Source organism: Helianthus annuus, chromosome 17 (assembly GCF_002127325.2).
Source record: "Helianthus annuus cultivar XRQ/B chromosome 17, HanXRQr2.0-SUNRISE, whole genome shotgun sequence".
Taxonomy (NCBI): domain Eukaryota; kingdom Viridiplantae; phylum Streptophyta; class Magnoliopsida; order Asterales; family Asteraceae; genus Helianthus; species Helianthus annuus.
The window spans coordinates 39,971,794-40,043,882 of record NC_035449.2 but is presented as its reverse complement, the minus strand read 5'-3'; the positions used below and the strand labels follow the sequence as shown (position 1 = coordinate 40,043,882).

At 36.7% G+C, this 72,089-nt stretch overlaps 1 protein-coding gene across 3 annotated transcripts; it reads right to left on the bottom strand.

Annotated features, from left to right (window-relative positions):
* Nucleotides 1-28,812: 28,812 nt before the first annotated feature.
* On the bottom strand, nt 28,813-45,434 carry LOC110921309 (sister chromatid cohesion protein SCC2). Of its 3 annotated transcripts, none has more exons than XM_022165603.2 (28): nt 44,998-45,434; nt 43,588-43,697; nt 40,288-40,424; nt 40,107-40,212; nt 39,757-40,019; nt 39,417-39,524; nt 39,171-39,282; nt 38,932-39,040; nt 36,995-37,181; nt 36,476-36,910; nt 35,857-36,383; nt 35,551-35,761; nt 35,420-35,470; nt 35,173-35,331; nt 34,930-35,097; nt 34,542-34,841; nt 34,297-34,446; nt 34,021-34,190; nt 33,727-33,835; nt 33,365-33,532; nt 33,183-33,287; nt 32,857-33,087; nt 32,635-32,768; nt 32,248-32,535; nt 31,767-32,154; nt 31,594-31,686; nt 29,521-29,646; nt 28,813-29,440 (listed from the first exon to the last, which is right to left on the bottom strand). In XM_022165603.2, the coding sequence occupies exons 1-28, from the start codon at nt 45,246-45,248 to the stop codon at nt 29,189-29,191; spliced, it is 5,448 nt and encodes a 1,815-aa protein (XP_022021295.1). In that variant the 5' UTR covers nt 45,249-45,434; the 3' UTR covers nt 28,813-29,188. The 3 variants fall into 3 exon arrangements, with proteins under 3 accessions (XP_022021295.1, XP_035842871.1, XP_022021296.1); XM_035986978.1 differs by having other exon boundaries at nt 38,932-39,037; XM_022165604.2 differs by having other exon boundaries at nt 40,107-40,200.
* Between the last annotated feature and the right edge of the window lie 26,655 nt (nt 45,435-72,089).

The window sequence follows — 72,089 nt, the reverse complement described above, 5'->3', positions numbered from 1 at the left end:
ATACGGTAGGAAGTGTAGATCGCCCATTTGTTGGGCAGAAGTTGGAGATGTCCAGTTGTCTGGACCAGATATCGTCTTTGAGACGACAGACAAGATCGTTCAGATCCGTGATCGTTTGAAAGCTGCCAGGGATAGGCAGAAAAGTTATGCGGATCCTAAGCGCAAAGATTTTCACTTTGATGTGGGTGAAAAAGTGTTGCTTAAGGTATCACCTTGGAAGGGTGTAATGCGATTTGGAAAGAAAGGCAAGCTAAGCCCGAGATATATAGGACCTTTCGAGATAATCGAACGTGTCGGGTCAGTCGCTTACAAGTTAAACTTGCCTGAAGAGCTTAGTGCTATTCATAATGTGTTCCACATCTGTAATTTGAAGAAGTGTTTCGCTGACGATTCACTGGTTATACCGCATACAGATATACACATAGACGAAAGTCTAAAATTTGTGGAAAAGCCTTTGTCGATAGAGGATCGACAGGTAAAGAAGCTTCGAAGGAAGCACGTGCCTATTGTTAAGGTCAAATGGGATGCCCGTAGAGGACCCGAATACACGTGGGAAGTGGAATCCACGATGAAAGAAAAATATCCCCATTTGTTTGATTAAATCTCGGGGTCGAGATTCCTTTTAAGGGGGTGAGGATGTAACACCTCGAAAAATTTCGTCCAATAATGTATTGACACGTGTCATAAGGTTCCGTTATGTGAAAACATACTTTAGAGGGACTAAAAGTGACAAACAGTGAAAACTATGGAACGTAAGGGTCCAAAGTGTCAACAATGGATAAATAGACTCTATGATAACCCCACATAATGTTTATAACCTTTAACGGTTGGTTCATGGATCATACGACGCGGAAATTGCCCAAAAGTGAAGTATTGTAAACTATAGGGGCCAAAAGTGTCAACATGTTTAATTTATACCTCTGAGTGAACTTTTGACAGACCCGAAGCTTTGTATAGCTAAAATATACTCACTAGAATATGTGGTAAAAATTTCATGAAGTTTCGTCAACGTATGAGAAAGTTATGGCCAAAACCGTACTTAAGGGACTAAAAGCGTCAACGTCGAATTCAGGGCTTTTCGGTTGAGCGCAAAGTTATCCGAGGGCATTACCATGTTGGTAAAAGTCCTAAGGTCCTTAAAAACCAAGTTTGGGGGTTTACGGGTCGAGAAAAATAGCCGAAACATCGCGTACAAGTTCAGGGGTCAAAGCTGTCAATACACGAAAGTTGTTTGGCTGAAACAGGGGTCAGGCGACCCGCCTGGGAAAGCCCAAGCGGGCCGCGTGGGTTGCCCAGCGACAGAAAACGTATTTGGGGCTGATTTGAGTCCGAATTCGAGTTGGATACAGTTGTTTGCACCTCCTCTTGCACCAATAACATTTCATGCAAGCCTACTACAACAGTAAACCTCAATTACCTGCTTTAAATCCGAATTTGCATCCATTTCTTGAGCATTTTCATAGTAAACAAGGAGCTCTCTATCAAGAACCTTCAAGGCAAGACTTCTGGAGCTAATCTGAGCAACAAGGCCGATCCTAGTGTTCACTAAACATCTTTAGGACTATTGTAAGCCTTCAATTCGTTCTTTAATCCGTTTTTATAGTGATTATTGCTAAAAGTCAAACTGGGTGTTCATAACCTTTGACTTTCTGATTAAACGGATTTCTTTCAGTAATTTCTCGAATTGAAACTTGTTATAGATTGGTATTTATGTGGGAAACAAACCCTCTAAAGGTTACTAACTGATTCCCACTACATGCATGCTTAATGTCGAGTCAAACCTATTTCTAAAAAGTCAACAGAAGCGATTTTTGTGAAAAATGATATGATTAATGATATAGATGACATGCATCCTGATTGATCATTAAAAATAACTTGTAATACATATAAGAATGTGTTTTAATCATCATCAACTCGACGATCTATAGTGTAGACACGAATCGGAACCGAAAGTCTTGTAAAACGATTATTTCATAGACTATCGATTCGGATTCGTACATGCATGTACAAGATCTGTATTGGAAAGTATTTTTGACTATTTTTATTTTAGTTAAACTTTCTGGAATTTTCTTTGATTGAGTCTATGCTTAGCCTATTCGAATGCATGTTTCCGGTTTATGCATAAAGTTGACTATTTTGCCCTTTTTGATTTAAAACGGGATTTTTGGAAAAGTGAAAGGATAGAAATCTTTATTTTTATTATATAAACTTGCACCGAAAGTTTCGGATCAGTTGGTGGTCCAGATTGTGAGTTATGGCCATTAGCGTAAACTATGTTAAAAATTTACATAAACGGCCCTTTTTGCGTAGAACCCGTTTCTGGCCACGTTTTGGTACAAAACTTTTTACCAACTGATTATATATAATATTCTGGGAATTTTGATGATTTTTAAGTAATTTTTGGCTGAACGGATCCTAGATCACCTAGTCATTTCGGCTTATGTCGGTTTTGACCGTTTTAGTCATAAAATGAGTTTTACACATCCTTTTGACCCGAAACCTTTTTCTACTGATTTTATATGATGAATAAATTATTTTAAGTATTCTGGAAATATAAAAATCTCAGATTTACTGTGAAAACCCGAAAACGCCCTTAAATCGTATTTTTAGCATTTTAAATGCATAGTAAGCGTTATACTTGTTTTAAACATATAAGACCTATACCTACTGATGTGTTTAGCATATTTTCATATAATAACAGTAAGTATAATATTTTGAACTCAGGTTTCCAGTTTTGGCATTTTTAGCCCTTGTGAAATTACTAAATTGCCCCTACGGTGCATAGTATGGTTTTAAATGATATATTTGGTATATGGGTCATACCCTACTGATATAATATGTTATATTAAGTATATTTACTGTATAAACCAGACCCGAAACTCAGATTTCTAAATTTACCCTTTTATTATATTTTAAATGACCAAAATGCCCTTCTAAGGCATAAATTGAGTCTAAAATTATCCCGGGCAATATAGAACATAACTTACTGATATAATATCATATTCTAAGCATATTACTTCAGGAAACTTGCATTTGAATCTTTTGGCTACCCGTATCGCCCTCTTCGCGTTCGGTTCGGTTTACGTAACTAGTTTGCGTAAATTGACCGAGCCGGGTCAAACGATATCATTTTTACTTCAAAATCCAGAATGTATTTAGTATACCCATATTATACAAGTATTCAAACTTGTCGGGTCTAAATCACATTCTATCCGGTCTTTCGCTTAATCGTGCGTAAACCGTATCATTCCTAAAACTAACCGGTCAAAGCTTAAGCTTAAATAAAAGGCCGTTAGGAATCTAATAGGTTAATTATAAACCTTTGTTCCAGATTAGGAAGCCCGGTAAAAGCTACCACCACTTATCGTTTGTGACTTATACTTGCTCAGGTAAATACATTTTGACTTATTTTCCCTATACGGGCTTGGGGTACGGTATTTAAAATACCGCTTGATCGGACGCACAAGTCCTGCTCCTTATAGGTGTTCAGTCTTGAATAGCTTGTGCGACTTCGTTTAAACAGTTTTGTCTTACTTAAAAGGCTTTGGGGGGTTGTTGACCGTGTCCCGGATATCCTTGGCATTATCTTACGAGATGGCCACGACCAGAGCACGGGGTGTAGGCGTACACCCGTCGTGTATAACTCTTTGATGTGGTGTGTCAATTAAATCTCTAGCCCGGACAGTAGATCCCGGGCCACCAGAGATATAAGTGCATGTAATTCGTTCACAAGTTTATATTATATAATTATCCCAAGTTAATAATAAAATATTTATGCCTTGTGCATTTAAGTAAATTTTAAATCATTTTCAAAATGAGTCGGTTGATTTGTATTTACCAGTGTAAACTGACGTATTTTTCCCAAAAGATTAAGTGCAGGTACTATACGGAAATAGGCTGGCTGTTTCCTAGAGAGCGTCCACAATAGTCTCGCAAACTCGGACGACATTTATCTGTTGAACTATTTATTTCTATTTTTATTTGATCCGCCTGTGGATCCATTTCAACCACTGTGATATTTATTATTACACTTTATTTAAAAAGTTGAAATGTTTCTATTCTGCTTCCGCTGTGCATTATTATATTGTGTTGATTGTCTATGACGATGCCAACTACGTCACTGTACCCCACACCGGGCCCACCGGTGACACGTGGAAATCGGGGTGTGACAATTGACTACTGGGAGTTGAACAAGATGACGATCAAGAATAGATACCCTCTGCCAAGGATTGATGATCTGTTTGACCAACTGCAAGGTTTAAGCTTTTATTCAAAGATCGATCTTCGATCTGGATACCATCAGTTAAGGATACAAGAGGAGAGTATCCCGAAGACAGCCTTCAGAACTCGATATGGACACTACGAGTTCCTGGTTATGCCGTTTGGATTGACAAACGCACCTGCAGTGTTCATGGATTTGATGAATAGAGTTTGCAAGCCGTATTTAGATAAGTTCGTGATAGTGTTCATCGATGATATCTTGATTTATTCAAAGACGAAGGCCGAGCACGAACAGCATTTAAGAGCCATTCTGGAGTTGCTGAAGAAAGAACAGCTGTATGCCAAGTTCTCTAAGTGCGAGTTTTGGCTACGAGAAGTGCAATTCCTTGGGCACGTGGTAAATGGAGATGGAATCCACGTGGATCCAACCAAGATCGAAGCGATCAAGAATTGGGAAACGCCAAAGACGCCAACCGAGATTCGACAATTCTTGGGTTTGGCTGGTTATTACCGAAGATTCATTGAGAACTTTTCAAAGATCGCTCAACCATTGACGCTCCTCACACAGAAAGATAAGAAGTTTGATTGGGGAATCAAACAGGAAGAAGCGTTCCAGATATTGAAGGATAAGCTCTGCAACGCGCCAATCTTAGCACTACCGGAAGGTACGGAAGACTTTGTGGTATACTGTGACGCCTCACGTCAAGGATTGGGTTGCGTGTTGATGCAACGCCAAAAGGTTATTGCTTACGCGTCACGCCAGCTGAAGGTACATGAAAAGAACTATACCACTCACGATTTGGAACTCGGCGTAGTGGTTTTTGCTTTAAAGACCTGGAGACACTACCTTTATGGTACCAAGTGTACAATCTTCACAGATCACAAGAGCCTCCAGCACATATTCAACCAGAAGGAGTTGAATATGAGGCAAAGACGATGGGTAGAGTTGTTGAATGACTACGACTGCGAGATTAAGTATCACCCAGGGAAGGCGAATGTGGTCGTCGATGCCCTAAGTCGAAAGGAGAGGATCAAGCCCATAAGGGTTAGGGCTTTGGAGATGATTATTCAGACCGATCTTTCCTTGCGCATTCGTGCCGCGCAGAAAGAAGCTCTCAAGGAAGAAAACCTTGAAGAAGGATATCTCCGTGGGATGGAGAAGCTATTGGTACCAAACAGGGAAGGAACGTTATGTTTTGAGAAAAGAATTTGGGTTCCTTTGTTTGGAGGATTAAGGAAGGTTATTTTCGATGAAGCTCACAAGTCGCGGTACTCTATCCACCCTGGAGCGGATAAGATGTACCAAGATCTTAAGGATTATTACTGGTGGCCTAGGATGAAAGGCGATGTGGCTGTTTATGTGAGCAAATGTTTAACTTGCGCTAAGGTTAAAGCGGAATACCAGAAGCCATCAGGACTTCTGCAACAACCAGAGATTCCCAAGTGGAAATGGGAACAAATCTCCATGGATTTTATTACAAAGTTGCCAAGGACGCCAAGAGGCCACGACACTATTTGGGTAATAGTGGACCGCTTAACGAAGTCAGCGCACTTCTTACCTATCAGAGAGAAGGATAACACGAGCAAGTTGGCCGAAATTTACATGAAAGAAATTGTTACGCGCCATGGAGTACCTCTCTCAATCATCTCTGATAGAGACGGAAGGTTCGTATCGAGGATTTGGCAATCCTTCCAAGAAGCGTTTGGCTCGCAATTAAATATGAGCACCGCGTTTCACCCGCAGACCGACGGTCAAAGCGAACGGACGATACAGACCTTGGAAGACATGCTGAGAGCATGTGTGATGGATTTGGGCGGTAGCTGGGATAAGCATTTGCCTTTGGTCGAATTTTCATACAACAACAGCTACCACGCCAGTATTGGTGCTGCACCATTCGAAGCTCTATATGGACGCAAGTGCAGATCACCGCTCTGTTGGTCTGACGCAGGTGACAGGAAATTGGTTGGTCCTGATGTGGTCCAAGAAACCACAGATAAGATTGCACAGATCCGAGATCGCATCAGTGCGGCTCGTGACCGTCAGAAAACCTACGCGGATCGAAAAAGGAAGCCTCTGGAGTTTGAGGTTGGCGATATGGTTTTGTTGAAGGTATCACCCTGGAAAGGTGTGGCACGCTTTGGGAAGCGTGGAAAGTTGAATCCGCGGTATATTGGTCCGTTCAGGATTTTGGAAAGAATTGGGACCGTAGCATACAAGTTGGATCTACCTGCCGAATTGAATGGTGTTCTCGATACGTTTCACGTATCAAATTTGAGGAAAAGTCCAACTCAAGATAACGTTGTCATTCCTACCGACGAAATTCATGTTGACGACACGCTCCACTTCGTTGAAGAACCCGTTGAGGTTACGGATTGGAAAGTGAACAAGACCCGCCGGAGCAGTGTCAAGCTCGTCAAGGTTCGTTGGAATGCCAGACATGGTCCTGAATACACCTGGGAACGTGAGGACCGGATGAAAGAGAAATACCCCCACTTATTTCCCAAGAACCCTGCAACTAGAAGCAGAACTTAAAATTTCGGGACGAAATTTTTCTAACGGGGGGAGAATGTGACAACCCTCACTAAACCAAGTATCCGTACGGTTTAATTAATAATTAATTGCTGCTTAATTACTGTGCTTACTTGAAATTACTGATGAACTGCTACTTGAATTCTGATACTTGTACATACCTGCATCATACTTTACATACCGTCACTACATTATTTACATACTGAACTCTAGTGACAAACATGATGCACGAAAGCACAGTAGCACCATGAACGGATAACCTATTGAACATGCTGATAAAGCCAGCATTAGGCAGATAATGCCTCTAAGGCCTGTATGAGCCAGAAAGATTTTACTACACCCATAGTGAGTGTAGGGATACAAGGGTTATAGAACTGCGTCTCTAGAAATAAGTTACAATGACTGGATGTGCCTAAAACGTACACTAAGCACAAAACACAGCACTTTAACGAACAATTCAGCCTCTGGCTAGCTAATAAAGTGCCAAAACATGAGAAAAATATTACTAGACACCTTCCAAAGTGTCGGGAATAAGTTGTGTACTAAAAATGGTATTGACGACACTTAAAAGCTTTGTTAAGCGCTTTAACGGATTACTATCCAACCGAACAACCGGATTATACCCGGAACATGAAAATATTGCCATAAACATTATTTATCTTTTTCTGAGCCAGTTAGGGTCCCTGAACACCCTAACACCCGCTTTAAAACACAACACACAACTAACCGAGTTAACTACTTAACCAACCTATTTAACCTAACTAAATAACCTAACTATTGGTTACATATGGACCAAGACCCCCCCCCAATTGAAATCGGCCCCAACTAGAAGGGGACACACCTTGAATTCTTTTTATTATTTTAATCAAGTTGTCTAATATCTAAATAGCACATAATCCTTTGGACACTAATCTCATGAATGTCTATAAGTAACTCTTGATACACATTAGAACTTTCACACATCAACACCCACCAAACTACTCTCTCTTTCCCTCTCTATATCTCGGCCGAACACCCCCTCCCCCTACATCCATTGTTCGAGTTTGATCATCCAATTCCAAGCATACACAAGTGTTAAGGATCTCGTATTAGGAAGCTTGGTGCAAACGGAAGGCGAAGGACCTCTTTCTCTAGCTTTTATCCACCTCATTTGCGCTTAGATTCTTCCCTAGCCTCGAGCTAGTGGTATGTCACTTAATAAACCATCTTGAACTAATCTAGAGTGGTTAATATGATGTGTAACGATTAAAACTCGAAATCTTGCAATTTGAAGCTTTAAAGTCTACTAAAAAGCATGTAAAAGATGGATAAAAGATCATGTAATGTGTAAAAGTTGTAGTAATTGAAATTTGTGATTATTTAGACCCGATCTATGTTGTGGTAGCTCGGATCATCATTTAACCCGGGTTGGTCATGATCACGAATCATGACATAAGGTTCTTTTGAATGGAACAAGGGTTAAAAGGTGAAACTCTACCACACACGAATCATGAACTTGTGTAAAAGTGTTTTACTTGTGAAATAGTATTTAAAACTAGCAGATCTACGTATCTGCAGGTGGCATTTTCAAAGAACCACGCATCACAGAAATCATGTTTTCTAAAAACGGATCTTACACTTACAAGTATGATTTTTAGAACACACAAGTGTGTAAGCACTTGTGTAACACAAAAGTTTCGACAAAATAACAATTTTTGTAAAAATGACGAGAAGTTGTAAAGACGGATTTTCTCTAAAAACGAGGTTTTTTTTACGAGATCGAATTACTTTATATGAAGATCCACTAAATATAAGGGGATCTACACTATAATTTTAGAAAACTACAAGTTCATGAAATTTCTACAAATTACATACTTGTTAACTAGTTTGTTGCGTTGAAAGTTGTTTTGATCAAATAAAGAAGTTGCTGAATTGTTTTGTAAAAGAAAATGATACGCTTGAGAGCGTGGCCACCTCCAGTTACAGAGGAAACTCTGGCGAAATTTTTCCAAAAACCTAACACTTAGAAATATTTTCACTATAAGTGTTAGAAATACTTTTTGACATGTTTTCGAAATATAAGTTTTGCCACGACTTTATTTACAAATATCGGAGGTGGGATTTTCACAAAATTAAACGTGATAAATATATATTTATTTAGTAAATATATTTTCTCACAACATTATTTGTCACTATTTTGTGAAGTGTATAAATATTATTTTTAGAGTAAAAATAATATTTACGAACGTTAACGAATCCAAAATAATACGAACGCTTTCACAATAAATATATAAGTTACATCGGTAATTATTATTACCACTCGATCGTTAAAACGTAACTTACGCATTTTACGGAAATATTTATGAGCGCGTATTTTGTCAACGTATTATTTTTGGGGAAAAATTATGTGAGATGAAAATATAATATTTTTGAGAAAAATATTTATATTTTGGAATTAGAAAATAAATATATATTAAGTAAGACTTAATAATATATTTCGAGCACACATGTATTAAATCCCCCATCCTTGGGAAGGAGATTAACTACCAAGTATATACGAAAAGTAAACACGAAACAGTTGTCTAACTATTTCGCAAGAACTTAAACCATAAAGCTAAGGCACGGTCGTCCGTCTAATAGAGTTAGTACATGTAGGTCGTTGCACAGCTGCTTGACTTGGAGTATACTTGGTAGAGACGCACCGACTGTGAGTTCATGTCCCCCTTTTCTCTTAACTGTTTTCAGTTTTCTAAACTGCGAGGGTGAAATACATGTTACAATGATTATGAATACTTTATACATGGTATGGTTAGCGTAAGGAGGTTTGTTACTTAGATCATGTGAATGGGTAGGCGGAAACTTGAGGTCATTAATCCTCAGGGTAGGACCGAGGGGCAGGAGCGACAGATCTATTTGGGTGTAGCGAGCCCAGTCCCAGGCCCAACATAACGGACCTCGGGATGACTTTGTACCCGACGCATAAATCTGCTAGGTTTGAGCCTTCCTACTTGCATTTCACACATATCAATGGCCTTGCAAACCATTGGTGATCTCTTTTTCCTTATTTGCTACATACCAGGATTTTGATAAATACAAAGGTTTATTTACTCACTTACACATAAACCCGCTCAACATTATTGTTGATTTTTCAACTTACATGTATTTCAGGGAATTAAAGGATCTGGCACGGTATGGCACGTTTTCCCGCTGCACTAGTACGAGGTCATCCGGGGTTTAGGGAATGTGACTCTTTCCTGGACAAGTCACAGTCCTTAAACTGTGTTTATGTTATGATATGGTTGTGTTTGTGAACAATGTTTATGTCGTTAGGTTGTGTTACCGTTAAAACAATGTTGTTGCTTTTGGATTTTAAACTTAATTGAATGGATGATCTTGCATGATTTTATTCATATAGCTTTGTTATGGTTAAGCTATGGTATTAAGAAGTCACACCAAATTAACCACGCTTCCGCAAAGCCATGGTGTGACACGAAAGCACAACCAAATGAGTATTGTGACTTCCACAAAAGGTTTGGCCACAAAACTGATGATTGCATGTACCTAAATTGTAACAACTCTCATTAAAATTAATAATTAGAATGTTAATTATCTATTAAGAAAACCCTAATTGAGACACCCAAGTGATTCTACACAAACCCTAAAATTTTCAGAATTTTCAGAATCAGGATCAGGGCCCCTAAAACTCAGGGGGGGCAAAACCCTAGTTACGATTATCCTCATAACTCTGTGTAAAATTCGAAATTTAAGAAATTGTCGACACAGCAAGCCTAGTTACACACGTAGCTACCCTATGAACATAGGTTACCACTCGCGTAGCGCGACACCTATAGGGGGTACCCCTCGCGCTACGCGACGGTGTCAAATTTCGGGTATAAATAGACGGGGTTGGGACTTGAATTCTGTCTTTGGAACGACGTAAAATTGAGTTACGTAGAGCGAATTATCACAGAAACAGTCCAACACACACACACTAATCACGAGGTGCTGCCGCGGAACAGGGTAATTACTCGATCGCTATTACGATTCAGTTTCCGGAATCAATACATTCAAAGAATGTCTAAGTGCCGCCCACATTGGGCTATGCTTTGTCGTTTGTCGGTAATCCGATAAATGAGTTGAAGCATTGTACTTTGTCGTTTGTCGATAATTCGATAAATGAGTTGAAGTACTATACTTTGTCGTTTGTCATTTTGATAAATGAGTTGAAGTATTGCACTTGGTCATTCATTGTGAGAAATTGATCTCGGAAGTTATCGTAACTGCTGTATTGATCACTAATCCTGTTTTGTGTGCATTATTGTTAAATTAGAAATAATCAAGGCTAATCAGTAGGCTTATACACTGCTCGTTAAATCTGCAATGTGAGTCATTCTCTTTTTATCAAACTGTTTTACAATACTCCAAATTATTTTCAAAGTGTTATAATTACAGGGACTAAGTCGTGGATATCTTGATTTATTGGTTAGTGGGGTATTGTGCACATTACTATTTCTCTCAGTTAGGTTCATTGACCTACTAGGGAGAAACGTCACTATTAGAGTTCATTAACCTAATAGTGGTATGACCATCGTCACCATTGTGACTTGTCACCATTGTGACAGAAAGCCAGATAAAAATAAGATAAGAACCATTGTAATCGCTCTTATGCTATAATTTATAACTATGGGTCATTTCCTAAAAAAAAACTGAATGAACCCACTCAGTATTTCCCCGCTGACAAAACCTTTTTCAAACATGTTTCAGGTAATCTGTTGTGAGCAAAGAAAAGTGCCAGAAAGCACTACCAGCTTAGAAAAGTGGCTCAGTGTAAATAAATAAAGGAATATGTTTTAAAAATAAAGATTTCCATGGAAATCACATTATTGTAAATTACTGGGTTTTATCCCTAAATTATGTAATGAGCAGTTTTAATACTAAAGATCCTGTTTTAAAAGACTTCCGTTGTCGCCTAAATTAAATACCGCAGGATTTCTGTCCCGCGGCTCCTGAAACGGGTCAAACCGGGTCGGGGGCCGTGACAGAAATAAGGTGGTATCAAAGCCACTTCTCAAGCCACTGATTTAAGCCAATTAAGTAATTAGAAAATACTTAATTTCCATTAATTGCTATTTTGTGATTATTTGTTTAATTATTTGACTAATTGTGTACAGTATGAGCAGATCTTTATATGCTAGTCAATGTAGCAAGTAATGCAAATTCATAAATAATTTGACTCAAGTATTAGTACCTTTATTATCTACAGTCTAGAAGTCTTATCAAGAAAATCATAAAATTTACAAATAAAATCTCGAATGATGTAAATTTCAATAGTACCCAGTAGGAACTAATATTTAAAAAGTTTTCTATAAATTTTATGAATTCTGACTATGTCTATTTTTGCTAAACAGCATGAGTAACTTGTCTGAGGCCCTTCAGAATTTAAATCTCTATCCAGTAAGAGTAGAAGTTTCCAGAGATTTCAATAGATATATACCAGGTATAGAAGAACCTATAGAGTTCGATGCTTTACCTCCCAAGAAACCCAAGCCCAAGGAAATAGAAATTGGGGAAAGTTCCAGGCAAATTGAAAAGTTACCATCTCAGGAAGAGTTAGATTCTATAATGGCAAGCCATAATACTATTAAGCCTGTTAATGAAAATATTTTTAATCGCTCTCTCGAAACACAACTACCAATGAACTTAGAACCATCTATTCCAAACCCTTCAATCCACTCTCAAATAGACGAATGGTTAATTAATGAAATACAGTTACAAAACCATCCCTATAAGCTTTTTCCTCAAGTTCCATCTAGAACCTTTACCAAAATTTCCCAATAAGTAATAAGAATATAACTGAACTCCGCCACTTTGACCAAAAACTAATGAATGTTGGGAATAGGATCCAAGAGATTGGGAAACAGATCTCCTGGAAATATGATAAGAGGGAACACAGTTACTAGAAAATCATTGACAAAAGGATAGGGGATTTATGAAACTGTTATTGTGTAATAGTAATAGTAAAATCAGTATGTGTAAGATAAATAATAAAACGATTGTATATAGAAGCATGAAATTTTAGAAAATTTATAAATTTTGTTCGTATACGTAATTATGTGTAATTAAGTATGATATTGGATTATTTCTGGTATACTAATTATTTATCTATAAATTAGTTATCAAATGGAAAACGCTAATAATGAACCAGTTAATGATTCTGAGCAACAACCGGGGGATCAATATATGACTAGGCAGGATATAGAAAATATCGTTGCTCAAGGGATAGCCAACACTATTCCAACAATGATAGCTCAAGGGATAGCCAACGCTATTCCAGCCATCGTTGCTGCAGTTAAAAATCCAATAGAACCACAACAACTCGTTCCTAGCAAACGTATTTCTGAAGATAACTTCAGTAATAGCGTAAACGGAGGCAATGATCATGTTAATCATGACAATGAACCACAACCAGCGCCGCTCCCTAAGAAAATGAAAGTTGCAACGCCTGGTTGCACTTACAAGGAATTTCTTGCTTGTAAACCATCTGAGTTTGCAGGCAATGAAGGAGCAACTGCGGCACTACGTTGGTTAGAGAAAACTGAGGCAGTAATTGCCATAAGTAAATGTGCTCAGGATGATCAGGTCATGTACGCGTCAAATCTTTTCAAAGAAGGAGCGCTAGAATGGTGGAATACGGTGTTACAATCAAAAGGAAGAAGAATGGCGTATGCTATGAACTGGGAAGAATTTAAAAGCTTGGTAGAAAGAAAATTCTGTCCCGAATATGAAAAGGAACAAATGACAAACAAATTTTTAACCCACCGAATGGTTGATGTAGATTGTCGAAAGTATACTACGACATTCTTCGAATATGCTCGAGTAGTACCAACCCTGGCTTCGCCAGAGCCAGTACTTATTTCTCGATATATTTGGGGATTGATTTCTGAAATCCGTAACATCGTCAAGGCCGCGAAACCTCGCACGATTGATGATGCGGTGGATTTAGCCAATACTCTGACTGACGAACTAGTACGGACAAGAGAAGAAAATAGAAGGAAGGAAGTAGCCCAAAAGATTACCCAGGTAATCCGTTCGGATAACCATAACGATTTTAAGAAAGGAGGGAATGGGCAATCTTCCACTAGTCCATTTTGCAATTTTTGCAAAAGAAAGCATTTTGGAAGATGCAAAGGATACTGCAATTTTTGCAAAATTCCGGGGCATCAGGAAGAAGACTGCAGAAGGAAGAAATTTTCAGTTTGTTACAACTGTGGAGAAATTGGACATCTTAGGCCAAATTGTCCAAAACTAAACAAACCATCTGACACTAAAGCCAAACCTGCAGAAGAAGCAAAAAGGAATGCAAGAGCCTTTCAATTGACTGCTCAAGAAGCAGAGCTCATTCCAGATGTAATAGCCGGTATGTCCTAGGTTACAACGTTTACACAAAAAGTATTATTTGACTCTGATGCACACTAAAGTTTTATAAATACTTCATTCTGTCAAACTCTTAACTTAGACAAATCTTTACACTCAAAACAAGCAAAAAGGAAAATATAGAACTCTCAGGTCATATAATTCTTCGCTAACCTAATTCCTATGAAATTAGCCGAGTTTGATGTTGTGTGAGAAATAGATTGGTTAGTAGCCAACCCTACTCAAATTCTCTGTAACAAGAACTTTATAGAAAATCCAGGTACCCGCCGGAGAAGTATTTATTATTATAGGAAATAAACCACGTAAGGTCACATGATGAATCATGAAGGTATTCACCTAGATCCTGCTAAGATAGCAATGGAAGAGTTCGCAATCTTTAAATGGAAGGTAGGAATTTTGTAAATTTAGCCGGATACTATAGACAGTTTATTTAGGATTCTTTTAAATAGGTATATCCTTAACTAAGTTAACACAGTTAATTATAAATAAGAACCTAAACAAAAAGAACCCTCTAGCATAAATTAATAAATATTCCAATCCTAGCCTTACCAGAAGGAACAGAAGATTTTAAAGTATACGGTAATGCTTCAAAGTTAAAATTTGAATGTATGGTAATGCGACACAAAAAGGTAATTGTGTATGCATCAAGACAGTTGCAAAGGCACGAAGAGAGCCTTACCACTTGTAAGCTTAAAAATTTTAAACCACAAGTTACCCTTAAGATTAGAAAACATTATCTAAGCAAGCTTACTATCCATACGGGTCATAAGAATTTAAGATACATATTTGAGCAACAAGAATTAAACATGAGGAAAAGGAAATCCTCGGTGATTACGACTATGATATTTAGTATCACGAAGGAAAGGCTGAAGACGGTTAGAAGAACTATACAAATAATAAACAAAAGCCGTCGAAGTTCGAGTTGGAGACAAAATGCTATTGAAAGTATTTCCGTGGAAAGAAATTTATAAATTCGGTAAGAGAAGAAGCTAAGTCTCTGATACGTAGGACCATTTCCAGTAATCCAACGCATAGGACCAGTAGCTTATCATTTACAACTACCAGAAGAGTTAGCAGGAGTACATGATGTGTTTCATATATCCAATCACAAGAAATGTCTCACAGACGAATCTCTGGTAGTACCTCTTCAAGATATAGAGATAAATGAAAAACTGAAATTCGTAGAGAAACCCTTACAAATAGAAGACCGGAAGATTAAGTTTTTCAAAACACAAACGACTAGTGCTAGTGAAAGTCAAATAGGAATCCAGGAGAGGACCAAGTACACTTGGGAACTGGAATCAGAGATGAAGTGAAAATACCCTCATCTATTTCAGTGAATCTCGAGGACGAGATTTTTCTTAAGGTGGGGAGGATGTAACAACTCTCATTAAAATTAATAATTAGAATGTTAATTATCTATTAAGAAAACCCTAATTGAGACACCCAAGTGATTCTACACAAACCCTAAAATTTTCAGAATTTTCAGAATCAGGATCAGGGCCCCTAAAACTCAGGGGGGCAAAACCCTAGTTACGATTATCCTCATAACTCTGTGTAAAATTCGAAATTTAAGAAATTGTCGACACAGCAAAAGCCTAGTTACACACGTAGCTACCCTATGAACATAGGTTACCACTCGCATAGCGCGACACCTATAGGGGGTACCCCTCGCGCTACGCGACGGTGTCAAATTTCGGGTATAAATAGAGGGGGTTGGGACTTGAATTCTGTCTTTGGAACGACGTAAAATTGAGTTACGTAGAGCGAATTATCACAGAAACAGTCCAACACACACACACTAATCACGAGGTGCTGCCGCGGAACAGGGTAATTACTCGATCGCTATTAGGATTCAGTTTCCGGAATCAATACATTCAAAGAATGTCTAAGTGCCGCCCACATTGGGCTATGCTTTGTCGTTTGTCGGTAATCCGATAAATGAGTTGAAGCATTGTACTTTGTCGTTTGTCGATAATTCGATAAATGAGTTGAAGTACTATACTTTGTCGTTTGTCATTTTGATAAATGAGTTGAAGTATTGCACTTGGTCATTCATTGTGAGAAATTGATCTCGGAAGTTATCGTAACTGCTGTATTGATCACTAATCCTGTTTTGTGTGCATTATTGTTAAATTAGAAATAATCAAGGCTAATCAGTAGGCTTATACACTGCTCGTTAAAGCTGCAATGTGAGTCATTCTCTTTTTATCAAACTGTTTTACAATACTCCAAATTATTTTCAAAGTGTTATAATTACAGGGACTAAGTCGTGGATATCTTGATTTATTGGTTAGTGGGGTATTGTGCACATTACTATTTCTCTCAGTTAGGTTCATTGACCTACTAGGGAGAAACGTCACTATTAGAGTTCATTAACCTAATAGTGGTATGACCATCGTCACCATTGTGACTTGTCACCATTGTGACAGAAAGCCAGATAAAAATAAGATATGAACCATTGTAATCGCTCTTATGATGTAATTTATAACTATGGGTCATTTCCTAAAAAAATAAACTGAATGAACTCACTCAGTATTTCCCCGCTGACAAAACCTTTTTCAAACATGTTTCAGGTAATCTGTTGTGAGCAAAGAAAAGTGCCAGAAAGCACTACCAGCTTAGAAAAGTGGCTCAGTGTAAATAAATAAAGGAATATGTTTTAAAAATAAAGATTTCCATGGAAATCACATTATTGTAAATTACTGGGTTTTATCCCTAAATTATGTAATGAGCAGTTTTAATACTAAAGATCCTGTTTTAAAAGACTTCCGCTGTCGCCTAAATTAAATACCGCAGGATTTCTGTCCCGCGGCTCCTGAAACGGGTCAAACCGGGTCGGGGGCCGTGACATAAATAGAGAAATAGAGGCCGCGGTGAAAACGGGGAAACTGGCCCATTTGGTTAAGGAAATAAAGAAAGGAGGGGGGATCACAAATGGAAAGATGTGAGGGAGCCTGGAAGGGCAGATGTTGACATGATTAGAAGGAGGGATGAATTAGATACCACCAGAAGTGTAAAGGCCAGAATTCTGGGCTCCCCGAACCACATGAAAGCTCCCATCTTGATGCCATACCTGGAGGAAAACGAAGTACAACGACTCCCCCTCAACATCTCAGCCATAATAGCTGGTCACAAGGCGTCTAGAATACACGTGGATGGGGGATCTGGAGTTGTGGTAATATATGAACACTGTTTCCTCAGATTTGACAGGGATGTAAGAGATCGGCTCGAGGAGGACTCTATCCCCTTAGTAGGTTTCAACAACAGTGTGTCACACCCCCTGGGAAAAATCAGGCTCACATTCACAGTCGGGGTAGGGGACCGCGTCCGAACTATAAACCTAACTTTTACAGTGGTCCGGGCACCCTTAAAGTACAATGCAATCTTAGGAAGACCTGGGATTGGGGACCTACAAACAGAAACATCGACCCCACACGTAGCTTTTGTGTTCCAGACGCCAAAAGGCTTGGCTTGGGTGAAATCTGTATACGAGTTAATTTCCTCCGTGTCTGAGGGGGAGACACTCGAGAAGCCCCGGAAGGAGGGGATCGAGGAGTGGGTACTTTGTGATAGATTCCCGGAACAGACGGTCAAAGTAGGAAGTCACCTGAGTGACAAGTGCAAAAGTGCTCTCAAAGAGTGACTACTCCTCAAACATAGATGTATTTGCATTTCAACATGGAGATATGACAGGAATCCCAAGAAGCCTAACCGAACACCGACTCAATACATACCCCTGGGCAAAGCCAGTCAAGCAGAAGAAGCGGAGCATGGGCCCTAGCAAAAGGAGGGCCGCCTGTGAGGAAACCAGGAAACTGCTCAGAGCCGGAATAGTCAGAGAAGTGAAGTACCCATCCTGGGTTGCAAACTCGGTTATGGTTCAAAAGAAGGACGGGGGATGGAGGATGTGCATCGACTTTCAGAATCTAAACAAAGCATGCCCCAAGTACTGCTACCCCCTTCCAGAGATAGACGTCCAGGTGGACTCCTTGTCTCAATATCCTCTAAAGTGCTTCTTGGATGCCTACAAAGGCTATCATCAGATACAGATGTCAGTAGAAGATGAGGAGAAGACCGCCTTCATCACAGATGAGGGGACATTTTGTTATTCCAAAATGCCTTTCGGCCTTAAAAATGCTGGGGCCACCTATTAAAGGTTCATGAATACCCTCTTCAGAGAACAACAGGTACGAAACCTGGAGGTATACGTCGATGACATCGTTATCAAGAGTCTGACGGAGATGGCCATGATAGATGACATAGCTGAAACTATCCGTACCATGCAAGATGTTAATAAGAAGCTAAACTCTGGGAAGTGCTGTTTTGGGGTAGAAGAAGGAAAATTCCTAGGGGTGGTGGTCACTAAGGGTGGAATCAAAGCTAACCCGGAAAAAACTCAAGCTGTGGCTGAAATGCGGTCCCCCAGGTCCTTGAAAGACATCCAACAGCTGAACGGAAGGCTAATCGCCTTAAACCGCTTTTTGTTAAAAGTGGCAGACAGGACCCTTCCCTTCATGAAGGTGCTGAAGGACTGCCTTCAAACGGACAAGTTTAAGTGGACCTCTGAGGCAGAAACCGCTTTTCAAGAAATGAAGGCCTACATCTGTAAACTCCCAACCCTAGCCACCCCAGTACCCGGGGAAATCTACTCTTGTATCTATCGGCCTCAAAAACAACCATAAGTGCGGTTATGATGGTGGAATGGGAGGGAAAGCAGATACCAATATATTTCATCAGGAGAACGCTCAAGGGCCCCGAGGAATGCTATATGCCCTTAGAGAAACTGGCTCTAGCTCTCGTCTTTGCATCCCGAAGGATCAGAAGGTACTTTCAAAGGCATAAATTCACCTTAATGACAGACCAAACCCTCCAAAAAGTGCTAAGGTGGCCGGAGTTGTCGGGGCGGCTAGCTAAGTGGGCCGTAGAGCTGGGGGAACACTCCTTGGAGTTCAAACCTAGGACAGCCATGAAAGGACAAATACTGGCCGATTTCTTAGCAGAAGTCCCTGAGGATGAGGAAAAAGAACTTTTAAAATGAGAGGCCTTAGAAAGGGAAGAGAAAGAGAAGGAAGACGAGGCTGTGTGGAAACTACTCACAGACGGAGCCTCTAGCGAAGAAGGGAGTGGAGCGGGCATTACGTTAACAAGCCCTGAAGGAGTTGACCTAACCTACGCCATCAGGTTAGATTTTGAAAACACCAAAAACACTGCGGAGTACGAAGCCCTCTTGGCAGGAATGAGGCTGGCCAAGAAAATGAAAGCGAAGCATGTAGAAGCCAGTACCAACTCATAGTTAGTGGTCAAACAATACCAGGGGGAATACGAAGCAAAAGACAACACAATGGCTCAGTATGTAGCAAAGGTAAAAGAGACAGCCGAAGCCTTAAAGACCTTCAAGTTAGAATACATCCCCCGCGGGAGAAACAGAAAATCTGATGCCCTCAGCAAACTGGCCTCTGTGGCATTTGACCATCTAGCCAGAGAAGTCAAGGTGGAGGTACTGACTTCCCCTTCTCTCAGCACAGTTGAGGTAACTACAATTGAGAACACGCAAGAGACATGGATGACACCAATTATAAGGTTCCTCAGAGACTGAACGTTACCCGAGGGAGACTGGGCAGCCAGAAAGATAAGAGTCAAGGCCTTACAATATGAGCTAATTGATGGAGAACTTTACCGAAGGTCATACCTAGGCCCATCCCTGAAGTGTGTTGATAGTGAAGAGGCCAAGTATGTGATCAAAGAAATTCATGAAGGGATTTGTGGAATGCACTCGAGGCCAAGGACGGTAGTGGCGAAGGCAATGAATGTGGGGTTCTATTGGCCCCGAATGTATGAAACAGCATCAGAGGAGATCAAGAGATGTGACAATTGCCAGATCCACGCACCAATGACTCATCGCCATAAACACCCCATGATATCGGTCTCAACGTCTTGGCCATTCCAAAAGTGGGCTATCGACATAATCGGGCCATTCCCAGAAGGTCCAGGAGGGGTCAAATATGTGGTAGTTGCCATCGATTATTTTACCAAGTGGATAGAAGCGAGACTCTTGGCAAAAATAACCGGGGAACAAATGGGACGGTTTGTGTTAGACTACATTATCTGCAGATATGGTGTCCCAAAGGAGCTTGTGAGTGACAATGGCGTACAATTTGCTAGAAAACCCTTCAGACCATGGTGCGAACAAATGCACATACAACAACTGTTCACTTCTGTCACCCATGCCCAGAGTAACGGGCTAGTAGAAAGAGCAAATCAAAGCGTTATTAAAAGGATGAAAGGGAGACTTGGAAGAAAGCAAAAAGGATGGCTGGAGGAACTGCCATTTGTGATATGGGCATATAGGACCACCCCTAAAGACTGCAACGGGGAGACTCTTTTCAGCTTAACTTACGGGACGGAGGTTGTCATCCCGGCTGAAATAGGATCCCCAACTGCCGGAATGAAGCTCAGGGAGCCCGAAAACGAGCAAGACCTCCGAATTGGGCTGCCATCACACAAGCCAATGGATTGCTCCATTCACCCGACTTGGGCTGCCATCACACAAGCCCAACAGACAAGGCCCAAAGATAATTTAACTTCCCCATTAAGGTTTTCTTCTTACGAAAATAAGCGGGAAAAGAGGATTTAGAAAGAGCAGGCAGCATTTAATGTCCGATATGAAAAGTATCTCGGCTGGCTTTGTACTTCTCCAGCCGGAAACATTAAATGAGATAGCCATCCTACCGTTGGGAGTCAGACACGTGTCTGAGCTCCCCAAAGACCCTTAAAACCCGTTGGATCATCTCATTAAATATCCCACATGTGAGATAAGGCATGCAGGTTATATAAGGAAAGCAAGGAGTGGTCATGAGACGGACTCTCGAAAGGTATCACATTTAACACTCTCTCATTTACTCCCCTCTCATTCATTCCAACCAACATTCTTACATATTAAATACACACACATTTATTGGATTCACACCTTAGAGGAAGCATCCCGGTGGTCATACTTATCGGGATAAACTCCTCAGCTCTTCCGGCAAGTTTACTTATTCTCACGCCGGAGCTTGGTCACGGATCCCCCTTCCGGGGCCCTCCGTGACGAGGCTAACGGTTTACTTTTTTGTAGCAACGAAGGCCGGGATATCTTGACGTCAGCGAAGACCCCATTGAACGTCAGCAGGGATTCGGGTATTCGACATAAGGGTAAAATGATTATTTATTAGATTGTTTTTAATAAATTGAATATATTTGATTTTTTTAACTATTTTGTAAGGGTATATATGATATTTTTAGTTTTGATTGGGTATATATAAAAGTTTTCAACTTATATATAAAATTAATCCAAATTATATCACTCAGTTCAACTACTAACTTAAACTGTTGTACATGGCATAAATGTAAGAAATACGTTTGGTTCATTAGTTGAAATAATGGATGCAACCGTACAAATTGGTCATTGAAGGAAGTTGGAGGACTAATTTGCAATAGAAGGTTTATTCCACCGATAATCCCCACCTCCATTAACATCTTGATGCACCATCAGGGTTAATTGTTAGCTTCTTGTTAGATATTAATATCTTGATATAAGCATTGTTGAAGAGTTCTTAGTCTTGTTAATTTGTGAGCTATTTAGTCTGGTTTCAATTGGTGGACCCGTGAATTATTTTCTTGGGATACAAATGAGAGGTTCAATCAAATTTTTAAGAGATGTAATTAGGATTTTTGTCTATAAAATACACTAATTTTTTTAAGGGTGACTTTCGCCCACCCAACCTCACGTTTAAATTATTTTTTAAACATATTGGTTTAAGTTTAATAATAATGTTATTGAGTATGCATCTCTAGATGATGTGTTACACGTTTACTAATGAAAACATATATTCGACGTTGGCGACTCTTCCTTTTGAAAGTTTGTGTTGAGAGATATGGTATTGGACCTGACTTGAATGATTGGGCATTTCCGTTACTTATCGCATTTTACATTAATATTTATTATATTATTGCTTACTAACCCACATGCGAGGCCCAACGCAATATAGTTTACACGACACTAGACAAGGGGCTTGTAAAGATAACCCTTAACTGGCCTTACACATTAAGGTTAGGGTGGCCCATGTCTCCTATATAAGGATGTCTTTACCTCATTATTAGGACAAAAGATATGAGGTTAACACACTCTTTGTAGCTGGAATAAGCGGATTCTTCCCCTACCGCCCGTCTCTACATCCCCACTTTTCTATCTTCTATATTGCATGTCTGGATTTGGTAAGAAGAGCAAGGTGTGATTCTCGGTATCTTAGAGAAAGTGGTTCGAATCCCTCCGGCGGTGAGTCCGTGTTTCTTCATTGGCGCCCACCGATTTTTTCTACTACTCTTCATCTTTTTTTTCTTTCCTTTTCTTGAGTGGGATCACATGGCTGATCAGGGTGTTCCGTTTTCAAATTTCTGTTCAAACTCTCAGCATGCGGCGGGGACAGACAACGCGCACGTCAAACCCCCCATGTTGATGGGTACACTAAAGGAAACTTCACCAAGGGTGGGATCACACATGCTCACTCTAGTCCAGAGTTCCACCCAATTGCCATACGCGCATGGGAAAAACACTGGACTGAAGGGAATTGAAGGGGTATTGTCCCATAATTTGCAAAAAGCCATACGCGCGCAAGGCCATATCCATACTCAACGGCCAAACACTCAGCCTGTTCCAAGGTTCATGCGCAGGACATATACGCGCATATGCGCAATCTTGACATCTCATGAGAGTGCGCCAGTACAAAAGGCAGCAGCCAGACTCCTCCCAGCCAATTCCCACGATGAACAATCGTGCATCTTTCACTGCTCCATAATCTCCACTCACAGTTGAAGACAAAAGAAACAAGTGTGGCCAGCAAAGCTCATGCACCCTGACGACAGGTAAGCCTAGAACTAATAATCTTCACTTCCGAGCACTCCCATTAAGTCTAGTGCTCCACCCAGCGCTTTCACGCGGGAGTAACCCTAAACTGGTGGACTTGTAGAGGTATGGTACTGGACCCAAGTCGAACGATCTGGCATTTCCGTTATTATCGTGTTTTATATTAATATTTATTATTATTGTTTACTAACCTAATTGTGAGGCCCAACGCGATGTAGTTTACACTACACTAGGCAAGGTGCTTGTAGAGATAACCTCTAACTGGGCCTGACCCATTGAGGTTAGGGTGACCCATGTCTCCTATATAAGGAGGTCTTCACCTCGGGCAAGAGATATGGGGTTAACACTTTTTTGTAGCTGGAAAAGAGGATTCTTCCCCTAATGGCCGTCTCTGCATTCCCATTTTTCTCTCTTCTCTATTACAGGTATGAATTCGAGAGAAGAGTGTGATTCTCGGTATCTTAGATAAAGCGGTTCGAATCACTCCGACAATAAATTCGTATTTCTTCAATGTGGTTTGTAAAGTGATATGAGAGTATCTTATAAAATGTGTACCTACACAAATTGAATAGAAATGTTGCATGATCAAGATACAATCTTCTTTATAAACGTTTTTCTTAAGAATCCACCTAAAACTGTTTACATTATATGTGTTCCAACAAGTCGATGTTGCTAGTATAATAGTGTGTTTAGGTATTTGGATCAATCAAGCAAGTATTATGTGTCTTAGTGGTCTAGTGATATTGGTGTTTGCCTCCCATAAAAGCAAAGGCGTAGCATTGTGGAGGCCCGGTGGAAAGGGGGGGGGGGGGGGGCTCGACCCCCGGACTTTTCGCTCAGTAGTGCCCAGTATGTAGTTTTTGTATAGAATTTTTTAGGTATATATGTTTTCGACCCCCGGTTTTATAATTTTTTAGGTATGTATGTTTTCGACCCCCGGTAGTAAATCTCAAGTTTCGCCACTGCACAAAGTGACGTGAACTAAAATCCCTGCATGTATATGTTGATAGGCGGTTTAAGCGTAAAAAAAATAATGTTAAAAAAATCAAGCCTATTTTTTGGCCAACTGAATTCTCTACAAAACAAGTCTATTGTTTTTTTTTTTTTTTTTTGAACGGTAAATTTGGATCACTGACGGACCACTAAAGTATCATTGTGCCATCAGCGGAATCACCCGATCATATACACCAATTCAGGAGAAAACCCAATAAATATGGGAAACCCCCCTTTGTGGAAATCGAACCCAAAACCTATTGGTTCCAAAGCCTTATCCCACTCCCGAGATGCCACTAGGCTATAAAGCCATGGATAATTAAACAAGTCTATTGTAGTTGTGATTTTACGTTTACATGTTTTTTTTTATAGAGTCATATGTTGGAAGTTTATCAAACATAGATACATTGAATGATTAACATAAAAAAGGGCCTTTCACATGAATGAGATGTGGATTCCCTCACCTATCAGGCAACTAATGCGATGCAAATTCCCACCCACCGACCAATAGGTGGATGAGATGTGGGTTAAAACTTACATGCCTACATGGTAAAAGTTTGTACATATTTATAGGTTATAAAAATATAATTTGTTTATTTGAAAAAAAAATGTAGATTATTGTTTACATGACATTGCAATTGAATGTACCAATGGTAATTATATACTAGAAAATCTAAGAATTAGTGTTAAAATAATAATAATAATAATAATAATAATAATAATAATAATAATAATAATAATAATAATAATAATAATAATAATAATAATAATAAAATGAAATTCACTAGGGCAAGAAACATATGAAGGGAAAAAAAATAAAAAAATTGAAACAAAAGCATTTTAAAATTACACATAGTTGCCCCTTTTATTTTTACGTATATTAAAATGCATGTTACGTCGTGTAAGTTTAACAATTACACTATTCATACTTTTTGGTCAAAATGTGTACAAAGTTTGTCCTTTTCGCTATTGGACTTTAAAGAACATTAATGTAAATTAGAAGTAGATTAGGTTATCGTTTAAAAAACTATTTTGCCCTTACTGTTAAGGTACAAAATGTGCAATGTTCATCGTTATTTTAGTTTGTTTACTTTACTTTATTTATGAACTTATTTAAAATTTTATAAATTAATCTATTTTATAAAATATAATTTATAAAAAAAAATATTAATCTCAATGTTCCAGATAAACTATGGATGCCAGGCAACTGGTTCAACCTTTGACCACCATAATCGTTGTTCATAGATGGTTAACCGGAGTGACCGTCGGTGTTAGTGGGTCCTAGTTAGACCAGTCTGAGTTTAAAAACACTACGAAATACATGGCAAAAAATAAAAATATATAATGATTCGTGTATTGTTGAAGTTAATTTACTCATACAATATATAATGAGGTTTGGTCTAAATTGTCATTTTAGTCCAAATAGTTTTTTTTTCTTCTTTGGGACCCTGACTTTTTCATTTTCTTGTCATTTTGATCACATTGCCTAACTCAGTCTAAAAATATGGTTATAACCATGGGTATTTTTGGCATAACTGTTGTGTAGTGATAACCAAGGGTAGTTTACAACATAATTTATAAACCTCATAATAATTTAATGCCAGAAATACCCTTGATTATAACCTGGTTTTTAGACTAAGTTAGACAATGTGATCAAAATTGCAAGAAAAAGGAAAAGTCAGGGACCCAGAGGAAAAAAAACTATTTGGACTAAAATGACAATTTAGACAAAAATTGAGGGACTAAAATGACAATTTACTCTTTTATCTAATATTTAAAAAGTCCATAAAAGCAATAGGTTATCTCGGTGGAGATTTTCAGCCTTGTTTGTGGCCCTGAACCTGAGGAACCACATAGTGTCAGTTGGTGATTCCTAATTGTGGCTTGGGATATTTGTTCAATAATGTTACTGTGGGACTTGAAGAATTGTCTTAAGATATGAATATTCCATGAACTGGCAGGAAAATATATATTTTATTAACTGATTTTGATAATATAGATGGCCTAAAGTGATTCACATATAAGGTTTTTCTTATTAATAATGGTTTTAGGAAATCAATGGGTTTAGATTTTTCAGTTTTCTGTTTTATGTATGGATTTAGTTAGAGATGGGCATAATAACCGGTTCCAAACCCGACCCGTTAGAATCTACCCGTAACCGGTTCCAGTCCCAACCCGGTATAAAGCATACCCGGTTCCGGGTTTAAAAAACTCGACGGTTCCTACCCGGTTCCATATTTAAAAAAAAATAAGTTCCATACCCGGTTCCACCCTGTACCCGGTTCCTACCCGTACCCGGTTTCCATGCGTACCCGGTTCCTCCGTAATAAATCAATACCCGGTGCCACTTTATTACCGTTGGAATCGATTTCTTACCGTTAGAATCGATTCTAACGGTCAAATTCAACATTTAATGCAAATCTTACCGTTGGAACCGATTTCTTACCGTTGAAACCGGTTCCGCCTACAAAAAGTTTGCCATTTTTTCAAGATTATCACACAATTCTCCCTAATCTTCTTCTTCTAGCTTATTCTTCTATCTTATTCTTCTATAATGGCTACCAAAAATTCCAAAGTTACAAACTCCACATCCGTCAACAATGGTGATCAATCCGCTCCATTTGTCATTGGAACATTATTACACAATTGCAATATTGAGGTGTGGTGTAATTGGGACTTGGTAGAGTTGAGTGATGGTTCGCAAAAGGCCCAATGCAAACATTGTGGCTCCTTGTTAAGCAAGGACTCTAACTCAACGTTAACCAAGCATGTTAAGAAGTATTGTAAGGCATTAAAGGAGGCGACACCCAGTCAAGTGCAACTCTCAAAAGACGGTACGATATTCCGTTATGAACATAACGTAACTCGCGATAGGATGGCCAAGTTGGCTATCGGACATTAAGCATAAATCAAAGTTTTTCCAAATCGCCGGGTTCCTTTTTGTTTCCAAAACCGTAACCACTTCATCGTTGCATGCCATATCTCTTAGCAAGTATGAAACTATGAATTAGAGAGGTTTAAGAGTGGGTTTTTGGTAGAGGTTTGAAAGTATGGAACTATGAATTAGAAAGATTGATTTAAATAACACAACCGGTTATAATACGACAAAACCGGTTCCACTAGTTCCAAGTTCCAACATTTGATTTGAAGATTGATTTGACTGGACACGAGGACCCGGTTCCATACAGTAGTGTCAGCCTTTTTCCTTCACATATACGACAGAACCGGTTCCTACCCGAACCCGGTTCTGTTGAGAACCGGTTCCACAATACCCGTAACCGGGTACAACAGGTTCTGGTTTTTTGGGCAAATACCCGGATATGACCCGGAACCGGTTCTGAGAGGAACCGGGTACGGCCAACTTTGAGGAGAACCGGGTACAGGTAGGAACCGGGTCCAGGTATTAAAAATACCCGATTATGCCTATCTCTAGATTCAGTTTCGTTATGGGTTGGTTTTCAGTTTTACATTTGGGTATGAAATGTTTTGGGCCTAAAATAATTACTTGGGACTAAAAGTTTTGGATAATTCAGGTTGATACAAACAAAACATTGTGCTATTAGATATTAAAAATTTAGAAGTATATATACTTCAAATTCAGATATCTGGGTCGGTTTAGTTCAAAACTCATAAATTCGTAAGTCGGTATAAGAAAAGAATTCTAAATTCGCTCTGTTGTCTTAACCCACTGAGAAAACCGAGATCAAATTTGATCAGTTAGTATTTGTTTGTTCGAGTCTCATTCGAATATTGAACGCCCAAATTTAAGACCAACCAAATGATGTTAGTTTAAACCACAATAGGTCCAGGTTTTTTAGTTTGACACGTTCTTTCATGTTTAATCAAAACATAATTTATATGCAAATAAAGAAAATCAAAAGACACCAAACTCCACACGTTGGTCGTCTGATCTACAGCTATGCAAAATCTGATGTGTTATTTTCTTAATATTTTAAAATAATTAATTAGATAAGTATAATGAATTCGATGTTAAAATACCTTTATAAAAAAGCTATCAAATTTGAAAAAAAAAATCGAAATTACATTTTATGAATTTTACATTATGTAACCCTTTGAGAGCATATAAACAAAAAACACTCCATTTTAATGGGGGAAAAGGAAAAATAACTTTTTTGATATATTGATTATACTTGTAAGATGTACAAAACAAATAAGTTTAAAACATAATTCTTAATAAAAAAAATTATTCTTAGTTACATGTTCAGAATTTCTTTTGATCAAAATTTGACAAAAATTTTAGACCAAACTGCTAATCAAAATCATAGTTCCAATAAAACGACAAGCTGGGTGGATAAGTCAGTGGACAATCTGATTTTAGGCTTTAAGCTATATAGCGTTCAGTATTTAAAGTTCGATATTTTTTCTTTCAAAACTTTTAATTGTATGAAAAAACATTATAATGATAAGAAATGATTCGTGATTAGAATACATTTACATAAGTACATATTCTGAAAATATATAAAAAAATCTACATATAAATACTAAAGGTTACATGGTTGGCTCTATTTTTAAACTAGACCGTTAAACCATCAAACCGTGAACCAAAGCCTATAAGGCATAAACTAAACCATTTATATCTCAAACCAGCTAAACCAGCCGGCTTGCTTTGGTTTGGTTTGGGGTTTCAGTCGGTTTCAACGGTTTTGAACACCCCTACCAAAGATCAACCAACGCATATATCAAACATGGGAACACCTAAAGATATAGAAAATAAACTAGAAAAGGAAAATATGACCTAAGCAAGACAAGAAATATAATCCAAGAAAACAATAGATGTACAATCATGGGCTGTATACGATCCTAACTAAATCTGAAATCTGAATCTATGACAATATACATAACACCGCCCTTCGGGCTATAACCCGAGGGTGCACTCCACAACCCGACCGACCAACTTTCAAAGCGACAATGGTTACTAATGATGAAAAACTAATCTTTAAAAACTAATGCAATCTGAATATTTTAGTTTTAGGGGGGACCGGGGAGTTGGAAAATGGAAAATATAACCTGCATGCTGCACCAAGGCCTGTTTCTTTTCTTCTTCTTGTTCCTCTACTACCAGCTGTACAATGTTAGCTTGTTGTACCTGTAATGTGTATTTACAACTATAACCTCTGCTGCTGACTTCTGGTATTTATTGTGCCTCTCCTGCCACCGCTTGCTGCTGTCACACGGGTCCCACTTCCCCAAGTCTCGTCATCGTCATCATCGTCGTCTCGATTGTTCCCACCACCATTGATATGACCAGCCGCAGCCTTGGTCAAAATTTTCGGCCTCCCAGGAGGACGCTTTCTTTTGATATTTGCTGTATAGACCGAGTAGTCAACTGTGTCTTCCTTCAAAGCGTTCTTTAATTCCTGTTGTCTCATGTGTGCGTGTCAGGGTTCGTAATCAGATGAGTGAAAATAATACTGATAATTATTATTCAGACGGTTACCTGATATCTTTGCAAGATGTCCTGATAGGTTGTCGGTTGAGTACCATGTGTTTCACCTACACTGAACGGAATATTTTGCTTTGAAAGAAACTCCCCCTGTTTGGACGGTTCGATTGGAGAAAAAGCCTACAACATCATGGTGAACATAAATTGTTGCATAAAAATATAAAACTAACAACACTGTTTTAGGTGTTTTAACCACTTGAGTCCAAAATCAAAATGTTTAACGCCCCGAGTCCCTATAACCACTTTTCTTAACCATTTGAGTCCAAATTTCTAACACTGTTAGAATTTTTTTGTTAAGTATTGTTAAATGACCATAATACCCTTATAGGTAAAAAAAATAATGCCTCTATATATCTCTCACAATATCCAGTAGAAGCTTCTGTTTTTCTTCTTTGAGATCGATGGCGTCTCTTGCAACTTCGCACCCACAACCACCACCACCATTAAGGGACTCACCAGCAGTTCCATCGCCGGAACCAAGCTTAACCTCGAGCCTTCTCGCCAGAGTCTTAAAGTTAAACCCACATCTTACAGGTACTAATTCCACCTTTATTTTACCATCCATAATCGCTAAATTGATTTCTTTTTGGGTGATTGTGAATGCATAGAGCTGGAGCTGTGGTGGCTAAATACGGTGACAAAAGTGTGTACTTTGATTTGGAAGATCTGGGTAACACTACTGGTCAATGGGATGTGCATGGTTCTGATGCTCCTTCACCTTACAACACCCTCCAGGTGTTCGACCTATAGCCTCACTGAATTTACTAGTTATTGACCCCATATCCGAAGCGAAAATTGGTGCACAAATCGAATTCTGGGCCCAAACTGGAGGTTTAATGGAAGGATCGGAGTTTGTCGACCAGATCTAAATGTCGAACCTACTTTCCGGCGACGCATGACTCTCCGGTGAGTAGAGAAAAAATTGTACGCTTCTGTTTTGCCTAGTTTCGTTACATCTAAGGTTGTTTCTGACATGTTAGGTAAATTTGGTGGTGGTCTCGATTGTTTATAGTGGTTGGATTCGTAGTTGCAGACGGTGCAGTGGTGGTTGACGGTGGAGAAGGTGGTGATAGTGGTGGAGGTGCGGTTTGCAGGCGGTGACAGTTGTGTTTGACGGTGGGGAAGGTGGTGATAATGGTGAAGGTGCGGTGGGGATGGTGGTGGTGCGGCGGTGTTAATGGTGGTGGTAGCGGTCTAGATGAGAGAGAGAAAGGAGAGAAAATTTGGAATGAAGTGTGCAGTATAATATATATATATATATATATATATATATATATATATATAATTTATTTTTATTAATTTTGTTAAAATGTTTATGCATTAGACACTTGTTCCTTATACTCTTGTGCATATAAGAGTTGTACTTTGTGTGTAAATGACCAAATTACCCTCAAAGTTAACAGACTTGGTGGATGGTGTTAAAAATTTAGACTCAAATGGTTAAGAAAAGTGGCTATAGGGACTCAGGGCGTTAAACATTTTGATTTTGGACTCAAGTGGTTAAAACCCCTAAAACACAGGGACTCAAAAAGTAATTTACCCTAAAACTAAAGCATAACTAATTAGAGTTAAAAGGTCATACATAAATTTTTGAGTAAAATGCCATTTTCGTCCCTGAGGCTTTGCCAGTTTTGCGACTTTCATCCAAATGTTTGTTTTTCCGCAACTGGATCCAAAAGGTTTGAATTCTTGCCTATTTCATCCGGATCATTAAATCCATCTATTTTTCTCCGTTAAGTCAGAGGTATTTTTGTCTTTTTGTTAACTTAAAGGGCAATTCCATCGTTTTCCCTTTATGTAAAAAAACTGAATACCCCTTAAAAGGACTTAATTGCCTTTTAAGTTCACAAAAAAGACGGAAATACCCCTAACTTAACAGAGAAAATGGATGGATTTAATGAGCCGGGTGAAAATGGCAAGATTTCAAACCTTTTGGATCCAGATGCGGAAAAACAAACCTTTGGACGAAAGTTGCAAAACTGACAAAACCTCTAGGAGGAAAATGGCATCTTTCTCTAGATTCTTTTAATGGGATGAAATTATTATTTTCAGTGAATGAAGCAATACCTGGCATCGGGCATCATCCAAACCATATACGATCTTTAGGTGCCTTTTAAGCTTGAGAAGAAGTTGCAGTGCGCAAGCCGCAAGGCAGTCAGCCTGCATAATACTAACATATTGAGCATACAAAGAAGTATGACACCGTGATCATCTAAATGCTTGATTTATCTAACCGTTACCTGGATGCTTGGCAGATTATCTGCAGGTATGATGATATCATCGTTCTCCGCGTTCACAGAAGTCTGATCAAGCTCCATGGGCTCAGCATGAGTAACTGAAATCTCACTGGGGATTTCGGGTTCACCTTGCCGATTATCATCGGCAGGCCGATTATCATCGGCAGGTGAATTTTCACGGGACGCGTTTTGAGCAATCGGCTCATGCTGGATTGTCCCATTTTCGGGTTTTTTCTGTTTATGCTCCTCTTGCAGTTTATGCAAGAATGTTTTCAAATTGGACTCTATTGCCCCAGCCCTGACTTGTATAACTCTATTTATAGCATAGATCAGATACAGAGGCTCTTCAGGTAAATGAAAAGGGAGTAACGAAAGGATCTCTGTGCAATATCTGAGAGAAAAAAGATTAATTAATTCAAACTGAAAACTATAACTAGCAAATAAATTTTTAATTAATTTATGAATGAAATTGAAGATAACCCACATCAAAAAAGGGACTACAGAATTATGCCAGCCTGGAGTATCGAATTTGCGAACAATCGAGGTCATAAATTTATTTCTTGACGCACGATTTCCACGAATAACCTTGTAAATTCGAGAAACACCCAGTCTTGCATAAGAGAATGAGCTACCATCTGATTTTCCCTTCGTAGGTGTCTTGATTTGGACTTTTGGGTCTGAATTTTCAGAAAAACTTTGACTCATTGATTGCATGAAGATAAACGACATTTGGAGTCCATCTCCAAGACGGCTTTCAAAGAAGGCAGGATACCTGAAAATACGCTTAATCATATTAGGCAACTAACTTCATTTCAGTTAAAAAGGGGGATTAAAGGAGTAATAACATATTAAAAGGGATGCAAGGGAGTACTTCTCATTCATATTCATCAGCAAATGATGAGCCAGCTTAGAGTTTGCATCTAGTGGATCTGTTTCAAGCGCTATAAGGTACGGTACGCAAGTAATGGGATGAACTAGACCTTGCCGCAGAACGATTTCAACAATCTGTTTCACAAGTAAACAATAAGAGCAGTTCAACTCTAATCCACCAGACATACAAAATTTCAGGAAAAGCATGAAAATAGCTAGTTACCTTAAGAGCGGATTGACGCACATCCTCATCTGCATCCAAACATCTCCCTAAAATGCTATTCCAATATAACTGAATGATTCCACCACAAATGTTAGTATCACCAGCACCTGCAGCGCATGGCACACTGCCTGCTGCTGTATTATAAGCAGCTGTATCATCTCCGCCTTTATCATTCTCCATCTGGCGTTCTGCGTCTAGAAGGTACTCATACAAGTTCTGTAGTGACTGCATCTGAAGAAATATAATGAAAGAAAAATAAAGTTTACATGCTATAAGGGAAATCAATAACAACTTTCTCTAACATAATCGCTCGAAGTTGTATTTACCTTCAAGCGATCATCACTGCTAGAAGAAAGAGTTGCCTCTAAGATGCTTCGCATGTCCTTCTCCAACATAAAATCTGGCCGCGCAATTAAAACATAACCTAATGCCTACAAACGTAATAGCAGATTTCAGTAAGATATAATTGAAAAGGGCCAGAAGAAAAAAAGCAGGAGGAATTAATTACCTGCAATGATCTGATTTTTAAGGCGAAATCTTCTGCATGGAAGTACTTTTTAAACAAACTGAGGCTGTCAGAAACAGCCAGATTCTGTTTGCTGGATAATGACATAGCCAGCAAAGAGCTCCCGTAGCGAATAAGCAATCCTAGACAGAAAAGGGACCGACACACTTGCTGAAAAAAATAAAAAGAGTAGACATAGATATTAGAAAAAAAGAGAGAGAGAGAGATTGAAAGAGTAGACATAGAAGTTAAAAAGACACGTTTAAAAACTCTATGAAGATCCTCATTATTAGTCACATAATATAGAACAAAATTTTGTCAGTTGAAACAATTAGACAGCATGATATTTTAACTCCATCACCAACCTGAATGTTATTAAAACCCAGAGAATCCAAGCGTTTAAAGAACAACTGCATAAGATATCCAACAACTGATGCACCATTTCCTGAAACTTTGCTCATGGAGCAAAGGCACCTGTAGGTAAATAAATTGTTATCACTAATACATATTATAAAAACTAGATGAGAATGTTAATGGTAACCGAAAGCATAAATTGATATTTTAGTACGGACGCATTTTATGGGAGGATAATTTGCAACTTAATAGACTATTAAAGTCCAAGTAAAGGCATAAAAGTGGTATAAGAAAATGCACTATACTTGATGCAAGCATGAACGACTGTCAAAAAGGAATGTCTGACAATCATCTGCTTCAAATCTTGTTCAAGATCTTCAACTACACTTTGAGGAATCTTTCGTACCAAGGGCAGGACTGAGTCAATCACAAACACTATACTCTCCACTAGCTGTGCAACTGCTCGATTGTCAGCCTGATACAAACATAACCAAGCTATCACTTATTGTCATATAATTAGTGCTAATTACACATATAACTACAGAGAACTCTACAAATACTTAAAAGCAATTGTTAAAAACCTGTCTCTTTAAATAGGGCTGCAAAGTGACCACAAACTGCGAAGGATTAGAGGCCGGTGCGCAAAGTGCAGGATCCACTAGACAGAAAGCATGCAAGAGCAACACATAATGCAGTGCACCCACATCCCCTTCAGTAGTATTTTCCTCCACCTACAGTTCACAGTAAAATTTAAAAAAAGTAAAATATTAAGCATTGTGACTGGACAATGTTAAAATGTGAATTAAAGCAACACACTAAAGGATACCCGTAATATCTTCTCCAACAAGCACTTGCACATAAGCTCGCACCGCTTGCGTACTGATGCAAGCATCGCAGGGCTAATTCCAGCAGCCTTAGCTGATTGTGGCAGAAAATCAAGTGCTAAATTCCTCTTAATGACAATGACAAGCATTTGATTGCTGGGCATCTTCCTCAGCATTTCAACCATTTGCTCAGTCTTCTTTGCTATTTCTACTGTTACGGAGCTACCCTCCGCAAAAATTTGGTCTTGTCTACCCGAAGATTCTTCAAACCAGAACTCATAGAATGTCTTGCACACAATGTCCTGTAAACAAGAAAGAACAGTTATATCAGTGAACATATAACTAACGACTTAAAAGTAAGTAATGTGTGTCCTTCCTTGTCAATACTACCTGAATGCTGGATTCTTCATCACTGATACGAGAAATAATTTCAATGCAAGCACTATTAAACTCTAGAAAATTAGCATTAGAAGTACACATATCCCTTATGATCTTGATGGCTCGTTTCCGAACACTCACTCCAGTATCTTTCACTCTCTCAGCTACCTTCCCATAGTACTGATAGGAAATCAAGCAAATAAAAGATAAGATAAAACACTACGCATAAGGAGAATAAATTTGAAAGACCATTACCCTCAAAGCAACATTAGGATGTGAAGCAATATATCGACCAACAAGCTCCAGTGCTGCTTCTCGTACAGATATAGCAGAGTCACAAAACCTTCCCTCAACTGCTGTCTGAACGTATTTATCACCCAATACCTCTGGATCAGCCTCTACGATTATACTAACCTGCTCACAGCATAACAATGATAGACAACAGCAAGTTAACTTCTTCCATCAAATAAAAGCCCTAGAACTTGTTAGAAAATACACTTACTGCCCGTAATGCTTTGGCACGAATCACAGGAGAGCCCTCTCTTAAACTTGTCTGTAATTGATAAAGTCAGTAAAAACAGAAGCGTAAATAGTCAAACATGAAGTAAAAGAAACAGAAGATAGCTAGCAGACCAAAAGCAAGTGAAGGATTCTATCAAATCCTCTTGAGAAAGAGCTATGTTGTCCCAGTGCCATTGTTATCTTCTTGACAGAACTCCTTGTCAATAAAGATGAATACATCCCAGAACCCCGCAAAATTTCTTTCGACTTTAACCTAGAAAGGTAGTAGAGAAACTTCTCTTGACTACTGGGATCCTCCTTGTACCACAGACAAATATAGAACCTGCAAACATCATATTGTCATAATTAAAAGAGAGCTGTTTTACCGAGGATTGTTAAGATGATTAGTAAACGGTGAATAGTGCACAGAATACAGACCATCTAGTGAATATATGCAAATCCTCAGAAGATCCAGAATCCAGGAGGTAATTCAATAGCATCTGTTGAACGATCTCCAATTTTGTAATATCAGGAGTGTCGGTCGATTTTGACTTCTTACGAGTGTGATTACCTTCATCCCGACCCTGGGCCTTGCAGTAAGAGTGTAACGAAAGAAGTTGTTTCCTGCAGAGACAAAGCTGACACGACCAGTTGCTACCAGAAACATCATGTTCTCGTATTCCCAAACAGTCTATATGGAATAATCTCTCACAAGCTTCACACTGGACTAATGGCTTTTCTATCTTTGAATCCAAACAAGCAGAACATGCATCATCTGGATGGTTATTATCAATTGCATCCCCATTTAGTAACTCCTGTACAATCCAAAACTTTTCCTTCTTACAGAGAACAGCTTCCCGTTTTAGCCTTGCAGCTACTGTACCAAGAATATCAATAGCAATGGACCGAGCAGCAATATCCTTTGATTTCAGTCCAGCGTTTTGTAGCAGTAAGACACAAAGAACCTGAAAGCAATTTGACATCAACATGTTAACAACAAAACACACATGAAAAAGGGCGTGCAAGTTGTAGAGATTAACAGATGAATATATGATACCTCCAGAATTTGAGTCGAAGCAGGATATTCAGGCAAATTCAATGTTGCTAATAGATCCATAACAAGATTTTCTAACATAATCTTGAACTCAGAAGCTTCTTGATTTTGAGTCTTTGTATTTGCAAATCGCTGTAGCACTCGGCTCCAGAAAAGGCAACATGCCTCGGTTACCGACTCTTGGGATTTATGAGGGTAACTGGAATCGATTCCAATATTGATCAATGGATTGCTGTCAGAAGCTTCCCTCAAAGAAGCAGGAAGGTTCACACTACAATGAATCAACTGAATCAACAAAGCGGATATCATTTGAATCTGTTTTTCATCATCGGCAAGGTGGTAGGTTCTTGGAATTCGTTTTGAGAATGGTAACTTTAAAAGAAGATGAAGTAATTCATCCATCACATAAACTCGATGCTGAGGGTAAGAATAAAATATCTGAACAACAAAAAAATGATTGGAATCATCAAGAAAACGGAAAACCAAAGCCTGTAAGCAAAAACCAAGATAAAAATTCCATACCCCGCCAATTAGACTGATCGCCTTCAATTGTAAAAGTTGAATGTTATCCACCAATAAAGTTGAAAAGCATGTCTTCACTAGCTGCAAAATGCAGCTATCTGACAGGCGCTCTATCATTAGCAAATCCTTCAGAAAACTAATTATGGTGCACAGTTTCTGAAGTATGTTATGTGCTGCAGCAGCAGCCCTGACAACAAGGAAACCTTAAATATAAGCGTAAAGATAGTTTACATTTCAACTATTACTAGTTTGAATTATTTATGTTATATAATCTGTATTTATTGTATTTATTCTGATTGACTTATATTTCCTTAGTTATAGGATAGTTAGCTCTGATTAGCTGTGATTCTGATGTAATATCCATGTATATATGTATGGCTGGGCTAAATGCACCCCCTTTTTTACTTTTCATACCCCTTTTCCAAAAAAAATCAATTTAAAACTTTTCAGATTCCACCCCTTTAAAAATCCCTTTATTTTAGAATTGATCCTGAATCGAAAGCAGAGAATTCTCTTTGATGCGAACACCATTATACTCCAAAAGAGACAACGGAAATGGACGGTGCAGAATTCTCTTTCATGCCTTAGGTCCTGTTTGTTTTTGCAGACATAAATTGTCTGCAAGCTGATTTCATCTGTTTTCATGTCTGCAAGGTCTAAAGCTCTGCAAGCTGAAAATATAAGACTGTTTGTTTTTTACTGTCTGCAAGGAGAAGAGGGAGGTCGCCGGAAAACTGGTAGGAGGAGGAGGGAGGTCGTCGGACGGCGAGGAGAAGAGGGCAGTTCGCCGGAAAACTGGTCGGAGGAGAGGTACCTGGTCGGAGGAGAAGAGGGAGGTCGTCGGACGGCGGGGAGAAGAGGGAGGTCGCCGGAAAACTGGTCGGAGGAGGGGGAGGAGCGGCGGCGAGGAGAAGAGGACTGGTGTTTTAAGCGTATATGAGGGAGGAGTATATTAGGGTTTTTGTGAAGATGTTTTAAGAAGGGAGTCCATATCTTATTTTTTAAGATGAAAAAAGCTGAGTTCAGATCTGTGTAAAAAAACAAACAGTCTTCAAGGGTAACGTCTGCGCGCCTGCAGACATCAGCTCCCTTGAAGATGTTTGAAGAAAAAACAAACACCCCTCTTAGAGAATTCACAATCAAATCTCTTACTCCATCTCTATAATTACACTAATAAAAAACACTACCTTTTCTCTCTCCTCCACTCACAACCACTTTCAAAAAATATTTAAAAATTATATAAGTGAACAGTATCTCCTCCAAATTTAGTGATGAATAGTAACTTTTTCTCCTTTTTCTCTCTCCTCCACTCACAACAATTTACAACCACTCTCACAAATATAGAGTTTACCCCTTTTAATCACCCATTTCATCTATCTCATATTCCTTTTTGACAAAATGGTATAACAAGACTCCGAAAGAGAATTATGTTTTCATTGATTATTCATATTATCTGACTTGTATGTTTTATATATTATAAAATACAAGTAAAATAAGGACTTACTACATAATAATGCATAAACTGTAATACAACTGAATCAAAGGAAACTGCTAAGATGTGATACTGCACTATTACCATCCTTTACGTGATCCTATACCTAGCTAAGTGGGCAGGTCAAGTAGGACGGGGTAACGGGGGTTCAGATCAGAATGAGCCGTTTTAAAATATGCTTATTATGTACAAAATTTTGGATAAGTTTTGGTTATCTAATTTAATTTATTTTTTTAATTTTCTGAAAAATTAAAGTAGATGCAATTAAAAAAGATACAAAATAAAAGGTTTAAATGTATTCATTTAAAAACTTCATGGGGGAGTGCGACCAGAAAAACTGAAGAAAGGGGAGTGCATTTAACAACACCCATGTTGGGGTGTTGCTATTCATTCCGCCATTTACCAAATCACATCAACTAAGTTTTCATAACTTATCTAAACTTACTTGTTTGATCCTGATTTTTTCGCCTTTACACTCCTAGCAGTACGCCTTCTCTTACTAGCACTTCCAAACTCCTCATCATAATAATCCTCATCATCATCGTCGTCGTCGTCTGTCAAAGGCAAGTTAGAAATCAGCAAAGAAAAATAACTATCACACGAGTTTCTAGATGCTACAACATGAAAATATAACATTTTATATTCCCATCAGTTCTAGTGAGACTTTCCAGAATGCACAACTACCTTGCAAATTGCCATTGTCACTAGGTTTGTTAGTTGAACGAGAAGTTGGATCACAAGCTGACATGACGTCTGCTATTTGTCGCCTAGAAAACTCCACGATTCTTTCAATGATCTAACATGCAAATTAAGAAAAAACACAGCATTAAACATGGTTATATAGCCACTATTAGAAGGTGAAGAGTGATGATACCTCTTCCATTAAACATGGTTATATAGCCACTATTAAAAGGTAAAGAGCGTTGATACCTCTTCCTTGTAGATTTGCTTTGGCATGCCACTATAAGCCATAATTCCAACAGCTGCATGGATGGACTCAAGTGCCACCGTAATTGCAGACACTGCACCCGAAATAGACTGGAGAAGAAAATGACTTTTAGTTTTACATTTTGGTTTGCCAAACGAACGCCAGGTGGCAGAATGTATATTCACATGTAAGAGGTGATCACAAAATAAAGGAAGCAAATGGTAAGAGGTGATCACAAAATAAAGGAAGCAAATGTAAACATTGTCATTGTTAAACAACAAATTAAGCATCACCAATATGAAAATAATAAGCAGGATTAAAGTACCGAAATCACAAACATACATTTTCGGATTGTGTAATGGATAGGCCTTCGGCGCTGTGGATCTGATGATCGAGAATTTTTAGCATTCTCTCTAGATGAGCAACAGGAACCAAATGTAGGTAATTGTTTGCTCGAATTGACATAACTTCTTTCACGAGAGTTCTAATGCTGCCAACATGCAAAACTAACCATTCTGCTTCACCTTCTTCACGATCATCCACTGATATTACTGCTTTACCACACAAATCCTCAAGTACTTCACAAAATCTTTCTACAGCAGCATCTGAACAATTGAGGCTTGAATCTTAGACATGTCAATTAGACGTGATAAATTATGGAAAAAAGAAGAAAAAAAATACAAAAAGGGAACCTTGACGCTCAGACTCATCTGGTTCAGTTGGTAACACTGTTTCATCAGTCGTTTTCTTCTTGGATTTTGGTTTTCTAGATGCAGATGTAACATCCTGCAAATTATTCTTCAATCTTCATAATTACAATACAACCATAACAAGTGAAATGAAAACAATTAAAATATGTGGGGTGCAAAGTACAAGCTCATGTGGACGCTGCGGTTCTCCTTTGTCTTTAAGGGCTTCATTATTGGTAGATAAATTTTGCATGAACAGCTTCCTTTCAGACACCTTGTTATTAGGTGTCGTATTGTTATACATTCTCTCCATGGCAGTACCTGAGAAACTTATATATATTAATTAAGATAAGCAAAGAATTTTAAGATAAAAGCATATTTATAATATATAAGAAGGTTAAAACCAAGTGATTATCTTCTAACGAGAACGATTGGAAGCAATAAGCTAGGAAATTTTAAGATAATAGCATAAATATAAGAGTAAATTACTTTTTGAGTCCCTGTGTTTTAGTTATTTTAACCACTTGAATTCAAAATCAAAAAGTTCAACATCCTGAGTCCTTAATTGCTTATTTTATAACAATTTGAGTCCAATTTTTAACACTTGTACTTTTGATTTTGGACTCAAGTGGCTAAAACCACTAAAACACAAGGACTCAAAACGTTATAAAATGAGCGCTTAGGGACTCGAATCGTTAAACTTTTTGATTTTGGACTCAAGTGGTTATAACCACTAAAACACAAGGACTCAAAAAGTAATTTACTCTAAATATAATATAATACATATATAGGGTAGGGATAGTGTACATTAATTCAGAAGTGTGAGAAGTGTATTATAACATTATATATAACACTATATAGCACCATTATGGTAGGGATAGGGATAGTGCCACCATATAAACACCGTATAACACTATGTAACACCATATAACACTATCTAACACTATATGACACTATGTAACAATATATAACACTATACATCTATCATAAACATGCTATCAGACAAACTATAGTGTTATATTTGTTATATAGTGTTATATAGTTTTACATAATGTTATATGGTGTTATATGGTGTTACATATTGTTATACGGTGTTTATATGGTGTTATATAGTGTTATATATAGTGTTATAATACACTTCTCACACTTCTGGATTAATGTACAGGATCCTCTACATATATATATATATATATATATAAAAGAAGGTTAAAACCGAGTGATTATATTCTCAAGATACCGATTGGGAGCAATATTCATGTTTTTAACCAGCCACAGCCAGGATACCTTCACAATTTTCAAATCAAAAGTGAAGATCTAGGATTTTGACTTTGCATAAGGAAGTCAATCGAAGCTATAATCACCACTAATCCAGATTCCAGAATCTAAACATATCCTCCAAAAGAATACCAGTACTAAAAATCATGTGCGCAACATATGCAATCGAAAATATCAAAGTACACATATACAATAAACATTTACCCTCTAATTCGTAACAAGTCCATTTTTGAAACCCTAAATCCACCTTCCGATAGTTACGGTCAATGGATGTGGCTTTACAAAATCATACGAGACAAAAGAATCATTTATAAACAGGTTCATGTGCTGGGACTGTAGAAAATATCTTTTAGAAGAAAATATAAAACAAAATGATAAATGATCTTCAAGGCTCCTTTTCTTCAACCTGTTTTTTTCCACTGCTTATCTACCCTTTTGTGAGTTTGCGGTTCGTATCAGGATGCCCCAAAAAATCTCTTATGGTAATTCTTTCACTATCATTCATGCTACTTTGGTCTCTTAAACCTCAGTATATCTTCTTACTATAATTACCTTTTTTTCCTAATTGGCACCTCTATGAGTTAAACTGATATGCGAATCATCTTATAATCATATTACAAAAACTGTTGGTCAACTTTTCTAGGTTTCTTGTATATCCATCTTACCTTTACACTCTTTTTCTATATATATTTATTATTAGCTCAACATTAGGTACACAATCTAGGGTTACCAAAACTAGATTTCTCGTATTATACTCCTTCCTCGTACTAGCCTTAAGTTTCCTTTTTAGGATACGAAACAACAAGGAAACTGTGATTACGATGTACTACTCAAAGCAAATTAGTTTTTTTTTCTCTATAAATGAGTACAAGCTTACACGACCTAAAAGCAAGACTTGATTCAAACAGAGAGATCAGCCTGAACCGCTTTTACCATAGGGGGGTCCACAAAGACCTATTTCCTTTACCTTAGGGGTCCATGAATATCATCTGATAAAGGAAGGTTGACAACGTGATAACATACTTCCTTGGTTCCAAATTTAGAGATGTTTTTTTTCAGTTTTGTGGTCAAAGGATTCAGGATCCAACATCATATAGTCATTTAGACTCACAGTCGGAGACATGCAAAGACCTTTAAAAAAGCAAACAAATTTATTCAATCCTCTAGACAATGGTGATATGTCGAAGAGTAGCCAATTTTATTCAATCACGATGAATTGTAATTACAGAAACTATACATGGATGATGAAGAACCAATCCATACGATGGAAAACCTTTGATGGCGCAAAACTATACTAAAGATTGGACTGTGTTTCTATGCCTAACCATTCAGAGATATACAAGAATTAATAGCGCTACCGACTACCAAAATAACCTCTACAATTTGAAAGGCTATTAATCACGATTAGCATCTGAACCAACTGACGTTAAGAAGGATTATGGTGATGAACCAGTAAATAAGAAGTAACTGTCTATTTCTATTGTTCATTGAGACAATTCAACACAGAGTCTTATCCAATCATTTAAATTCCAAAAGATCAACGAAAGTTTCTCCAATGAAAAATAAACAAACAAAAAGGAAACAAAGTGTAACGTATAAGTTGGAAAATAAAAAAAAAGCAAAAAACAACCTAGTTTATATACTTGGTTAAGAACTTGTCACTGTGTCATGCTGTTTGGGCAATAGACATGGTAGTTGGTACAACTAATTGAAATGCAATAAAGGTCAAAAAGGCTGCCCAATAAAGGGATTTATACAATCAATAAGAGAGGTCAAAAAGGCTGCCCAATAAAGGGATTTATACAATCAATAAGAGAGTTATCGATTCCTACTTTTATCTTTTGATTTATACCCTTATATTTGAAATATAAAAGGTGTAGTCTATCAACATTTAGGGTTTCAACTAAACTTAGACATAAGTTGCCACCTAAAAGGAAAAACCAATAGTAATGGCTTGTATACATGAAACAAACAGTGTATGCATATACAAGTATTTGGCAACCCCCCCCCCCCGGTCGCGCACGTGACAGCCTCAATTAATTTCGACATCACTATAGATATCATATTATGTATCATCACAAATAGATAACTAAGAGATAAAAGCATGTAACCGTCTACATAGAAGTTTAAATTCTTTCCGCAAAACTAAGTCACCAAACATCTTGGAAAAATAAGACTACTAGAACGAAACCTCAATGTCAGCTTTTACCTGGAGCAATGTACTCAAATGCTTCAGAATTGCATCTAAGAACCTCATCGTAAAGGTCAAGATGTCCTTCATGACCATAAGATGATGACCTTGCCTCTGTTTTAAGATTCCTGCACATAGAATTTGATATTTCAAACACCAGCATGACTAAATATGTTAGTGTTTGGAAGGAAATAAGATTTGAGATATATTGATAAAATAGGACATTCATGTTATCGTTTGCAAATCTTTCCGTAGATTGCCACTATGACGATAGAATGAACATTGGCAATTAAATCACATAAAATAAGGAAAAGACGTTCCAAGAGAGAAAGGAACTATTTTCATTATAATAGCCAACAAATTCCCATAAATATCATTCTTAAAAACCACCCAATCTTTAAATGCGAATCTAGTAAGGTTTCTGCCATCAACTAGAACGTATCACTTATGCTGCTGCAGCTAGCACAGATATGCTGTGAAATCAACTCATTTGCATAGCATCACTTCCAACTTGCATTTAATAATAAAAAAACTGAGCAATGCTTACTTCCAAATATCAGATTCACGTAACATACCAAAGCATACAGTTAAAGCTACAACTTTCCATAACAATAATGCCATGTTATCTTAATATGTAACTCATATTCTCTGCAGACAGCTCTCTTGCAGACAGCACTACGTAATGAACAGATACAGACTTTGGATCCCAACATATAGAACTTCTGATATGTTGCAGACATAGCGCCACTGAACTAAGATATACAAAGATGTAGCTTAACCCAGCCTTGCATTCTATGCACCATTTTTACTTATAAATAGTAGTTGAAATCACTACCTATACAAACACGGTCAACTGGAGTTAAATAAGAGCTGAGGCTTCACCACATGCCACGTCCGCTGTTAAAAGGGAGATAACTTGTTTACAGTATCAATACCCTACGCGTAGATCTAAACTTCCGCTAGAGTCTGGACCTAGATTATAACAACAGTAATGCGATATCAACCTTTGATTTCAACGATCTGATCTCTTATACTCATGTAACTAGTTATCTCATGTGCATTCCTTATTCTCTTCTAGAGCCTACAACCATCCTTAATCATGCTTTGACTTTTTACTGGCAATTGTTCCTTATAGAATTACTATATGCTAGTCTAGACCTAATTCCTCATTCAAATTCAAATTCAAAATCAAAACCTTCTCACGTTTCAAATTAAAAAAAAAAAAAAACTAACGGTTCAAAAATTCTCGTATACGAACAAGCAGCATTGATCCAAACACAAATTCACATCCCTATCTGCATGCCGAATTCACGTTTTAATCAACAAACGCTACGCAGTACACAATTCTACAAAATGTGAGCAACCGCTAAAACCCTAGAAACAACACAAAACATGAAATAGCAAAATTCAAAGAGTTCCGGAACTCACAAGTACGAAACATCAGTAGCCTGCAGCAGTTTAGCTATTTTACTGGCCTGATCGGCAACATCACCACGTCTCGGTTGCTTAACCGCAGCAGCGGGCTGTTCGTCAACTAGCCGGACGTCGTGGTCAAGAGCGCCGCAGAAAACCGGCAGCGACGGCAACGGCAAGCACGGAGCGACTTCAGAATGAACAGTGTTGGCGACGGAGATGCCTTTAGGGATCGGTAAACCGTCACCGGAACGAGAATTCGACATCGGAATCAGTGTATCGGTGCAGAGAAATGTGCGAATGCTCTCATCAATGGGGGAAATTGAGGGAATTAGGGTTTTTTTGGGGGAATTGGGGAAACTGAAGTGGTTTTTGCTGAATCTGAAGAAGTGAAGGAAGTTGTGAGGATTTTGGGGTAAAAAGGAGGGACAGTTGGCAGGGGAAAGTACGGTAACAAAATGTTTTTGAGGCTTTTAGTTTTTGGCTTTGACGAAACGTGAATACGTTTTGAATGGAAGTAAAGGAGAGTAAATTCTTTTACTTTCAAATATAGGGACAAGCTCGGTATCGTATCGAACTAGTTTTTGCCCCGCCCGTGTTGCGGGACAATAAGGCAAATATTTCTCTCTCATAACATGTATGTCTGTACAGAGGGCAAAATCGGAATTATATTTTGAACAGGAGGCGAAATGATGATTTTAAACTGAGAGCAAAATCATAATTTTGAGCTAGAGAGGAAAACATAATTTTATTTTGAACTGTGGGAAAAAACGTAATTTTGAGCTGATGGCAGAATCGTAATTTTGAGTTAGAGGAAAAACAAATTTATTTTTAACTGGAGGCAAAAACGTAATTTTAAACGGAGGGCGAAACCATAATGTTAAACTGGGAACAAAATTAAAAAAAAGTTTTTGAACCGAGCGCAAAAGCGTATTTTGAGCTAGGGCCAAATTATAATTTTATTTTGAGCTGGGGGCAAAAACGTAATTTTAAACGAAAGACGAAAGCGTAATTTTAAACTGGGAATAAAATTAAATAAAAAATGAGTTGGTCCAATAGGGAAGTCACAGGCAGCTAATAATTTTGAGCTATATGGAAAACATAATTTTATTTTGAACTGGAGGCAAAAACATAATTTTGAGCTGATGGTAGAATCGTAATTTTGAGTTAGAGGGAAAAACAACATTTTATTTTGAACTGGGGGCAAAAACGTAATTTTAAACGGAGGGCGAAACCGTAATTTTAAACTGGGAACAAAATAAACAAATGAGTTTTTGAATCGAGGGCAAAAGCGTAATTTTGAGCTAAGGGCAAAACTGGGGGCGAAAACGTAATTTTATCTAGGGGCAAAATTATAATTTTATTTTTTAACTGGGGGCAAAACCGTAATTTTAAACGAAGGACGAAAACGTAATTTTAAACTGAGAATAAAATTAAATTAAAAATTGATTTGGTCCAATAGGGGAGTGCCAGGCAAGCTGCTTGGCATTATTCCCCTAACTTGTAATTGTATATGTAGGATAATTGGTTTGTGAAAAATTGATACCGCTAAATACAATACAGTACGATATTTAAGGCAAAGGTTGGTAAAATATTGTACCGGTATTGAAAGCACTGATCCCGAAATTCTCAAAACATGGTACCAATACCAAAAGTGTTTGGTATCGGTTCGGTTTTACAGGGTACCATTTGTTCGTCCTTATTTTAAAAGTATTTTTATATATTATATTACTAGTCTAAGTCCCCGTGTAATACACGGGTGGCTAAACAACAAAAAATTTATACTTTAATACGTATAAATACTTTATTACAGGTTTGTTCGAATATTAATGGTGCCCAATTATACTTTTAGTGCCCAATCATACTTTTAGTTATTGCCCAATCGATTGTTCGAATATAAATACGATTTCTAAAAACAGGTTTGTTCGAATATTAATGATTGCCTTTTGTTCGAACAAACGTCTCTCTTAATTGTTCGAATATAAATACGATTTCTAAAAACCGAGCCGATCAAACCCATGCTCACGCTTTAAAACTTAAACTAACTCAGGAAAGAAAGCAATCCTCTCAAGTAAAAAAAATGTCTTCTCAAAACCGAAAATCCACCATGTGTTCCATATCCAATTTGTGATAGCAGTTGAATACTAAAAGAAATGAATAAAATCATCAAAGTAACAACAAATGTTTTTGTTTACAAAGCATCACACAATTCTAAGCATACAATTGCTATTTTCAAAAAGAGGTAATCCAACAGAAGTAGTCTTTCTCCGATGGTCATTGTTGCATTCATCTTCACAAATGGCCATAAAAAACATGCTTTTATTCCTATTGACATGGCTTCTTTTTACCATTATTTTTTATTTTCGATTAACAATCCACACTTCTTTTTACCATTAAGTACATTTTTTATTTTAGATTCACCATCCACACTTCTTTTTACGATTAAGTATAACGGTACTTAATTATTTATGAAAAGCATCCTCAATGCCCTCGTTAAACGCGGATTCAACAAAAAACCAATTATTTATGTTCAAATTTAATATTATGTAAAAACACATACATTGGAAGACAAAAAAACAAAGTTATTCCATATACGATTATACTTTGAATCATAATATCACCGTACCATGATTACAAAGAAAACACACCACCAAATAAGGTGTTTTGTCTCCAATTTTGAGTGGCAAACTCATGTACCATATAAGTATATACCTTGTAATTTACCCTTTCTTAATCAATTTTCAAGATAAAATTACAAATTAACCAATTATTTTCATTAGAGATTACTGATGATGTTGATGTTGGATGTTTTAGACATAAATTTGAAGTCCAAACAATTCTATCATGTGAGTAAGCCAAACTCTTTCATTAACTTATAAATTCTCCTATATCTGGTGTTGGTTCAATTCACAACATACCATTTAACAAAAGCTCAAACTATTGAAAGATTGTTTCGCAAAAAAATTAAGGATATATTTGAACATATATTTCCTAGTCTTGACCTAAATCGTCCTATACAGAGGTGGCTATTCCGACCCATTTGTACACAAATGCATCGATTCGGGTCAAGCCAAGATCTAACTATAAAATAGCGGGTCGAGCGGGTCAAAAGTCATCCAGAAAGTATTCAAATGCACAAAACCTCCTAAATGGCGTTACTTTAACATAGTTTTAGTACTCGTATTTAGAGAGTCGTATAACTAATTTATTTGCATACATGAATAATAGGGTTTATTAATTTTGTGTATATATAGAGTCTAAGTTACATTTAAGTACTGTGGAGTACAGCTAGTCCAATAAAATGAGCATAAATATTTATTAAAGATATAAAAATGAACAGAAAGTATTAGCATGCCGGCCCAACCCAACCCTTTTTCAACCATAATATAAATTACTTATCTTGACCTAAACACACTCAATTTGCCTCCCTTAGTTTTATAGTCCATTTACCTATAATGTTAATTAGAGGTTCTAAAGCTCTGGCAGAAGAGTTAGGACAAACCTGTCAAAGCAAATGTACCACATAGCACCGCACATAACCGAGTTATGAAGTGGAGAAAACTCTGTGGCTCTTCTTTGATGGTAACAGTAATAGGTGAAAGATAATATAAAAAGTAAACCGCTGAATCATGTAAAAAAATTAGGTAAACCCTCACATAAAAACAGAATATTAATCCTGGTATTAACTATTAATAAAATAATAATAAACAATAATTTATTTCAGTAACAAACCTGGCCATGTCCTGTCATATTCATTCATCGGGGAGAAGTACTCGGTAACAGAGAATTGATTTGTGGGTAAGACTTCTTTCGATATGTATTTATACTCGGTTGGAACAATCTAGGATAACTAAACTCGGTCTCTAAACTCATTAATAAAATCATCAATATCAAGTCTAAGGGATCGGGATTGATGTCCATTGTGTCTAAAAGATACTGATATTTCCCTCCACATATATAAAATGCCAACTGGTGGTCATGAAATCCAGTATTAACATTACGTCACAAACCACTTGGTAAAAAAACTTATTGGTGCCTTATTAAATGCCTCCACATATATAAAATGCCATCATGGTCATGAAATCAAGTATTGACATTACGTCACAAACCACTTGGTAATAAAAAAATATTGGTGCCTTATTAAATGCTTCTATGAACCGTAGGAGGTACCAATTTCACTTCTGAGTTAAGTATAAGTAAACTAAGATAAGCATTGATAAACAAAAATACTTTCAATTTTACACCACAAACTTACATAACTATACTAATATAACTTTCTTCACTTAGGCTCTCCACCCCTAGCCCTGGCCAGCCTAGATAACCTTTTTATTATGTGCCTTCAATTTTAGAGTTCCATGGATGCTAGAAAGATCATTGAGAGCATAAGTTTTTATCAAAATTCCTAATCCATATGTTTAATCTCTTCACTTTTCATATAACTATTTGATTCGGTTATTAACTACATAAATTAAATGCCGGTACTAAAATTATTCAACTTAGAACACAAAATTATGAATGACATCATGTAAGAAAATCATATAGGTTGTTTTAATCCAAGTAAATACATGTGAGATGTTCATATACAATTCGCCTTGGTTTAAATAGCGAAAGGCACATAAAAGCGACGACCTCTAAAACCAAGGCGCGAAGGGCAAAGCGCAAAAGTGGCGGACTTTTCGTACCCGAGGCGCAAAGTGCTTATATAACTTTTCATACATATCCTATAGGTTTTTAGCAACTCTTATCCAAAATATAGCTATAAATAAGGTTTATATATGATTTTACCTATAAGCACAAGCCAAAAAACCTATTGTACAACGGTTTGATGCTTGAAAACAACATAAAACACAAACTTATTAGAGCAAATTATCCTTTCTGAATTATCAGTTATCATGTGATCACTTTCAAATGCACACACAAAAACCCAATAGCAAATAGTAGGCCTTTACCTCAGTTTCTAGCTATCTTAAACATAATTTACCTAGCATAAAGAAGATAGACATGCCAAAATCAACAGCAGGTGAGATTTTTCTTTTGTTTATAATTGGATAGATTATTAAATCTCAAATGTGGAATTTGTAACAAATACCGATCAACAAATTTTGACCTGTCATTAATTGCTACAGTAGAAAACAAAGCGTAAGTTGCTAAAATCGACAATAAAATGCAAGTCGATTTCTATTATGTGCATAATTAAAAAAAAGTTGCTAAAATCAGGAATAGTGTATAGCGTATTAGCGTGTTTCTATTTTTTGCAGTTTGCCACATAGAAAATTGATTAGCATAAATACTATCACGATAGAAGTTAGTACTATCCCACAAAACCTGGCCATGCCTCCCCTTAGATCGCTCAAGTCCATCAAGATCCTCATTTGATACAAATGCTAGTCAACCCCTTTCTAAAATGATATTTATTTATTAAATATAAATTATGATTGGAGTAAAATAGATGAAACACACCTGGCGTTTTTAATTGTGTTGTGATGTTTATGCCAACGTAGAAGCCAGCATAATATCTATTGCTTCAGGTCCCATATATATGTAATCACATCAAAGATGTTGACTTTTGGTCGTATTATGTCCTAACCAAACTTTAACTTTCTCCATCTGTGCCAAGCAAAAAAGAATAAAAGAAAATAGTTTTATTAGCAGCAGGGTTAATGTTTTCAAGTGTAAAGAAATCCCTACCAAGTATATCCACTCATTTAACATTAGTTACAAATACAGAGCCCCTTTTAATTACCTATCTTCATCTTTAAACAAAATGATTTAGGATATTCCGTGCAGAGAAAATATACTTCGCATGACTTTCATCCATTTTCCCACTTATTCAGTTTGACCCATGTGTTTTAAGCTAAATCTTCTTAATTGACCTGCTTGAGATTAAAAAAAAAACAATTTAACCCATTCATAAGTATTTGGATTAAAATTCCACCTCTACATTGGATTGAATAAGTAGATTCATGGAAGGGAAAGGTCATTTTAGAGTGACATAGCCTTATTATTGCTTACGAAAACTACCTATACGTATTGTTTCATATCAACCTTTTAAAATAAACAACTGTAAACCACGTAATCTATCCAAAATTCTCACCATGCTTTTCAAAATGTTGGGCATATGAAAAATTACTTAATGGGACATTTACACAAACAGTTAGCCGGCATGAATTACAAATTTCAGCAGATGGATTTTTATTAAAGAAAGATGTTCTACTGAATCTGAATAGAAAATACAAAGTGAACAACCTAATTAAGGTTTTGTTCTGAACCACAAATAAAAACCCAACAATTATAAATCAAATGTTTGAGGAATCAGATGTACCAGGAGGCTTTGAGGAAAGCTAGAAAACTCTCTTTATCTCTTAGAACATCCACCAGTGGCCCCTGTACATGTCTTCCATAGCTCTTTAATCTTTATACAACAAATCTTCGCAAAAATGAAAAAAAAAATACAGACAATTGATTTATAAAAACCAGAATAAATAATTAAACACGAATTAATGTTTCATTTCAGCATGAATTAGCGCAAAAATTTTGAAATTTCACCTATGGAGGAGAGAATAGTTGGTCCTCGATGCTACATACTCCATGAAAAAAGTACACACCTAAGTTATTCCACACCCATAGACTCATTCAGCAAGTAAAATATTCATCCGAAATTCTCCTCTGCCACTACTTTTGCAAATAAGAATACATGTCGTATCGTCGGTCACATAAGCTCACATTTACAATAAACCTACAAATCAATTTTTAGAACACGAAAAGAAGCAGTAAATTAAATAGAAGCATACAGATTTATAGAAACCCCCCAATTAGGGTTTAAGAATTATTTAAAATTCCCAAATTATACTTAAAGATTTAAACAAACAACATCATATTGGGGATTTCAAATAACAAACAAACGTCAAACATTAGGTTCCCAGATCTGATGGAAAACCATAAACAATACAAACTGATTCAAGACATACAATTAATCTACATATACAATCTACAATAATATAATATCTACAATGGATTATTAAATGAAAATTACCTCTTCAAAAGTCGTTCCAGTAACCAAAAGCATCAACAGATCGTCGATATTTGAAAAATGAATCTCACAGATCCACACATGCAAATAAAGACGAAATCCATCACATGCAAACAATGATCATTCATTAAATAATTTCAAGCAAACAATCAACAACAATACAGATTCAATCAAATCTTCACTTACATGATGATGATTGTTGATGTTCGCTTATTGATTAAACATACTGATGATTTCAACCGCTAAACCTAAACAACCCGCATCCTATTAATCAAAATATGATGATTAAAAACCACCACATCTATAATCACCGTTAAGGCTTCCACGGTATCAACCTTCTTCATCATAACCACCACCATATGCACCGTCTCACCACCATGTAACTGAGCCTTCGACGAAACACATGTAATCAAGATTAGTGACGATAGTTTTGGTTGACAAAAGAGAGATGGAAGGACATTCTGAATAAACCCCCAAATCACTACTCAATTTGCAAAACCCTAGATGCCCTCTGTTTTGCAATTAATAGTGAAATTACCTACCACTTAGCCCTCGATTTGAAAAGACGATCATAAGATAAGAAATTAAATAGATTCAATAACTGAAGAACACAAAAAAATTGAAAGATCGCTAACCTGTTTGTTTTATGAATAAGAAAGACAGAGATTAGGATCGTAGATGATGAAGGAACATGATTAGCGTGAAAGAAAAAGAGGAGAAAAGTATTGCCGTTCAATTCTCAATTTCCTGGCATCTCAGCAATGTCAATTTGATTAGGTTTTGAGATTTAAAGAGAAATCAATTTGCCTGGAGAATGATTTTCAAATTGAAGAAGAGCGTAACTGATTGAGAGAATTGATTAGGTTTCCAAATTGAAGAAAAGCGTAGGTAAGAAGAAGGAAAATGCCGCCCAAAATTCCCAATTCTCTGGCCAAAGAGATATGCCACATAATGGTCAAATGGTCAACCCTTATTTTGCTTTAGTATAATAGATAGATATTCTTATCCAAGTCTTTGTCTTTATCTATATGACTTAACTTAAAAACTTTACATGTTCGACTTTTTATCTATGCTTTACTCATAAACACTTATTTTATTGTTTTTTCTTGGTTTTATACATGGGAGGCTTAGATGGTGTGCGGGACGGAGTTCCGCACAGGGCCCGTGATTTCGCATTATGGTTTTAAAATATCCGATATATATATGTTAATTTTTTTTAAATAGTAAACCCATACCAATTTCAAGTAAGGCTCATTTACAAATCATTTTGTATAGTTTAAACTTTAGAATTTAGCCCACTATGTTAATTGAGCATGATACTAATTGAAAACGAAGTCTTAGATAATATAAATATGATGAGTTGATCCACCAATTTGCTATGAAGAATGCAAGAAGGGTTGCACGAATCATTGGTTAGCTATTAGTTATTACGGTATGTAATGTAACTCATTTGAATACTATAATTTTCTCATTTTTCGTAATTGCATTGTTTATCGAATATTACGGTTTTGTCATTTTCGTAATTGCATTGTTTATCGTTAAGGCGTAAGGGCACATTTTTCGAGTTCGAACAGGGTACATGAATTCTCAGAGACGCCACTGGTTTTATACACTCACATTAATATATGGGAAAATTACTTTTGAGTCCCTGTGTTATAGTGGTTTTAACCATTTAAGTCCAAAATCAAAATGTATAACGCCCTGAGTCCCTAAACGTTTATTCTATAACCCTTTAAGTTCAATTTTTAACACCATCCACTAAGTCTGTTAACTAGAAGGGCAATTTATTCACTTATACACAAAGTACAACTCTTATATACATAAAAGTATAAGGAACATGTGTCTAACGCATAAAGATTTTAATATTATATATAAAATAAATTACATATACTATTATACACACCTGCACACACAAACACCTCACACACACTTGTCCATCCCTCCTCCTCCTCCTCCTCCTCCTCCTCTCTCTCTCTCTCATCTAGACCCTACCATCACCGTTAGGACCATTGCACCACCACCATCCCCACCGCACCTCCATCACTATTACCACCTTCTGTTGACCGCCAACCACCTGCAAACAACACCTCCATCATTATCACCACCACCTTCCACACCATCAACCACCACTTTTAAGATAACTATAACCAGTCAAGACCACCACCAAACTCACCTAACATGGTAGAAACATAAACAAAACATAAACAATCGAGACCACCACTAGAGATGTAGTCGAAGAGGTGACGATGATGATGTCGTTTTAGGTTTTCAGTGGTGGCGGTTATAGGGTTTCAGTGGTGGCAACTTTGATGGTGACGATGGTGATGTCGGTTTAGGGTTTCATTGGTGGCGGTTTTAGGGTAGGGCAATGGTGGTGGTTTATTGTGCTGATGGTGCTGTTGGAGGTTGAGCCATAGGTGGTGTATGGTGATGGTTTACTGTAGAGATGGTGGTGACGGAGGTAGGGCCGGAGGTGGTGTATGGCAGTGGTTTATTGTGGTGATGGTGCTGTCGGATGTGGGCCGGAGGTGGTTTATTATGGTGATGGTGGTGTATGGTTGCAGCCTGCAGGTGATGTGGTTGTGGTTGCTAGGAAGAAGTGTTGTACGGTAGTGTATGATGGTTCTTGGTGGTGTTTAGAGAGAGAGAGAGAGACTGGTGAGTGGGTTTGAGTGTTTGTAAAAGTGATATAAGGTTTGTTATTTATTTATATTTCTGTTTTTTTAATATAGGGGCATTTTAGTCTTTTTATTATAAACTAACAGAATATTCAAACAGAGTTAACAAATTGGACTCAAATGTTAGAAAAAAGCGCTTAGAGACTCAGAGCGTTAAACATTTTAATTTTGAACTCAGGTGGTTAAAACCACTATAATACAGGGACTAAAAAGTAGTTTTCTCTTAATATATAGATTGATAGATATCCAGCCTCTAAATATAAATATAAATAATAAATTTAGTTTTCAATAAAAAAATTATAAAGGCTTTAATGTGATGAGTTATTGTTTTCTTTATGGGTATGTTTGGTATGGAGTTTTTAAGAGCTTTTAGGAGCTTCAAGCTTTAAGCTTTTAAGAAAAAGCTCCTAATCAATAAAAAGTCTTGTTTGGTTGAAGGAGCTTCAAGCTTTTAGGTTAGGAGCTTGAAGCTTTTGGTTGAAAGCTACTACTAGTAGCGTTTAGAAGGAGCTACAAGCTTTTAGGGAAAAAATGACTAATTTAACCTCTAAAAATAATGAACTTTTTAATGCACAAGCTTTTTAAATTTTTTGTTATGTCCATTTTGGTCATTTTATACATTTTATTAAAAGCTACAGCTACTCTGCCAAACACCAAATATATCTAAAAAGTTACAGCTTCTAGATTCCAGCCACAACTACCATCTACCAGCTTCCAGCCAACAGCTAACAGCTTTCAGCCACCAGCTACTTTTGTCAAACATACCCTATATTTGTAATAAAGGAGGTAGAATTTAAAGTCTATGAATGGTATTATGAAAATTAAGTGTCTAGTTGTGCACTTATTAATTACTTAGTTTATGATATTTGAAAAATGTAAAATGAAAATAATGGTTGAACTCAAAAAAATATCTAATGTAATACTAATAAAGGATTACATCTAATGCCAAATGATATTCTCTTCTCTAACTTATTTTCAATTAATACCACATGTCATGTGGAGAGCGGGGATGGGCCGTATTCCTACTCGCGGCGCCTTGGCAAGAAGACAGGTTAAATTAGATAATGTTTTGTGTGCTCTATGTGAAACAGCCGATGAGGACCATAACCATGTTCTCATAGCATGTGGTTTTGCTTTTGGGGTTTGGGACGCGATTGGGAAGTGGTGCAAAGTAGACCCAATTTTCGCTTTTGATCTTTCGGATGTATTGTTGCTGCACAAACATTTTGACGGTAATAAGTGGGCTAAGAAGATCATTAGAGGCATTGTTATGATCTCGTCCTGGGCCATCTGGAAGGAACGAAATAAAAAGATCTTTGAGGGGCACATTCCTAGAGTAACCAAAGTTGTGGTTTGTATCAAAACTGTTTCTTTTCTTTGGCTGAAATGTCGATCTAGATTTAAATCTTTAAATTGGAAGGATTGGAGGGTAAACCTTTTGTCTATAATGTAATTGTTTTTGTTGGCGGTCCTTGTATTGAGGTCGCGCCTTTTGTTTTTTTAATGAAGTTCACAGTTCAAAAAAAAAAAAAATTAATACCACATGTCAATTTCATATTTAACTCATTAATAATATATAAGAATTAATATTTAATTCTAATTTATGATTAAAATATATACATAAATGATCTATAATTTGAAAAACTATGATGTTAGTATTTCTTAAAATAAAATAGTTTAAATTACAAAAAGTTGTCATCCATGTCTGAGATTATATAAAAGGTCGATATATAAGTTTTTTCTAACATATAGATAAAAGCTAAAAAAGAGCAACTAACCAAATGACTATCTCGCAAAAAAACAAAAATTTTAATAAACTATGTTTTAAAATCATAGATTGAGAGAACTTAACGTTTTGAAGTTTTATAGATGAGATAATATTAAGGTTTGAAGCTACACCGATTTATAATCAATAAATGTGTTTTCAATTTAATAGATGTAAGAAATATATTAATATAATTTTATATTCATTTGTGACATAGTCAATTAACCTTTAATAATGAAAAGATTTTATTCATCATATATATAAACCTTTAACTTATATCATAACTTTCCAATAACCATTCATTAATTAAACCTTCATAATAGTTATTAGTAAGAATAACAATCTAATTTATGTCATACCAATAAAATTGACTTTTTACCAATAAAGAGAAAAAGAACAACTTAAATAATGATTTTTGTAAACATAACTGAGGTCTTAGAGATTATTTTAAATAAAAGTTATATTTAAAAGATACATAATTATAAAAATTATTATTATGTTTATACACTATTATATGTAAGATAATAGGTAATTTCATTCATATTAATAACGAGTTGACGTTAACCCGCGCGTTGCAGCGGGATGTTGATTATTTTTATGCAAAATTCCTAGCTTTAGCATAACTATATGAGATGCGAAAATTTTTAATTTAAGGAAAACATTATTTTCATTTTGCTTTATCCTCATTTTATAACACTACGCTAGAGTGTTTTACTTTAAAATAGAGAAAGTGTTTTAAGGAATCGCCCAATTCTAATACCCAATCTAAGTTAGACATCTAGGCAGAACCAAATAAACCAATATTGTTTTACCTTACCATTGAAAATCAAAATCACACCAAACCAAACCGTTACTTAATGTTTGATTTGTTCAAGTTATCCCAAATTCAAGGCTGATTTGTTTATGTTTTTATAAATGCATACATACATTACAGTATTAATAAACTCATTTCTGGTTATGTACATATTTTAATTTCTATATATGTTATCTTTCTTATCAACCATTATACAAAAGATCTGTAACATATATACATAAACATTTTATCGGAAACACTACTAAGACCTTAAGTTATAAATAACAAATAACCGGAAAGTCGAAACACTATTATTTGAAAATACTATGCATATATTGTACATTAGAAACATGAAAAAAATACATATTATAATTTTCAATCGTCAAAGATTCATTGCAATTTGCAAGAGATTTTCATAAAATGTGAAAATGTGGCTTTGGCCTTTGGGCATAAAAGAAATTCATAGTTGATCTTGAAATATATCCATAACCATGGGTAGGCAAACTGTACCATCAAATACCACTACATAATTTGAACCGTCCAAATCAAAACTCTCATTTTCACTTTTCACTTTTCACTTTTCAATGTAACGAAAAAAATCTTCACTCTTCAGATTCTCAGGTTTCTTGATCTGCACATACAACCTCAACACATAACTCAAAAATGCTACCAAAGGCATCAGATAAGAAGTCAGCACCACACGACCACCACCACAACCGTCGATCCATCGCTACACAACAACACCATAGAACCGCCATTTCCACAACAACACCACCAAACCACTGTCAATCACCGCCACAACAGCACCACCATCAAATCACCACCACCGCCACACTATTTTTGTAACCATGAATCTCTTGTTTCAACTCTCATGACGTTTTTGAATCGGTTTATCAGACGACTGTTTTTTAATGGTTTTGTCAGTTATTGTCATTACGGTGTTGATTTCGGATGTACGAAGTGAAAGGGAAGGGCTCCCTTTTTATATTGTTCAACAATCATTCCATGAACCATCACGACCGTTCGTAAAATTCAACACCCATTCGTAACTTTTCCATAAGGGCGGTGTTTGCTTTTAACCGTCGCAACGTATCATAAATAGTTTTTTTATTAATTCAAAATGTTTGTTTCTGAAAGGTGCCTTTTTGGGACACGTTTGCAGGTTGTTAATCAAATGGGTGTCTTTAAATGAAATGAAACGACACAATGGTGTGTAAAGATATACCCTTAGAATGAAACGATGTGATGGTTTGTACTATTATTATTATAAAAGGTGTCATGTGAAGAGACACAACTACTAAATTAACTAATGGTACCCTAAGTTACTTTTTGTAGGGTTATATAATATATAAATTTGTATATTACATGTTTTTCACTATTCAACCTTTGTATTACACGGCTATTATGGTATTTTCAGTGTTGCTAATTAAGATGTGCCGGTTTTTATGATAAATTCAAGTTAGGGTGTGAACAATCATATCGTAATAAAAAATCGTTTATATAAAGTTTCGTTATTAATTAACATAGGTCATTAGTTATATAAAGTTTTTAAAGATTATATAATTATATCGTTTAAGTTATATAAAGTTTTTTAAAGATTATATAATTATAGGTAGAAGTTCCTGTAAAAAAGAGGTTTTTTGTGAGAAAGGTAAGAAAGAATCTACAACATTAGATCTTTGATCTAATGGTTGAGATCATAATGGCAACATTGTAAATAATGTTTACTAATAAACATATTAATTTTCTAGATTAAGGGTATACAGGTAAATTTAACATTTTTAAATTAAGAAACTAACATTAATGCACATGCAACTTTCCCCCGTCTTTTTTAAACGTCAATAACTTTTTATGCGTAACTTTTAAAAAAAAAATTACACCATAATAACGAGCGTTTTTTTATCTTTAATATAAATACCACATTGCTATACTTATATAGAGAAAAAAAATATGTTTCGATCAGATGTTTAGTCCATGATGTTTTGTCTATGTTCATACAATGGTGTTTTAATTGTATTGTGATTCAAAGCGTGGTGTTTTAAACACATACTAAAATGCAGGTGTAAAACACTATACGATGAACATGCGAAGAACATCTACTTGAATGTAGGTTTAAAACACCATGGTGTTTTAACATATGGAATCTAGAACATCTACTAGCACGCAGATGTAAAACACCATGCATGCAGGTTTAAACACCATGTAATAACCATATTGTGAACATTGTACTAAGAACACATTCTGGAAATGGAGGTAGTGTCTTTAATAGTGTTATATACTTATTGAATGTTGTTATATACTTATTGAATGATGTTATATAATTACTGAATGATGTTATATAATTATTGAATGGAGTTATATATGTGCTGAATGGTGATTTTGCAGTGTTATTCGTAGTGTTTTTATAGAGATCTTTAAAATGGTGTTATATACTTATTGAATGGTGTTATATAACTATTGAATAGTGTTATATACGTGCTGAATGGTGGTTGCAGTGTTATTCGTAGTGTTTTTGTAGAGATCTTTTAAAAAAATCATGTTCCTATAAATAAGGTGGCGGTTATGAAAGGTTTTGAATTAATTGAATCAATGATAAAATTACTTGTTTACCCCTTTGAATTAATTTAGATTGAGAACACATGTCATCTCCACAATATTTCTCACACTTCTCACACTTTTAACCTTTTTTACAATAACTTTACCCTATAATTATATCGTTTATATTGTATAAACTCGTGTAATACACGGGTCTATAAACTAGTCTATACTATATAATAAAAGAAAACATTTTATATATGATATTTGATAAACGGAAAATGAAAATAATGGTTGAACTTAAAAAGTAATATAACATCTACTATTAATAAGAAAATGTGACATATTGATTGATTAAGGTGATTGAAAATAATATTAAATAGGTATGTTTTAAATTGAGGTTAGATCATTATTATGACTTTATTAAGATTTGTATTCATAACTTTGTATTTAATTCGTATCTTGTTATAGTTTTGATTTTAAATCATTGATATTATCTAATGATTATAATTATTCTTTTAAGTTTTCGCAATATAAAAGTTTTTGAAGTTGAAATAGATTTTTGTTAATATGTTTGAAATATGTAAAAATTAAATATAAAGTCAACGATATCTTTTTATACATTCAAAGGTGATATATATCTATTATATATAATAAATGAAAATGATTTGGGCCACGTGTCACTTAATTAGGGCATCCTCAGTTCCCTTTTCCCGCCCAACAGTACCACACCTCCATCCCTTTTATACTCCCTCCGTCTCCTTTTTTTCCTTTTCAAAACCCTAGATCTGAATCTTCTCCTCCTTCTCCTTCTTCTCTACTCTTCTCCCTTCTGAATCAAAGATCAAACCATATCATCTCATCATGAATTATTCGAAGCGTCACCAGGTAAGCCCTATATCTTCATTTATTTCAGTATTGTAGCCCTAATTTTGGTTGCAATCCTAACTCGATTTTCTTGATTTTGTAGCTCTAATTCGACATTGAACTTGAAATTGAAGAATACATAACTCGAAATCAGCCTTTGTAATTTTCATGTCTGATTATACCATGAAGAGGAATATCTGGCTTTTCTAATTTTCATCCCGAGCTATAGTTGGGAAGATTCTTTCATCTTCTTCGTCGGCAATGTTCTTCCATTTGAGGTTTGATTTGTATGTTTATAGATCTGTGTTGATTTCTTCTTATTTTCATACAAAGTTTATAATTAAACCCTAATCGCTACTCCTAATCTCATCATATGGTTCCAGGGTTGTTGTCATCGATGGTCATCAAAGTTGAGATCCGCTTACCTGCGGCTAGATTTCCCCCATGAACTGGTATGTTTGAATATGTTCAGAAACTAAGGGTTTTTTTTTTCTTAACAGTAATGATATGAGTACAACATATGTTGATTATTGATTTGTGAATATGTTCACCGATTATTCTTTTTGAAATTAGGGTTTCATTTGCTTGAGATTTGAATCTTCCAATAGTTGAAGCCTTTGAAGCCGATCCTTTTAAATTTCCCGTTCCCGAGGTATGCTCTGTTTGTAACAGCAGTGGTTCAGCATATACAGTGGATTCAACATCAGGTGTTTGGTTAATTTGTGGTCTTGTTTCCTGTTCAGTTTTGATGTTCACTTATCTAATTTTCATTTTATTTTTAGGCTTCTATATGATTGTGAGTTTGATTGATTGGTCACTTGCTATTGTTGTTTGATGTTCTTCGTTATTTCATATAATATAATGATTTGTTATACAACTACCTGATTTCATATTTCATTATAATTTGTATGCTTTTAGGGTTTGATTTTATATTGGTCATCACATTAATGTTGAGTGCTCAAGAATATTGTATGGTTTAATTAGTTTTATTTTGGGTATTTGTGGATGATTTCATCCATTTCTTTAGATAGTTCATGATTGAAGATGCAGTTGAAGTTATCATTTGAGTGAAAGGAATGTTGATTTATCAGAAGATGCAGTAGAAGGTATCTTAAATAAGGTAATAATTGCATTACATCCCTGTTGAGAATAGAATTGATAAATTTAGGGAAAGTGAGGTTGAAAGATGATAACCCAACATTGGAGATCTCATTCTACAGCTTTGATAAATTGAGCGGTATTCTCGTATAATTCTTCCTAGATGCTTCCAATGAAGCGGTACTTTGGACATCTGTTGTTTTCAAACACCTATTATCTATTATCTATTATCTATTCTATCTATTATATATAATAAATGAAAGTTATTTGGGCCACGTGGACCAAATAACTTTCATTTGTTATATATAATAGATAGAATAGATAATAGATAATAGATGTTTGAAGAACAACAGATGTCCAAAGTGCTGATTCTTTGGAAGCATCCAAGAACCATTATTTGAGAATACCCTTGAATTTATCGAAGCTGTAGAATGAGATCCTCCACTGTTGGGTTATCATCTTTCAACCTCACTTTCCCTAAATTTATCAATTCTATTTTTCAACAGGGATGTAATGCAATTATTACTCTCAATTAAATAGACCGACCCTTGCTTCCTCTCAAAGGGTTATGGAGTGGTTATAACAGCTGATCATGCTAAGGACTGTTATAACTAACCACTGCTCCTTATAAAGATTGATGGACTTAAAGACTAATGAGGCCTATCCACTGTTGAAGACAAATCCCTGTTAAAGACAAGCACTTATGTATCTCATCTCTGATTATTTGTTTCTTTGTTCTTTGATTATTTGTTAGATGTACAGATTCTTTGGAATGCAGTTAAGAGCCGTATATAAATCTGACCAGTTATGGTTTCGGTAAGTATCGGTAAATTGTCTTTGGTTTGTTATTGTGTATTCAGATGCTTGCATTGGTGTACCATGTGATTACAAGTAGATTGATTTCGATATATTTGTAGTTTTTGTTTTTTCACAATCTGTTTTGTTGTTTTATTCACCCATGTTTCATTCATAGATCTCTATAATCCATATTTATGGTTTCAAATCTGATTCCTGAGTTATTTACAGTTGTAGCACACCAAGTATTTGTTATTTGTATTGAGTTGAACGTATCTTTTCAGTGAAATGAATGTTGTGTTAGTCATGTATTTGATTTTTGCCCTTTTCTTTACCATTGAAGTTGTGGAGACACGAATTAAGATAGTGGAGTGGAAGACAATCTCATATGCGTATAGGAATTTTAGTGCATGGTTGAGATCATTTGGACCCATGTACTGTAAGTCATTGAATGTTTTAATCTTACAATCAGTTTTACTTTGTTGAAGAGCAAACCACTGATGAAGACCTAAGTCCTGTTGAAGACAGGCACTGATGAACCAAAGGCCTGATCAACCAAAGGTGAACCACTGTCCAACAACAACAGTGGTTCAGCATCAACATTAGTTATTCTACCTTTGTTTATGTTAACAATGTTTATTTGTAACAGTGTTTTTCACATCAGTGTTTTATAATCTGTTAGGTTGTTAGATGTCATCACCTCAGTGTTTTATATGTAACAATTTTTATGACATCAGTGTTTATATGTAACAGTGTTTATGACAACAGTGTTTATATGTAACAGTATTTATCAAATTACTTCAGTGGTTTGATCTGTACTATAAATTGAACAGTTGTTTCATCTTTATATAAATAAATAAAAATCAAGTACACTTGGATGATTATTAAGCTCCTCATTTTGATTGTTTGGGTATGGTATTCTTGAAATTGGTCTTTTTTTGCAAACAAATGTTTATGGCCAAACTTATGTTTACGGGCAAACATCTGTTTAAAGTCAAACTTCTGTTTAAGTCCAGACAACTGATATATAAGGTGAAACATCTGTTTAAGCCCCAACATCTGTTTAAAAGCCTGTTACAACCACTGTGTTGGTTCAAACATTTGATTGTTAAAAGTTATCCACTGTTGAAATACAACCTCTGTTTCTTCAATCTTCTTGTTGACCACTGACCGACTAAACATCAGTGTTTCAAAAACTGTTGGGTATCCACTGATAGGAAAAAATAGCCACTGCTCACTTTTTTATTGTTGACATCCACTGATATTGACCATCAGTGGTTTTCCTAAAAAACAGCCACTGCTCACATTTTTATTATTGATGGTCTTAATTAGTGATAGATTGAAATTATCAAATAAAAACTAGAATTACAATGAAATGACCATTTTACCTAATCGTTACATTCCAATGAGATAGAGTTCCTCCAACATTGTTTTCATGATAAAATTTAAAGCTAAATTAAAAAATAAAAAAATTCCTGATGACTATTTGTTGCAAATCAAATCAGTAATTAATGCTAATTTCTTGAGCTTTGGACATTTAAAATATGCAAAATGTGAATTTCAAACTGACGGTTATTAAAATCCAAACTACTGTCGATTCCCAATAAATATCAGTTCCCAATAAACATCAGTTCCCAATAAATATCTGCCCTCAACATTTTATAATCAAACATCAGTTCCAAATATATTTCAAAATTCAAACCATATCTTGTTTCACCTTCAAATCTCGCTCGCTCATATATGTGAGCGTATCTCTCTCTCTCAAATGTATCTTTCTCGTGATTCAGCCGCTAATCCCTGATGAGAATTCTTTGTTCGAATGTTTGTTGATTATGTTTACATGTTATCGTTCCAGTATCATTGTTCCAACATCGTCGTTTCAATGAAGCTTTCCATCACACATCAACCTTTCAATATCGATGTTGCAGTATCATTGTTGCAACATCGTGAAACGTTGCATGTGCTACCTTCTTTGATGGGAGAGTTGCAACTTGAACGGACGATATGTATCTTCTATCGTGAAAAGTCAGATGTGCTACAACAGTTGAGAAGAGACTTTTGCATTTTAGGTTTGTTTCTTATTTTGAACTTCGAAATTTTGTCCCTTGGGTTTCTTGATATTTAATTTTACACTTTTCCCATAAAAGTTGGGGTTTGAAAAGGTTTGTGCATTAAAGGACTGCTGTTTTGAAATATACATTAATATGTTTATATTAAATATACATGTTTTCACAATTACAAATTTCAGTATATAAACTCATAGTCACTTCGCCTGTTTTTCATCAAGTTTTTCTACGAAGATATCATACTTTCAGGAAAGTCGAGTAATATAGTTTATTCAAATGGCGTCATTCACAAATGCAAATCAGATGATTTAAAGCAGCGTTTTGTCAGGTAAATCGAGGAACAGGTGTATGAAGATAGGGCTACTCTTCAAGAGCTGAAGAGATGTTTTGATGGATTGTAAGTTGGCATGTTCACTAGAGAGCAGGTTTCCAGAGATCTTATGCGGATGCCTTCAACTTCCGTTCGTGAGCTTTGTGTTGTTAGTAATATAAAGTGCGGTGATAGAGACGTGCAGTTCATGGCGATGCTGAAGGACATACATCGAGAGGTTCACCAATTGATGGAGTTGAAACTAAAGTTTCTTAATTCTTGCTGTTATTCTTAGATTTGAACTTTAATGTTGTGCAGTATGTGATGTAATTATCGGACTTTTAGTTTTAAGGTCATGAATGAATGAATAAATTTTAATTTTATGAATCTATGTTGTGTTTTATTTTTACTTATTATTTAGTGTTTGAGTAAGATTTAGATTATGTTGATGTTGAATTGTGTCTGAACATCTGTTTGGTAAGTCAACAGAGGTTTAATAGTGTCGAGGATTGGTTTGATGGTGAACAGATTATGTTGATGTTGAATTGTGTCTGAACATCTGTTTGGTAAGTCAACATAGGTTTAATAGTATCAAAGGTTTGTTTGATGGTCAGCAGGAGAGTGCAAAGATAAAACAAATGTTTAGAATTTGATCATTTAGAGCAGTTTTTTGAAGAATCTGTGCTCATATAAATTACAGAGAGTCAACCTCTGTTTCTTCATTCTTCATGTTGACCACTGACTGACCAAACATCTGTGTTTCAATCACTGTTGGCAATCCACTGATAGTTAAAAAATAGTCACGGCTCACATTTTTATTGTTGACATCCACTGATATTGACAATCATTGGTTTTCCTAAAAACATCCAATGCTCACATTTTTATTGTTGATGTGGTTAATTAATTATAAAATGAAATTATCAAATGAAAACTAGAATTACAATGAAATTACAATTTTACCTAATCGTTACATTCCAATGAGATAAGAGTTCCTCAAATATTGTTTTGGTGATAAAAATTAAAGTTAAAATAAAAAATAAAAAAAACTGTTGTTCAAAATCAGTGTTTTAACCCACTGATGGCTATCCACTGCTAGCTTAAAGTCAGTCACTGTTCTCATTTGTAACCGTTGCAAACCACTGATATTGTTCCATCAGTGGTTTCCTACCAACTGTCCTCCATTATCATCAGAGGTTGGCACGTGGACAATACATACCATCAGTGGTTTTCTACCAACTGTCCTCCATTATCTCAAAGCAGTTATCATCCATTTCTCTCAAAATCACTGGCAGATGTGCTAATAAAAGCATTAGACACATCTACCTTTGAAAGTTTGATCTCTAGGATTGGCATGCTAAACATGGAATAACAAGCAAAATCCTGTTTTTCTATGAATATAAACATTAAAATGTTTTCAGAAAATCAAAAATCCATCCTTAAAAATAGCTAAAAATGAAAAATTTTCATTAATCCTTAAAAGTCTGTCATAACCACTGTTTTTGGTTCAAACACCTGTTTCTACTAAATGTTGTCCAATGCTGAAAGTCAACCTCTGTTCTCTCATTTCCTTGTTAAGCACTGTTGATCAACCATTAGTGTTTTAATCCACTGATAGTTAAAAATCACCCACTGTTTTCATTGTTAACGTTGCAAACTACTGATATTGTTCCATCAGTGGTTTCCTAACAACTGTCATCCATTATTCATCAACGGTTGGCAAGTGGACAATACTTAGCGGTCAGATCTTTTGTAACCGCTGCCACGTCAGCATACACTTTTTCCACATATAAAACCCTGATCAAAACCCCAAACAGGGTTTTCACTGTCGAATCAAATTCTAAATTCTTTTCTAAAAGCAGTTACCATCAATTTCTCTCAAACCATTTCTCCATTTAATTTCTCAATCGCTCATCTTCTTCATTCACTCATAAAAATCCACGATTCATCATGGCTCTACGATACAAAGCTCCTCATAACTACTTGGGTTTACTCGAAAAACCAAGTCATACTACCACCTTCGATTCTGTCATAGACGCTCTCAAAGTACAAAACTTTGTTGACCTATGATGCTCCGATCTACCTGGAAACCCAAAGAGAGTTTTGGAAAAATGCGAAACTTGAAAGTAAGGATAAAACGGCCTTAGCCATTACTTCTACAATAAAGGGTATTTCAGTCACCATTACTCCACAAACCATCTCGGTTGTATTTGAACTCGTTGATCTTCAAGGTAAAACATCTTTTCCAAAAATTGAGTATCAAACTGATTTCATTGAAAGAGGGTATGCTGAACAAATGAAAAAAGAAACTTTACAAAATGGGAGTTTTCCACCCGCCCCAAGGTTTTTATTTCATACCCTTCTAATGTGTGTGTCAAACAAAACCACTGCTTTCAATGAAATCCCATTGAAGATCCAATACCTGGGTTATGCTACAATGAATGAAGAAAACTTTAACTATTCCCATGAGATTTTCAATGATCTTGTTAAAAATGTTAATAAAAATCATTTTTAGAGTGAATTGCAAGTTTTGTCCTTTATCTTTAGGCCATTTTGCAAGTTTTGTCCTTTATGTTTAAATTTGACGAGTTTTGTCCTTTATGTTTGAAAATCAAGCACATTTTACCCTTTGGGCCTTAAAAATCAAGCACGTTTTGTCCTTTATGTTTAAAAATCAAGCACGTTTTGTCCTTTATGTTTAAAAAATCAAGCACGTTTTGTCCTTAAAAATCAAGCATGTTTTGCCCCAAAGGGTAAAACGTGCTTGATTTTCAAACATAAAGGACAAAACTCGTCAAATTTAAACATAAAGGACAAAACTTGCAAAATGACCTAAAGATAAAGGACAAAACTTGCAATTCACTCTCATTTTTATTATTTCCAAGGTTTTTAAGTTACTATTTTAGAAAGAAATTTTCAAAAGATAATGCTCATGTCCTTATTCAAGGAGAGCCTTTTTGAATAAACAGCCTAACCTCTGAATCATTTACAAGGCTGTCAAAACCTTCCAAAACACAAGCAGAGGTACCTGAGCAGACTTTAGCAGCAACCACTGCTCCTCAGGCACCTGCTGTTGAGCCCACTGCTCAAGGTGATCACAGCAGCACAACCACTGCTGTGAAACCCACACCTAAAGCTACCAAAAAGCCCAAAAAGAAAAAGATCCAGAAGCCCCCCAAACCCACAAAAAAGGTAACTCTGGAAGATGAGATCCTAGAGCAACTACCTGTGACATCACAAAAGTCACCAGAAACCACTGCTGCTACTTCCTCACAGCATATGGAACAAAGATCTCCACCTTTGCCTAAAACTCCTCCTGCATCCTCACAAAAGGATCAGGTTGTAAGCACAGGGACACCACAATATGAAGCTCTGGATCCACTTGGTTCCATCTTCCACAGTCCAAATCTCATGGACATATCTCTTTCTACCCCACATCCTTCATCAATAACATTACCACAATCCATGTTACCTCTATTGGATGCAGTTGATTTAGCCCAGACAAAAATCAGCTCTTCTCAATCACCTATCACTGAGAATATGCCACAACAAGTGACTGAGTCTGGTGTCTCAATCTCTGTTAACCCACCAATAGTTGAGGAGGCTACACTGCAGGAATTACAAGTAATTCCTGTCAGTAGTTCAAGTGGAGCAGCAACTACAGGAGTTGGATCCACTGGTCTACACCTGGCCAGTTGTTTCATCAATCAGACTCCCTTGAAGGCAATTTCCACTCCAGCAACCCTGATATCCACTGGTGTGTTTGTTTCAACCACTGGTGATCTTAAAAAGATATCAATTACTAAGGAAAGAAGTCCCCAGTACCAAGAAAAAGGGGCATCAGTGGATGACTTTTGGGAAACTTTCCCTAAGTCAACTGCTGATACAACCACTGCTGGTGGGAAAGCAGATGATCCCATTAACTTGGGTGATGCTTTAAAATACAAAGAATTGACGGCAAAAGTGGATACAATTGAAACATCTGTTGCAGATATCAAAACTATGCTGCAACAGTTGTTACAAGCACAAAAAGCAACACCCACTGCTGCACCAACTCAAACATATGTTCCATCATCTGCTCCTACTCCAAATGAGGTTTGGGAATTATTTCAACCTCTGCTTCACAAACAAAGAGAACATGCTGATTAGCAACATGAAATTCATATTCAAAAGATTAAAAATTTAATGGAAGCTAGGTTCATGGATACACAAGCAGGCATCAAGGCAATCAAGGCCCATCTATTGCAAACCACTGGCACTGCTCCTCCTACAATAATCTTTGTTGATAACCCTCCACCAAATGATGCCAAAAAGGGGGAGAAAATGAAGCAGTTAAAGAAAAGGGGATATGAAGATGGTCTATACATTGCACTAGAGAAATCCAGTATGCTTGCAGACCTCCCTAGTCCAGATGGTTCCAAAAAGGTTGATGAATCCTTAAATGCCTTGGCTAATGAAAAGGCAAGGCTGAAAAAGGATATGGAGGCAAAACGAAAATCATGGTTTGAAAAGGAGAAAAAAGTCTTTATGGAGAAGGAAGAACAGGGTACTTCTGAGCCCAAGGATGAAGAAAAACCTAAGCCTAAAAGAAGACAACCCACTAGACAAGTGAGGCAAACCAAATCCATACCTTCCAGATCCACAAAACATACTCCCAAACCTCCTAAAAGCTCCTCTCATCAATCTTCCAAACCAACAGATGTTGGAACACCTGTTGTATCAATAGCTGTTGGTACTTCAGTGGTTTCAGCAGATGTTAACCTGTGACAACTCGAACCCTCGATCCTGATCGTCAAGAGACGAGCATATGCTTATTGTTATTGTTGTTGCGGTTATTATCATTATTATTATTATCATTATCAACCCGCAACGAGATAAACGAGTTGAACCGCTTTAATCATTCGCAATTTAAACCGAGCATTTGGATTAAGTTAGATGCATAAGTATGTGGATCCTTTTGCACGGGCTCAAGCCCAACCCAAAACCCTTGCATATAAACCCTACCCTATATATTCAACTTAAAACCCATCTCTTCATTGAGAACCCTAGTAACATACACACATAATCTCAGCCACTTTCCCCTAACCCTCCTCCTTCACAGTCCAGTCACCGGATTTCCGGCGACATTGCCGGCTCCGGTCATACTTCCGGCTGGCTGATGTGACCACACTCCCCTATTTCTTCTACACTTTCACACCCACCCATCCATACATCACGACCCCCTATCGCGCACCTACATCTCAGAGAAGGAGAGAGATGACAGAGAGAAAGGAAGCTGGCACCTCAGGCGACCTCCTCGGTGGCAGCGCCGCTGCTCATGACGGCGGTCAACAGAAGCGGAGCAAGCATCTTTTCACTCCGAAGAACTGCGACCGAGAGGATGATGGCGGAAGACAGTGGCAGAACGACGGCAGCAGCGACTGATGCCGGCGGAGGCAACCTTCGGCCGTCATAGTGGTGACGAGTCCGATTTGACTGATTCGGTCAACCCTGGTCCGGGCATCTTTGGTTCGGGACAGCACGAGTATTTCTGCAGTGGTGGCTGGGTGGCTACGGATCTCGGTTCAAAAAGGGAACAGTGGCGGCACCAATGTACCCATTCGGTCAGTGAATGCTCTCAGGAAGATTGTTTTGTATTGCTTGTATCAATTAATGTTCACCTAGCTTTGTTGTTAATTGTTTGTGATATGCATAATATTTGAAAGTGGGTTTAATGAGTGATTTTTGTTAAGCTGATGATTTTAATGATGATATAATCTTTATATGATAAGGTCAGTGAACGATTGTTGAAATTTGTGTTGTATTGTTGTGCTTCTTGACCTTGTATATAACTGTGAATGTGAATGAATAAGATGGTTGAAATGTTGATGATATCAGTAGTATGTTGGTATATATATTTGCTATTGTTTGTTTATGTAAAAGAGAAAATTTGTTTCTTATTGGTGCTACTAGATTTCGTGAATATCAGATGTTTGTGAAAGTGAATTAAAGACAAAATTGTCCAAACAAATACTCTTGATCCTTGTGGTATTTGAGCTTATAAATTACCTGCACCTCGTTGTAATATTTGATCAATGCAAGATGATTGTTTAAGCAATTCCTATATGTAAAATGAATATTGCTATTATGTTGGTAAAACTGTGATAGATAATGTGGTGTTATCCTAAGTTAAATCTGTTTTGATGAATATAAATGTGAAAACCCTAGACGATGAACTGTTTGAAGGATACCAAAAATATTTGAAATTATTGTTTTGATCTGATTTGGTGATTGTACGGTATGGATGACATGTTAATGCAATATGATTGGATGGCACTAATCTGGATAAGGATTCTAGAAAGATTCCACAATGGTTGCGAGTCAAGAACAGGAGCTTCATCAGTGATCTCGACTCGGAACCACCCAGTAACTGTTTTCATTGGTGGTTTCGGCTCAACAGTTGGTCATCAGTGTTGCGACTCGAGACCACTCAGTGGTTTCACCAGTGGTTGCGAGTCACTGCTTGGTTGCGACTCATATGTGCACAACTCGAGACCGAACCCGAGACCTCAGGGTCTCGACTCAAGAAGGCACTACTCGAAATCTTTGGTTGCGACTCGAAAACGCTAGGTTGCGACTCGAGACCTTATAGTCTCGAGTCAAGACTACCTAGTTTCGACTGGGCTGTTTGACTCCGTTATTGGGCCGCATTATGTGATAACCTGTTTTGGACTGTGTATTAATTGCCACTGCTTAACTGGACTATGTGCTGCCAGTGTTTAACTGCTCATATGTTAGGATAGGCCCAATAACGTATATGCTAGTGTGACTTACGTGCTATGTGTTAGATACGTGTAGTTTGTGCGTGATACTACTTGCATACGAACCTAATGAATATTTAATAACCATAATAGGGTATGGTTGACCAACGTAACACAAGTAAATTGACTACCGAGCAAAGCAAAGGTGAGTTCACTACTTTTACTTAAAGCATGCATTCCCGGTGGTTGGGAAACGGAACGAAACAACTTTTCCTGGTTTGGAATTGCTTACTATCTCCTTATGAGGGATGCGGTATTTCTATCCCCTTGTGTGGGATACGGGTAACAACATTATCCCCGGTGAGGGATACAAACTTACTTTTCTTCCCTTGTTACTGGGAACTTTTAGTTAATTACTGTTTATATGGAAATG

Excerpts from the sequence above, each read along its gene's own strand:
- LOC110921309 (XM_022165603.2), bottom strand. The coding sequence starts at position 45,248 with ATGTCGAATTCTCGTTCCGGTGACGGTTTACCGATCCCTAAAGGCATC. Across the intron at positions 40,213-40,287 it reads CGCAGCGTCCACATGAGCTT|AATAATTTGCAGGATGTTAC; the intron begins GTACTTTGCACC and ends TGAAGATTGAAG. Across the intron at positions 31,687-31,766 it reads ATAATCTGCCAAGCATCCAG|GCTGACTGCCTTGCGGCTTG; the intron begins GTAACGGTTAGA and ends AGTATTATGCAG.